Source organism: Centruroides vittatus, unplaced genomic scaffold, assembly GCF_030686945.1.
Source record: "Centruroides vittatus isolate TY-2023 unplaced genomic scaffold, ASM3068694v2 scaffold_2520, whole genome shotgun sequence".
Classification (NCBI taxonomy): Eukaryota; Metazoa; Arthropoda; class Arachnida; order Scorpiones; family Buthidae; genus Centruroides; species Centruroides vittatus.
Window position 1 is genome coordinate 2,022,061 of NW_027122689.1, and position 64,870 is coordinate 2,086,930.

At 31.3% G+C, this 64,870-nt stretch overlaps 3 protein-coding genes across 5 annotated transcripts; 1 reads left to right on the forward strand and 2 right to left on the reverse strand.

Annotated features, from left to right (window-relative positions):
- Positions 1-368: 368 nt before the first annotated feature.
- LOC136987585 (uncharacterized) lies at positions 369-3,454 on the reverse strand. Its single transcript, XM_067285344.1, has 2 exons — positions 3,334-3,454; positions 369-1,281 (listed from the first exon to the last, which is right to left on the reverse strand). Exons 1-2 carry the CDS (start codon positions 3,353-3,355, stop codon positions 668-670), a joined length of 636 nt encoding a protein of 211 aa, XP_067141445.1. The 5' UTR covers positions 3,356-3,454; the 3' UTR covers positions 369-667.
- On the forward strand, positions 2,968-5,479 carry LOC136987580 (integrator complex subunit 15). Of its 3 annotated transcripts, XM_067285339.1 has the most exons (3): positions 2,968-3,038; positions 3,958-4,190; positions 4,272-5,479. In XM_067285339.1, the coding sequence occupies exon 3, from the start codon at positions 4,323-4,325 to the stop codon at positions 5,418-5,420; it is 1,098 nt and encodes a 365-aa protein (XP_067141440.1). In that variant the 5' UTR covers positions 2,968-3,038; positions 3,958-4,190; positions 4,272-4,322; the 3' UTR covers positions 5,421-5,479. The 3 variants fall into 3 exon arrangements, with proteins under 3 accessions (XP_067141440.1, XP_067141439.1, XP_067141441.1); XM_067285338.1 differs by having other exon boundaries at positions 3,958-5,479; XM_067285340.1 differs by lacking the exon at positions 2,968-3,038 and having other exon boundaries at positions 4,172-4,186.
- A 2,496-nt stretch (positions 5,480-7,975) lies between these two features.
- On the reverse strand, positions 7,976-54,676 carry TM9SF4 (transmembrane 9 superfamily protein member 4). The gene is made up of 18 exons (XM_067285365.1): positions 54,472-54,676; positions 37,126-37,370; positions 34,071-34,236; positions 29,854-29,956; positions 29,721-29,776; positions 27,000-27,041; positions 26,824-26,915; positions 26,600-26,752; positions 26,421-26,491; positions 25,540-25,672; positions 20,653-20,734; positions 18,429-18,504; positions 17,188-17,271; positions 16,948-17,123; positions 16,455-16,518; positions 14,724-14,843; positions 14,528-14,617; positions 7,976-9,154 (listed from the first exon to the last, which is right to left on the reverse strand). The coding sequence occupies exons 2-18, from the start codon at positions 37,364-37,366 to the stop codon at positions 9,005-9,007; spliced, it is 1,899 nt and encodes a 632-aa protein (XP_067141466.1). The 5' UTR covers positions 37,367-37,370; positions 54,472-54,676; the 3' UTR covers positions 7,976-9,004.
- Between the last annotated feature and the right edge of the window lie 10,194 nt (positions 54,677-64,870).

Consider the following 64,870-nt stretch of genomic DNA (forward strand, 5'->3'; position numbering starts at 1 on the left):
ATATTTCATTTTTAAAACTGCCATAATTATGATAAATTAATATTTGAAATTTATCTAAAACCATAAGAAATTTAATTCTTTTAATAATAAATTTTTAACACTAAACGTATCATTCTAAGTATGTTCAAAAATTTAGATTATTTCCACAGAAATAAAAAGATTGTTCGTCTCTTCTTCCGATGAATTTAGTCTTTAAGTCGAGAGGCCACATTGGGGATCTCATAAGGCTGCTAGCTGAATTGCTGGTATATACATTTATAAAAATAGGTATAGAGTATATTACACTTAGATTATAATTTCATAATTTACAATTTATGATCTACTTCGCCTTCTGACCGGCTCCTTATTTTACGGGGCCCCAGTACAAGATATAAATGTGGGGTTTTTTCGCGATGCCGAATCCCGAGCATTGAGCGTGGGCCCTGAAGCAGGCTATGAATCTAGAACACTGGAATTGTCTGTCCTTGAATTTTCTTATTGATATGATGTTTATTCGTTCCTTTTCTAAAATTATGTCCAGCCAAGATCGTTTTTTTCCCTTTCCAAAAATTCGTGATTGTAAAATATAAAAGGGTACAAATTTAGTTTTGCTAAGGCGAGTAAAGGCCACCGAAGGCTACGTGAGATCCGAAGATCTTTGCATTAGAACTAAAAAAGGTGTATACTTTCAACAGCTTTCTTGATAATTCTGACACGAACGAAGCCATTTAATTATTCGCGCGTTCTTCTCGATAATTGATGTTTCTAATTTATTAAATTTATTAAACAAATTACTGTTTAGGGTATTGTAGGTTTTATCACGAAGAGGATCAGATTCTGTACTGGATTCATCATTTAAATCTGTCACACGCGCAAAAGACGAGTATATGGTCTTTGAATCTGAAGCATCTGTCTGATTGCAATCTCGCCTTTCTTGCATTCTTATACAAGGAACCACTTCCTGTTTGGATTTTGAAAGATTTGGTAAACTTCTATGATACAGTTCTAAATTTCTAGAGAATAAACCAAAGTATTGCAAGTCGCAACAACAGTATGGATCCAATAGTATGGAGGTTGAAGACGAATTCTTGTGAGCACTTTCGCTTTCGATGGATCTACAGCTTCGAAGCTTATTTTTTTCTAAATTTCGTTTTAATCTCTGAACGCACGTGTCCAAATGCGGTCTTGTTGTTATTTGTAAATGTCTAGTCCACTCGAGTTTCTGATCGTTGTCCAAAACTGATTCGGACTTCACATAATCCGCTTTGCTTATCTGTAGACGTTCGACAGCGCTTTTCGTCTCTAAAAAGAATTTTTTAAATATATTAAAATTGTTTGAATTAAAATGCGCTCGGTTTAATTCCAAAATTAAAAAAAAGATACCAAGCAATTTCTGTTATTTTATGCAAGCATGAACGACGTCGTTCATGCTTGCATAAAATTGAATAAAACAAGTTTCGTTGATTTAAAGCATTTAAAATTTAGAGTAAACTGTATACGCAAAAAATTCACTTTTTCGAAAAAATTAAATTATTTCATTATTATAAATCAACGCGCAAAATGGACAAATATAACTAATGGACTAATGGACATTAAATATATTCTTAAATAATTTATAATAATTTTCCAAATAATGAAAGTTGTTTCCGAAAAGTAATTGAGACGTTTAAATTTATTTAAATTATTATTTTAAAGAATAAACACCGTACGGAACGTCGCGCTTCAGTTGCGAAGCAACAGACGCGCCGTTATAATGAGATGTGATAAAGCGGAAACGGTAGAATTTATGCAATATTTTGCACTCTGAAGCTGTATAAAAATCGGGAATCCCCTTACAAACTGTGACATCTGTAAACGCTACCTCCTACTGACTCTAGTGAAAACATTCATAGACTCAGCAAGTGAAGGCAGGTGTTTAAACAGATGGTTCAAACATCAACAATAAACCGCACATGTATAAAGATATCAAAAGAAACATCTGCAACTTTTACCAAGTTTAAATTGACCAAGAAACTTTATAAATTATTTGTAAAATAATCTGTAAATTTTAAGACAAATCAATTCTATTAAAAGAAAATTTAATTCATTTTGAAATTTAAAAAAATAAATAAAAAAAAATAGAAATGAAATTAAAACATTAGAATTTATCGAAAAGAAAATAATTAAACTTTTAATTTTTTAAAATTTTGCCATAATTGGACTAAGTTTTTAATGAAAGCGATACCATCCAAGAAAATTATCCAATCAGCATAACGTTCTTGATTTTTAAACGACGGAATTTGGCATTTTGTCTAGATTATCGTTTGGTATTAAAAAACATTTCTTCTTCATTTAACTGTTCCATTTATTCGAACATTAAAAAAAAATCTTGTATGAAATAACGTTCCACTCCAGCAATAAGGAAAAAGTAAATAAAATATTTATAAATTAATTAAAAAAATAAACTCTGCTCATTTAAATTTAAAAATCTGATAACGTGCCAAATTCCGTTATTTAAAACAATAATTTGCTACTAATTGGCTAATTTATATAATATCAAGTTTATAAAAAAAACTAATTTATAGTGAATTAAAATATCAGAATTTGGATGGGTTTTTTAACTTTGGAATTAATAAAAAATAAACCGTTTCTTTCTTTTAAATTTAAATTAATAAATAATTTATTAAACAGCAAACCATACATTCCATTAAATGCCAAATTCCGTTAGAAAAATAACTTGTTACTAATTGGATAATTTAAATAAGAATGTCGCTTTTATCAAAAAATCTAACCCATTTATAGCAAATTAATAAAAATATTTAAATTTAAATTTTCAATCACAAATTCGAATTAAAATATCTTAATATTATAATTGCTATTTGATTCGATTGCGTTACACTCAATAGCAAAATATAATATAAAAAATAATTTATTTGTATTAAACATTTCCAAGATATTGCTGATTGATTATACAGTACTTAATAAAAACCTGGAAATAACTGAATATTTTTATCATTTAAGAAAGAATGGGTGGTTCAACGACCAGTTTTATCAGCGGAAGAAACAAACCATTTCCTGAGGTCAGTGCACATCGATGCCAACTTTGGAAACAAAAATATTGAAAGATCATTGAAATTATTCGTGCGTATTTCTTCTTATCGTTTTTTCCTTTTATTTAAAAATTTAAAATCATTTTCTAAAATTGAACAAAACACGATCCATTTCTCTATTATAATTTCAAAATTAGCGCAAATATATTTTCCGTTATATTAAAAATTTTAATGCATTAATTTTAAAATTTATTACACGAGCATCACATTCGTCCGTGTTTATTTTAAATAGAGAATTAATAACTAAAATATTAATAATTCTCACCTGTGCGATTTGAAGTAAACATGTCCTTACATTAAATCGTAGAAAGTAAATATTCCGCCGCCAAATTGCGTCACAATTTACGGAAACCAATGAAAGGACTGCTACTTTAAAAATGACTTTTAACATGTCTCTGCGCCATCTGGAATTTAAAATATTTGTATTTATATATTAACGAGTTTTTAGATCAAATGTGTAATAAATAATAAACAGATATTTAATTTTTCATTCAAAAACTATATTTTTATTCTGTTTACGTAAAATAATTTTGGATAATTTAGTGCAGGAAAAAATTAAGTATTAGTACAGGTGCCATCTAGAGTAGGAAAGTCATCGTTAAAAAAAATTTTTTTTTGTATTATTTATTTTATAAATTAATTATTTTTAAAACTCAGTTATTATTATTAATTTGTGTAAGGTATTTGTGTAAGGTATTAATCTAAGGTTTATTATTTATACTTAAAATTAAAAAATCAAATTAACGTGGTTTATTCCATCTCGTTGATGAAGTTATAAAAAATCCGCCATCTTATGTACTATATTTTTCAGGATATTTTAGCTGTCTTAAAAATAAATGGGTTTACTTATTTTATGATTATAAATACCAAAATATAATTATCTTTATAGGAAAAAGTTTTGAGTTACATTCAGATATTCTAAATATGGCGAACGAATGACGATCGAGAAGCGCCTTCTAGTGTCGGGAATACGAATCAGTAGATCATGGCCGATTTTAAACGTTCGAAATTGATCGATCTCGCTGGAAATTGACGAATTTTTGTTTATTTCACGTGTTTAATGTACAGAATGTTAAAATTTGGTGATAAATGAACGATTTTTTTGTTTATATTTTAAAGTAAGTAGAAACAATCTTTTTATGTAAAAATTGTTAAGTGATTAAATTAAAATGTCAAATCAAAGTTTTATTTGGAATTGTTTAGCAATTTTGACACAGGAATTGGTTTTCATTTGCTAATAATTGAACGTACAGGATGTCAGACGTTAAACATTACTTGAGAAAGTTGGATTTTCCTGTTGTAACGACGGAAGCACTTCATCAGTTACAGAAAATGATATACGAATCTGCTGGGCAACAGTTAATTAGAGACATTTCTGAAGAGTTTATCTTCTTTGAATCGGACCGAAGAGGTGCAAGAAGGCAGAAATTGACACCGGTTAAGGAGCTGCAAGTCCTCGAAAGAATCTGCAGCTACTTCAACGGGCACCAGAACGACCAGAATAAGAAAACCTTGTTTCTCTACCTCTTCCCACCCGGTTCTAAGCTGTTGGAGAAGAGATTGCAGATTTTGGTACGTCTGGTGTCCATGGCCATCTCCGTCGGCAACGGGAGCGTGTTGGCCTGCATCGGCTTGCTGATGCAGCACGTGGGTTGTTCTGCGGAACCCTCCCTGTCCGTGGCCAGGACGGTGGTGAAGGACTATTTCGGAATGATGCCGTCTTGGTCTTCCAACGTGACGCTAAAAAATTTATCCTGCGTGGCCCCGTTGTTTTGTGCCAGTCTGACGACTGCGGTCACCCACCTGTACTTTTCTCCGCCCCGCGACATACTGGAGACGATACTCGACTGGATCATCACCTCTCCGACCGTCTGTTTCATTCCGCTAAATCTACCCTCCAATTACAACTTCAGGCCGCAGACTCCCCTCGTCGGGATTCTGCAGTGGTGCGTCCTGGAGTCGGTTTCCGAAAATTCGACTCTCCCGTCCGACGGAAAGGACAAACAGCAGAAGGCCAACATATTTTCTAATTTGCATCTGGCGGTCCTTCAGAGCATGATCAAGATCTCGCAGACAAAGTCTAACCTCGTTTACGAAGTGATATCTCCGGCCAACGTCGTCCACATTTTAGAAAAACTCGGAGAGAAACTTCAAAACGACACTTTGCCGTCTCACAGAGTGGAAATCGCCCTGGACAGATTCGCCCAGGCCCTACAACTGGCTTTGTCGACACAGTGCTTACAGACTTCGCAAATCAAATCAAACAGACTGTTCGAAAAACTGAAAGAATTGCCTCACAATAGGTTGCTTCATATTGTAATTAAAAAATGGAGTAGTATATTGAAAGATTAATTTTTATGTTCTGTACAAACCTTCAATATATACGAATAAAATAAATGTATTATAAATTACTTGTTTTATATTTTACTCGGTATTTTTGCAAAGATTTTCAGACAAATGTTTATCGGCACGAAACCGTTGGCATTCTAGAGACTGTTTCTTTTCCTTCCGATACGTGGATACGAGAAAGACAGTATTGTAGATAAAATCCTGTCGTACAGAATCAGCAAGGCAACATTCTGATGTGACAAAGACCTACGTTAACTTGGAAAGATAAACAGAGCACAAGTTACAGTATTCATTCTGGACGTAAGCTTGAAACTTTTTTAATGAAAACTTCCTCTTATATAATTACTGCACTACAATCTCCAACTACTGGTCATTTTCATTGATGTAGACAGAAATATTGTGTTAAATTTTCTTAGTTAATGCAACGGGAGCAAGTTAACTATAGTAAAAAGAATTTTCTTTTAAATATGCAAGTCTGTTTGCAATTTCATTTCTTTGTCACCATTCAGTATGTGTAATTTAGTGTACTGTACATCTGTAAATCTGCTTGTTATTAATTTATCTATCATACACCAACTTTTCTTTACAGTATGCAATATTTCAACAGATCCGTGTGCCGAAATGCAAATCATCGCTTTGCAAATGAACTTATTCACACTTTTTTGTAGAACATAAGAAATTTGTAAAGTCAAATATGACTAACATTTGAGTTTGAAACAATCTCTAATGCTATAAAAATAACTTTACCACGAATAATCTAATTAAATGATAAAAGTCTCTACAAACCAAGCTTTTATTGTGTTAATGGTAAGAGTAATTAAAAGACGACCACAATCAAAAAGCACCTTCTGCTATCTATTCTTACTACTAATTAAAATGATCTTTGGCTCGTTCCGCATTACCTTGAGTGTATTTGTCATGACACTTTTCACTTCCACGATCCTTTGGTAGAACTTTCATTTTGGCAAAGACGAGGTCTGGCAGTTGGGAGGCCATGGAAATAATGGGCCTTCGCTAGGAAAGTACAGTTTGTTGAGGTGGTGATCATTTTTCTTGCCAAAGATTAGGCACTTTTTGTCTTACTATGTCGTGTGGAACTTGTTAATGGGTCTACCATTGGGATCAAACTTGTAATGCAACGGACCCTTTTGAATAAAAAAAAATCCACGAGCGTTACATTTCCCATACACTCTGCCAAGATGAAATTTTCTGACCTCGGCACGGGTCGATTCCACGTCGACAGACATAAGAAATTGTCCTGCAGGTCGTACGAGAAATGCCAGTTTTGTCACCCTTAATCACTTTATATCTGTTATCTTTTTTCATTTGTTCTCTGCTGTACATTCCGTGCCTTACACTTTTCGTCTGTTAATTAATCTCCTCAGAACAATGCTAGATGATGTGATGCACTTCTGGGTTATCATAGAGGTATGTACAAATCCATGTGAAATTCCCAAAATGCTGACCAGATTGTCTATTGTCTGTGGTCTCAATCTTCATCAAACTGCAAACTCGGAGAATTCATTTTTTTGTTTCTTACTAAAACTGACATATCCAGATGGAGATTGTCCTCTATCAATCATGCTCTTTAAAATGTTTATACCATATGTACTGTACATATGATTTCATGTCATTACTGTAAATTCTTTATACAGATTTCAGTAGATACTTTGACATTGAATTTGGCAGATTAAAACAAAATTATCCACTGGGAGTCGAACAAGTACCGACATATTGAATGCACAAGCGTCTGCAATTACAGTCATTGCTAGGCAATGTGAAAAGTTTGGTTTATTTGTGAATCTACAATGTATGATGTGTGTATTACTGTTGATGTACTACTGTACGGTAAATAAACACGACAAGTATCGAAGATGAAAATTAGTGTTTAAGGAATAGTTTAGAGGTTTTAATCTTGCAACTGCAATCTTTTAATCTTCCCAAACTGCAGTATTGGAGATACTGCAGTTTGTTTAATTATTAAGTCAGTTCTTTTGTCATCTTCACATTTAAATCTCAAGAACTCGACTTTGTTACCGAGAATTGCTTGCAATGCTGTTTACTCTGCATGACAAAATGAGCAGAATCTGTTAAGCAATTAAGATGGCAGATGTAGATTTGTAAAGATTTTTGTAACTTAATTCCTAGAACAGAACTTTGAATTAACACATTTAAGTATGCTAATTCAAATCTGTTTTAAATTTTGGTTTTCTATGTTGATTTCCATTTAAAACATGTAAGATACTCCCCGTTGTTATATACAACAGTTGCTAAGTTTTATCTTATTAATTATACTAATTAATTGTAAGTGCCTTGACTAAAGAATCCTCTATTTATTTAAGATGTTCTTGTCAAGTCTTCTAATAAATTTGATATATAAAATGTTAAAAACTACTTGGAAACTGTCCCATTTGCAATTAACATGCTCTACTAAACAATATATCTGTTTGGAATATCAAAACATTACAAGATTAGTCTGCAGATCTTGCACATAGATTGCAAACAGTTTATTTTGTTTAATGATAAATGAGCTTTCTACCGTACAGACCAAGACTCTCTTAAAATTTTGGTGTTTATTTCGTCCGGAAAAAGTACATAAAATTTACAATTCTCTGTCGGAGAATGTCCTTTAAAATAAATTCACAAATTAAAAAAATTACAGTCATTGGTTAGACAGTTACCTTTATTAACAAAGTTTAAAAAAAAATCTGTAAAGTAATTAACGGCACAAAGAAACGCAGTTTTGTTTATGTACATTAAAATGTTCGCTTCCGGTAAACAAATCATAAATCGCCATTATGACGTGGCACATCAACTGAAAATTTTAGAACGTGGTTAAACATTTATATAAATTTTATTTCACGTGCACGAAACGAAATCGTATGCCACTTATTTACATCGTGTATATCCTCGTTCACACACTAACATATTGGAGATACTGGCATGTAAATTAATATACGTTACACTTAATTTTGTAGGCCAAATTTAAAATGATGCAGTCGTTTCGCGGCATATTTGACGTAAAAGAAAAAAACGTGATGTTTACAAATGGCCGACGTATGTCACGGAAAGCATTTTTTAAAGTGAATTATCCAATCGTAGGTCGTTTTTTGGATATAAAAGAAGTTTGCATTATTACTCGGAGTGCTTTGGTCCACGACGTCAACTTAGAATTTAAATACCACGTTCGAATTTTTATGTTCTAAAATTCTAACTCTTAAATTATTATTTCGGAAACGAGAGACGTCTGCATCGCCGCCACAAGAATCTTTTCTGGGATATTTTGATCCGAATCCTTACCAATTTCTGACGTCTTAAATAAGATAAATATGTGCAATGATGTAACTCAAAATGTTCTTTAACAGTTAAGAAATGTGAGAAATCCACAAAAGTCTTCTAATACTTGGTAATGTACAATAGGCCTAATCATATGCTGATCCAAAACAATTAAAAAAAGAGAGAAAGAGATAGAGAGAGAAAAAGAAACCTTTACTAAGAGTCTTCTTGTAATTAATTATTGGAAGCACGAGGCACAGCCCGGTGCGGCAAAGGTACGCATGTGAAAAAAAAAGGCGGATTCTCCACGTTTAATCAAATTTCACTGCTGCGTATATCTTGCGAACAAAGGCGTAGGCAGCATAGAAACCTATGGTGCCCGTCAGAAGCCAGAACGTGAGTACCATCAGCAGTGTGTAACCAAAATACAAGAGTGTTGGGACAAATTCTGTGATTTCAAGCTAGAAAATAAAAATTAAGAATGTCATTAATATTCTGAAATTTATATTTTTTTAAATAAAATAAATTTATTTGCGTATTTAAATATGTGCAAATGATATACATAATTCTATTAATTAATCAATGTTATGGACAAAGTGATTAATTGGGTATTATGAATAATACCAGATTAAGGGTGCCAAAAAGGGCACGCAGTCTGATAAATATTGACTAATTTATCAAATTGGCCAGTCGTTACGAATACTGCTATCACCTAGTCGGGCAAAGTGATTATAATAAGTCGAGGAGTGATCGTCCGACATACGCTAGCCAATCGACACTCCGAGTTGCACGTGCGTATCACGTTTAGTACCGAGTTTTAAATTTGATTTAAAAAAACTCCACTTATTTCATTTAGAAATGTTTATTTTTTGTGAATTATTTCAAAGTACTATTAACTGATAGTCTTCCAGTAACTTAGAAGTAACTTTCATTTTTGACACTCTCACTTTTTGTATCATTGACAAATACACTGATTTTGTAAAAATTTGATTGTTCTCACATTTTTCTGCTATTAACTCGTTTAATCGGTTGTTAAAATGATTATTCATATCACTTAATGATTCCTCCATGATCGTTACTTTTGTCAAAGAAGAAAGATTACATAAAGTTACTGGTCTCACAAATTTAAAATCTGGTACTAAATGCAATACGCATGCACAACTAAGATGTAAGTTCTGATTGGCTAGCGTATGTCGTACGATCACTCCTCGACTTATTATCACTTTGCCCAACTAGGTGATAGCAGTATTCATAATGACTGGTCAATATGATAAATTATTGAAATTTATTAAAATGTCCGATTTTGTTGGTCATTATTCATAATGCCTGTATTGTCCATAACATATACACCAATAAATATGTAAAATTTGCAAAAAGGATCAATAATATGACTGAATTTCTAACTAATAGTTAGAAAATATTTCTGGCTGTACACAACTAAATCTATTGAATATTGTCACATGATCAAAAGAGAATTCACTGAGAAAACTGGCAGAAGCAAAAAATGTAATGAGTGAATGTTTAAGAAAATGCAATGTTCCAATGCATATGATTGACTGTATTTGCATGCAGTATAGTTAGCAGTTCCCAAAAATGTTCTGCAGATTCATCCAGTCATTTTCCTAAAATGCAATTTTTATGCTTTTTAGCCAGAGGAAAAAATATTTTATGCATTATTCATTTTTTGCCTACAGAGTGGATTACAGAATATTTGGCATAAACCTACGTTGTGGGTTTTACAAGATAAGTAGAACAAAGGCGCGGGTGGTGCATTACATCCACGACTTAAAGTAAGGGTAAGCAGTCCATAAACCTGCATAACCGAAAACCACTGTAACATACAAGAGATTTGTGTGTGTGTGTGTGTGTGTGTGTGTGTGTGTGTGTGTATGTTACCGGCCAAACCTGGTTTCAGGCCAAACTGATTTATGTACTATAAACAGGTGCCAGTATAAAAAAAAAATGATTTTGTGTAATTCAAAATGCCACCACAGTACACCCTGTAAAAATATATAAAAGATAAAATATTTTATATGTTACACTAAGAAGCACAAATAAGTTAATTTTTAATTTTAGTTTGACTCTAAAAGTTATTTTTATTATTTCATTTGAAGTTTTGAAAATATTTTCAAAAGTTAATTACCTTTAAAAGTGCATGGCTTAATAAAAAACAACACAAACTGATAAGTACTGATTAGCTTATTTTTATTTTATAGTTTTGTACAAGTGTTGTGTCACTTCTAATCAATACCATTTTTGGTTAATGTTACCCTAGGTATCGAAGGTGGCGGCTCGTCTCCGATTCCGGCAATCAGAAGACAGGGAACAGTGGGGACTCACGTTCTAACCTAACCTATTCTAATAAATTACCATAATTATTAGAATAGGTTAGGTTAGGTTACAACGTGCGTTCCCACTGTTCCACATCTTCTGATTGCTGGAATCGGAGACGAGGTGCCCTTTGATACTTAAGGTAACATTAACCCAGTTTTTTATAATTAAGTAGACTATGTTTGAATAAATATATTCATCTAATTGATTGCCTTTTAATTTTATTTTAACCATTAATATACTTGATTAATAATTCTAAATCAGTTTGGACTGAAATTGGGTTTGGCCGGTAACACATATATATATAACATATATATATATATATACATATGTTACATATATGTTACAGTAAAAACGCATTTTAACTAGTTGAAACTAGTTTTTACTGGATGTCATTGTTAAAACCCATTTTGTCTAGTTAAAACTAGAATTTACTGCTGTACATGTTTTGATTTTAGATAAAACTAGTTTTAACTTTTAACATTAGTTAAAACTAATTTTAGCTACATAAATATGTTTGGGGGAAATAAATAAAGTGATGATTGGGATTAAAACATTTGTATTATTTAATACCATATTTATTGAAAATATCGGTCACACATCTGTGTTATTAACATTAATTAACCCGATTCATCATTACTTAGTACCAATTCGTTACTTGGTAAATATCGATTTTTGTAAAATTTATTAACAACAGATATAATCTCGTTCGATACGAAGTGAATAAAGTATAATAATTCATTATATTAGTCGATAGCGGTTATAAAATTTTGATTTCAAACAAATGTTTGATATAATGTGCAATAATTTCGCAACGAATAAACATACATGCATAAGTGTTATATCAAATTGTACAAAACAATATTCTATGTCTTTCTGGCTCTGTGCCAGCAAACAACTAAGTAACTAGACAATGTTAATTTTCACAAAATGTTACAAATTATCAAGTTTGTGTGACACTTCCAATATATATTATTTTTCTTTTCTTATAAATTTTTCTAATAAAATGCATTGAAAAATATGGTATTTAAAACAAAAGATATTAATAAATGTAAGTGATTTTTTTCGTATAGATATAATGATAATTTGATTTTTGGTGAACTTTTAAAATAATATAGCCCGACTGACCTATATTGCCTTAGGAGAGATGGCAAAATAAACGTAAACGAGATGTCGGGGAGAAGGGTTAAAGCGATACGAAATTCATCATACACTATTGGAACGTGTTAGCCGAATGATCTTGGTCGAAACAGTTTTTACTAAGCCATTTTGTTAAAACCCGTTTAGTTAAAACTAGTTTTAACTCAAATTCATTTTTGACTAGCAGTAAAAACTAGTTTCAACTAGTTAAAACGTGTTTTAATTAAAAATGGGTTTTTACTGTAACATATATACATGGTGTATGAACTTAGGTCAACAATGCAAACATCATGCATGCAATGTCAAGAACCACATTTTATGCCAATTTGATTTACTGATAGAAGCAGCACTATTATATTGCCCACTTCAATTTCTACTTGTTAATTAAAAAGTGGGTCTGACCCATAATTTTGTATGGGACTAAACAGAATTATATTGAAAATTTTAATTTTAAAAAATAACATTTATTTATTTCTTCCTATTTTTGTTTAATAGTTCTAGTTCTTTTTTTTGACAGTAGTTCTTTAACAATTTTTGCTCAATATCTCTGAAAAAATGGGAATGTTACAATTAGTTTTGAACGGAAAAAAAAACCAGATAAATTAGCAGAGGCATCACCAGATGATCAAACGAGACAAGCCAAAAATATATCAGCAACGTAATTTAAAATCCTGTGTCTTCTTATCTGTTAATATTTTTTTAAATCAGCTTTAAATATTTATTACTTCATTATAATTCTGTTAACATAACAAAAATATTATAGTTATCATCTAATTCTTTGATTATTTATTCACTGTAAAAAATACAAATGATAATTTAATAAATGCAATCATTAATAATGATTGCATTTATTCATTTAAAATAGTTTTAAAATTGACCAGCCTTTAAAGGTATATCCTTATATTTGGAAAAATTAAGCCATTCTTATATTTTTAATTTGATAACAACAAAGCAATCAGGCAGCCTCTTAGACTGAGTTTACATAGTCAACAATGACAAATTATATAACTGGCGATGGCAATGTATGAGATTAGGTTTTAGTTCAAGCTCTGATGGTCCATAAAACATTCATTTTGTTATTTACACTTGTCTTTATTACCAAAAGTTAAGTACGAACATGGTTACTTTTTGACATAATCACCATGAAGATTGAGGCAATTGTCATATCTGTGCATGAGCTTTTCCATACCCTTGTCATAGAATGTTGTTGCCAGTGAATTGAGATGTCTTAACAACGTTGTTTTGAAGATTGTCATTAGTCTCAAACCTCTGCCCTGCTAACCATGTTTTCAGTTCAGGAAAAAGGTGCAAGTCTTCACACACTAAAAAGTTCCAAGCTGGGTGGATGGACGTCTTCACCACCTTTAAACACCCAGCGACTTCCACCTCTTTCCCGAATAGAAAAAGTGGCTAGGAGGGCAGAAGTTTGAGACTAATGATAATCTTCAAAACAACGTTAGGGCCCATCTCAAGTCATTGGCGACAACATTCTATGGCAAGGGGATGCACAATCTCATCCACAGATATGACAAATGCCTCAATCTTCACAGTGATTATGTCGAAAAGTAACCATGTTTTTACCTAACTTTTGGTAATAAATTCATTTTGTTATTTACACTTTTATTTTTTTTATTGACCATCGTCGGAGCTTGAAAAAAAGAAAAAAAAAACAGTCTATGTAAGTTCTATTGTAGTGCTTAACTGTCAAAGCATTCACATTGTCCATTACATACTATTATTAAAACATGAATAATTTACATTACACACCCACACTTTGTTTTACATATTTCTATACATGTGCTGACAATATGAATTTGAGCCAAAAATTTTAATTCAAAAAAATGTTATACTTTCTTAAATGTATCTAGTTTTTTCCAAACAAATCATAAAGCCTTTTGATTGTTCAATGAGATAATATGACGATTTTAGTCTCTGTAGACAAATCTCACAGCAAAATTGCTGTGAGATTTGTCTACCAAGAATTTGGATTACAGAGACTAAAATCGTCATATTAGCTAATATACAGCAAACCATTTATATATATTTTGTTCAATGAGAGTTTTTCCTCCATCCTCTTAATTATTGTAGGGAATTATGAAGAGTTTGTGCCAATTGGACATTGCAACAAAGATTAGATGTCAAATCTTGGCCAAGGCATTAGAACAATGAGGGACAATGTCAAAAATGCAAAGGTAACAATTATGAATGCTTTATAGACAAAGATAAACTATAAAAAAAAACAAATTTTTGTCATTGTTGCCTAGTAGCATGAAAGCAGCCTTAGTTTTTTCTCCAATGTTGTATTTGTTAATTAAATTATTAATTCTGCTAAACTAAAAGAAATACATAATCAGAAAGAATACCTTAGTAATAAAATAGAAAATGGCATAGGCAAACACATAAACGGCAGAACCACCGGACACGATAAAAGATCGCCACCACCAGCGATAATCCTAAAAACGTTTAAACATTATTTACTTCATAATATAAGTTGGATGCTGGAAATGTGTGATTATTGAACTAATTCATTTTAAATTAGTGTAAAAAATACATATATACCTCACCACATAGCTGGAAATACACCATTACTATTGATATTTGGGAACAAGATATAATGAGGATAATGAAAACTAAGAATAAGAAGCCAAATAAATAATAAAATTGATTTTCCCAGATTGCCTGAAAGTACACAAAAAACATTTTAAATTATCTGAAAAAATTTAAGAAATGTTTGAACTTATAGATTACCATAATGCATATTAAAAACAAAGAAAAAGGAAATTATTTTGTTTCAAATTTTAAATTATGATCTCTATGGGTCGACTACCAATTTTCTGGCATACTCGGTTCCAAAGCCATTCTGGATTAATGGTTTTGCCAGATCGACCGAGGTTATATAACAACTTAACAGTACAGGTACATCAAGGACAACTAATCATATGCTTTCACATTTCCAAAGCACTATGGTGTGCTAGAAACTTAAATTAAATGTATGTTAAATGTGGACTGGTGTATTTGTTATGGACAAAGTGATTAATACGGGCATTATGATTAATGACCAACAAAAATCGGGCATTGTAATAAATTTTAATAATTTATCAAATTGACTGGTCATTATGAACACTGCTATCATCCAGTCAAGCAAAGTGATAATATGTTGAAAAGTGATACGCTAGCCAATCAGCACTTGCATCTGAGTTGTGTGTGCATACTGTGTTTGGTATTGAATTTGGCGGTGGTCATGACTATTTCCTCCCGGAGGGGAGCTGCAGGCAGGCCGATGATTGTTTAACATCACTAGTTATTTATTTACAGTAGTTCTTGAACACACATATCAATAACTAGCATGTATCAATATCTAGTGATGTTAAACAATCAGCGGCCTGCTGGCGGCTCCCCTCTGGGAGGAATCATTGAGAGCACAAACAATTGTGGCCACTGCCATGATGATGCACATAGGTAAAATTTTACCATTTAATTAATATAATTAATAGTACTTAGTTTTAAAAGTAGTTTACATGTTCTTTTTAAAATACTTTGAATAATTCACAAAAAATAAATATTTCTAAATGAAATAAGTGGAGTTTTTTTAATCAAATGTTGCACAATTTAAAATGTGGTACTAAATGTGATATGCACGTGCAACTCAGAGTGCTGATTGGCTAGCGTATGTTGGATGATCACTCCTCAACATATTATCATCACTTTGTCCAACTAGGTGATAGCAGTATTCGCAATGACTGGTCAATTTGATAAATTAATCAATACTTATCACACTGCTTTTTGGCCATTATAAATAATGCCCGGTCATCATTAAATCCGATTAATCATTAAATGTTGATTAATCGGGCATTATGAATAATGCCTGATTAATCAACATTTAATGATTAATGGACAAAGTGATTAATCAGGCATTATTCATAATGCCTGATTAATCACTTTGTCCATAACATATACATTTAATACCACTAATGCACCTTTTTTGAGAAGCCATACATATGTTTAAATGTAAGTAAAATGAGCTAAAAATGGCAAGAATACAAGGTTGATTGACTGGAGTGTAGACAATCCGAGCAAATGTGCACAAATGCATTCCATCTCTCTGGCCATTTGGTAAATGAGTCAGGCAGTTGTGGAAATTTTAAGTGCCATCTCATAATTCTGTCTGGATTAAGAGAGATGCCAGAAAATCAGTAGTATCAGATTTCAAAATCAGATTTAATTTTTGATAATTAGTTAACATTGAAAAATTAATTTTCATCTTTATAAAAACTTAAAAAAACTTCTTACTGTGAATATGAAGAATAATTCTATAAACATTGCTCCAAATGGTAGTATCCCAGCCATAAGAGTGCTAAGGAATAAATTTTATAATGAAAAACTTTCTCAAAAAGTTATTAAACTACTAATTTTCAAATATTACAAGAAGTTTTTAACATTTTTGAAATTATTATTACAAAAATGTAATTTCTTGATATCATCCATGTTTTAGCTTTGCATAAATTTAATAATTTCATTACAAAAACATCACAAAACCTGATAAATTTGTAATAAGCCAAATGACCACCAGATTATATCTGGCTACTTTTTCACAATTATATTTAATTAATTTCTCCCTCTAGTGATAAATTTTTAAAAATTAATTAAATATAATTGCGGAAAAATAACCCGATACAATCTGGTGATCGTTTGGCTTAATAATTTTATCTTAAATTTTGTTGTGTGTGTCAAAACATGATATTTTCAATAGAGTTAAAATTATCGATGAAAAACTCGAACTCACCACAAAATAGGATTCATATACCAAACTTGTTCTGGAACTTGTCTAGGAATCTGATTTGTTCGCACTGGATGTTCGTACGGATATTTACGGTAACCAAAATAATATCCGAGATAAACTAAAGGTAGAGAAATTCCGAACCACATGCAGAGTAGGGCTAACATTGTTGTAAATGGAACCTGAGAAAAATATTGATTGTCATTGTATGGTAATGACATCAGTAGTAAATCTTCATATACATACTGCTCCAGAAGACTGTTTTCCCCATATGAAAAAATTTAGGAAGAAACATGTTCCAAACACAATACCAGGATACAAGGTTGCTGTCTGAAATAAGAAAAAATAAATGTTTATATAATTTAAAATAATAATTCTGTTAGTTTAATTTACAGTAGAATTGCTCCAAACCAAAACATTTGGAATACTTCTTAATTGACAAAAACAATTCTACATTCACATTGCCTACTAGTCTGGATGTTTTGACATTAATTTGCAATTGACTGCCTGTTACATTAGCATATTTGTAGAGATTCAAAACATACTTAAGATGAAAAACAGGAAAGTTAATGCATTTCATCTCAACACACAAAAATCAATAAATATTAGAGAATTTTTCTTCTGTGAAACTAATGCTATCATTCCAAGCATTTTGAATTCTCATTACTCAATATCTTGTTCATTCTTCACTAAAATCTAACATGTACAGTGATTCCACAATTTTATAGTGTGTTATCTGAACTTTATTGAAGTTATTAGATTATTATGATGTTGCTGGCAAGAGGAAGTGAACAAAGTTAACAATCCCTCAGACAGTTAAAATAATGAAAAGACTTGGAGTGACAAAACCTGCAACATGATTATAATATCATATAAAATTAGATCATCAACTATTTATTATACAGGCATTCCTCACTTCACAACAGAGTTCTGTTCCTATGACTAAGACATTAAGTGACTTGATCAATAAATATGGAACTTTATCTAGAACAAATTAAAAAAAATGATTAAGATAAAAAAAAAACGAACTGTTCACTTTTATGGCATCTGATGAGCATGTAAGAGATTATTTGGAGTGACAGACATTGAAACAACTTGTTTAATAATTAAGAAACCTTGATGATCTGGTATCTGTCCAGTTCTTATAGATAATAGATTAACTCTGGTGTGATTTCATGAAAGTGTGATAAAAGAATTACACCCTTTCTTAGACAGTAAAATTTTAATGCAGTTCTTTCAGTAACTGTTCACATTATAATACTTTCCATATATGCAACTTCAGTTAGTGTGTTAACAATCAAAAACTGTAATCCAATGAATTACAACTCTGATTCACACTAATTTCTATTGAAGAAGATTGAAAACTTTGTTACGATTTTATTTTCAATAACGAAAGTTTTACATTTTCCTTTGTTATAAATCTGCAAACACTTAAAATTTAATTAAAAAGTAATGAAAAGAAAAATCTCAAACAGATCATATTTTACCAAAAATGCAGCCTTTCTCCATTGCAATCCCTTTAATGTTTTATAAAGACGTGCAGAGAAATATCCAGCAAGTAATCTGTACAAAATAAAATTGAAAATTAATTAAAAATGTATTATGATAAAAACACCATTCCATTACTGACATTTATAATATATTAATTAAATTAATATAGCTTTATTTTCATTACTATTAATGGTGTACAACATATAACAATTATGAATTATTATTAAAATGAACTCATTGATTTTATTATATATCAGATACACATAGGTATGTTTGTATTTAACTGTTTGAATCAGACTCCAACAAGCAACTACCTAACTATATGTGGATTGGTAAGTGGTATTAAACATATTATTTTGAAATGACTATTTCTAAAATTCCAGACAAGAAACCTGGTTACTGTGACATTAAAGAATGTAGTTTAATACCATTTACCATCTCTGTATGATATATTTATATTTAGCACTCAAAAAGAAAAAATTGTTTGACAAAATAATATTTTTAATAAGGTTTCAGATGTCTTTAAGAATGATTATCTGAAGTTTCTTAGATTATCTATAAGTTTTGCCAATCTTCAAAGAAACTATAAGCAAGTAGGAAATGATTATGTAAGAGGTGGACTAAACTAAATCCAGTTAACATATTTGAAATGCAGTTGTTGATATGAATCACTAACAGATTAAGAGTGTAAATTTATATCTTAGTGTGTATAATGAAAAGGCTCTGTTATATTCTGTATAAACATAATACCAAGAATGTGTTTTGTTTATATAACAGTAAAACTTCTCTAATTCAAAGTTCCAAGAGGCAGGGAAAAGCTGAGTTACAGACCATTCAAGTTAGCTAACACAGTAAATAATATGCCAATTTTGAATAGATTAATAATTTTATCTCTCTTGCATTATATAAAAAATCTTTGATAGTTTTCTTATTTTAAACAGCTCATGTAATGTCTTTTAGCAAAATGTTCAATGTAATTAACAGAATCTAACAGTTTTGCTTGTAGATTTTGTTCAGATAAGCAAGAGGTCCTCTTATTCTGGACTGGATTTTTGTCTGCAAATAGGTGTTGGAGAGTAGATACAACTAACTGACTGAAAATTTCACGGAAATCCAATAATTAGGATCACTTTGGATAGAATAAATATTAAAATTTGAGTCATGGAGGTTGAAAGTAATCTAAAACAGTGTCAGAGACCACAAAAACCTTTGACTTGGAGAAAATTTAAGTTGGAGATATTAAATTCTTATGCTATTCCATTGAGACCTACTAAGTGGTTTATTTTCTTAGAGTTAAAGAGTGGAACCTCGCTTAACGTGCACCTCGCATAACAAGTATTTTGCATAACAAGCATAACAAATTGCAAAAAATTGACTCGCCTAACAAGCGATGTTTTGCATAATGAGTGACAAGGAGGGAGGAAATCCTGGATTGTGCGCATACTCCATCAGTCTGTGTTTAGCACTCATTCCACTAGCATCTTAGTGTCACTCATGATCACATATTTTTTCAAACTTGTGTGTTCACACATATTACGTACAAACATTGACAATCATAGCCCGTTATATAATATACATGCCATCTAGTACTAAATTTAATGACCAATTCCAAATTAAATTTTAAAAATGTCTAAATTAAAAATTAATTATTTATAATTATTAAATTTAATATGAGATAGCAGCATAACTGCCTACCTCTAGTCTAATTAATTAATTTCTAATATTTAATTATAGCCTTTACATAGCCCAAGAATTTGGCATATCATTTGGCGTCTTCATCAGACATATTATCTATGATTTTTTTGTTTTCTGCAAATCGAATTCACATTCAAGGTTGGTTTATTCTGTGCTAGAAGAAACAATGATTATTTTTCATGCTTCTTAACAATTTATATTGTTAAGAATAATTGTATATGTATATACAATGTATATTGTTAAGAATAATTTTCTTTGAATAAACATTCTATATAAAATATTTGAGTATTTTTTTGGCATGGAATGCATTATTGTATTTTGCATTAATTTCTGCAATAAAAATTGTTTCGCTTAATGAGTGTTTCGCATTAAGAGTAATATTCTGGAATAAATTATGCTCGTTAAGTGAGGTTCCACTGTATTCAAGTTACAGATGTTTAAGTTAAAAAGTTTTCTGTATTTGGCAAATACAATTATAATATTTTAATGTATAAAATATATCTTAGTGATGATATATTAACTTACCCCATAAAAACATATAAAAATATGGCAGCAGTCATTAGTGCTCCTCTAGATGCTGGAGACAGCATACCCAACATAGCAAAAACTGAAAAATTAAATTTTATTTGTGAAATATTTCATAATTTATTAGTGAAATTTACATATTTTCCAACTCCAATCAACACAGAATTACATTTTATATTAAATAAATGCACGAGTATCAATTCATATATTTAAGAATTTATAAAATTTTATAATGAGTTCTAAAAACTACTCTCTCATTTAAAAAACATAATTATGGAGTAAACTTGTTTATAATTTTTTAAGCAAAGTGGTAATAAAGGTCCTGCAGCTAATTCATATTTAAAATGTGCATTTAATCAAAAACATCACTTTAAAAATCAAAAACAAGTACTTATTTTGTTTTGATCTTTATTTATGATTTTTAATCTTGATGAACTTCAATTTAATGTAACTTTCTCATAATGTATGAAACTATTATATAACTTTTATATGTGAACACATTGAAAGTTATATACAGGCTGAAACATTTTAATTAATCAATCCAGTAGAATAATTCGAAAAATGTGCATTTTATTGAACCAAAAATGGTATATTTCAAGAGGACCCAATAGGTGGGAAGATGAGACTACGAGTTTCATCATAGATGGTGCCAAAATTGGTAAAAAGGGATCAATCTCAATTTCTGAATGGAAACACCTATTTTTTTTATTGCATATTCCAATTCTACATAAAAAAAACAAACCTTTACCTAAAATATATTTTTAAAAGACACACTAATCAGAAGTTATGGGCATTTGAAGTTTTATGCAGCAGTCACATCATGAATGTATGAATATATGGATCTTTGAATTTCACTGAAAAAAAAAAAAAGAAAATGCTAGAAAAGTTGTTAGAAGGCAATTATATAAACTACTCACAAAATCTTTTTAACTGCAGTCGTTTTATTACTCTTCAAATGTTTTCGGTCATTTTTAATGACCTTTTTCAAGAAGCAACGAAAAATCGAATGCTGACAGAAATTTACTAATGATAAATTTGCTTTTGGAATGCTTTTAAAATGATTTTTCAGTGTGCATGCTCATAAACATATATTACAGTATAAAATGATAATAAAGGGAAATACAATAAAATGGAGATAAACACAAACATAAATAAATGAAATATAAAGATACTTGTAGATTAACACAAATTGTCTCAATTAATTTACTGCCACATCGCTTCTTCTGAATAAAGCTAACCTCTTTCATAAAACAACTTTACATAACGCTGGTTCTCCATGCTGCCGATATCTTGCTTGTCTCGCTGAAATTAATCGCCTGCCCTTCATGGCTGGTTTTGTATATATGCCAGGCCTCTGCATATCTGAGGTGCTTTTTATCATAAATTTTTTGTATGATATTTGCTTTTTCTCATTCTGCTTTAACTTCTGTGGGGTTGCCAAAATACATGTTGCTAGTGCTGTGACTGGCTGTTCATTCCTTATGTTTCTTTTATGCTCTGTCAACCTTACTTTAAGCGACCTCCCTGTGGCTCCAATCTAATAAAGCTCTTTCTGCCTCCGTCTATCTGTTACTGGGATTCTATATACTCTGGGAATGTGTCTCCGGTCCAACGCATCTCTGTCTGCTCTTAACATTTTATAAATTGTGGGGTCCCTTTTGAAAACTATTCTCTTGCTAGTTGCTGTTCCTATTCGTTTGTAGATACTGCTTAACTGGGCCCTATATTCCATCACTGTGTAATCTTCTATTTTTCTTCTTTCATTAAGCTTGTTATTGCCCATTTTTCTTTTGTTGGTAAAGGCTCCAATGTTGACCCCAAATTTCCTTGCTAAGTTTTTGATATACTGTATCTCTTCCTTTCTATCCTGTATTAAGCTGCAATGTGTGCTCGCGCTCTTGTTAACAGTGCCCGAAATGCTGCAAGTTTGTACATTGCTGGGTCATGTGAATTCCAAGGTATAAATAATGGATTGTATGTAGGCTTTCGGTAAACTTTAGTAGTTATACCTCTTCTCTTACCTATCTGTATTGATATATCCAGAAAATGTATAATTTTATCGTTCTTGTTCTAGCTCAATTTCAAGGCTGAAATTGTTGTTGTTGATGTCTCTTATAAATTGCTGTAGATTTGGTTTTTCTTTCCAGATAATGAAGACATCATCTACATATCGTGTGTATACTATGATATGTGCTGCGTACTTCGGTATGATGGTGCCCTCTAATGTTCTTAAGACCATCACACATAATATACCGGATACTAGACTTCCCATTGCTACTCCTTTCTGCTGAACATATTCGTCGATATTTAACTTTAAAGGGGTCACATATGTGGTTAGATGCGTCAGTTCTAGAATCTGTTTTCTTTTCTTTTCTGCTTTTGTGATCTTGCTTAGTAAGAAATCCCTTAAATGGCAAAAACATGGCTCTAGTTTGATAGAGGGATATAATGCATTGAAATCCAATACTGTCATGTAACTTCCTTCTTGCAATTTCGTATTTTTCAATTTTTGGAGCAGTTCTAGTGGCTGTTTTATGCTGTATTCGTGCTGGGGTAAATGCGTGTTAATGAAGCCTTTGATTAATCTTTCTAATAATATTGTAAGTGAACATCCCTTATCGACTACTGGTCTTATGCTTTTTTTCCATTTTGTGTGTCTTGGCAAAGCCGAACAGCCTAGGAGCAACCAGGGATGCGACTACTATTTTCTTCAAACCTAGCTCTTTAGCAAGGGGTGTGTTAGAGAAATGTTTGACTCTTGTTTGCAGTTGCTCCAGAGCTTGTGAATGTGCAATCGTGCAATGTGTGTCATTTATGTATTTTAATAACACCTTATCATATGTAGCTCTTTTCATGACTACCAGGTCCTTCGATTTGTCGGCTCTTGTAAGTACGTAGTTATTTAGGTTCAGCCATTTTTTGCTTTCCTTGATATTTACCCAAACTAGGTTGTGATCTCTTTTAGCGTTTTTGTTCTTGATTTTAGGCATTTTAGGCAGAAAGAGCTTTATTAGATTGGAGCCACAGGGAGGTCGCTTAAAGTAAGGTTGACAGAGCATAAAAGAAACATAAGGAATGAACAGCCAGTCACAGCACTAGCGACATGTATTTTAGCAGACCCCACAGAAGTTAAAGCAGAATGGGAAAAAGCAAATATCATACAAAAAATTCATGATAAAAAGCACCTCAGATATGCAGAGGCCAGGCATATATTAAATTATTAAATTTAATATGAGATAGCAGCATAACTGCCTACCTCTAGTCAAATTAATTAATTTCTAATATTTAATTATAGCCTTTACATAGCCCAAGAATTTGGCAACCAGCCATGAAGGGCAGGCAATTAATTTCAGCGAGACAAGCAAGATATCGGCAGCATGGAGAACCAGCGTTATGTAAAGTTGTTTTATGAAAGAGGTTAGCTTTATTCAGAAGAAGCGATGTGGCAGTAAATTAATTGAGACAATTTGTGTTAATCTACAAGTATCTTTATATTTCATTTATTTATGTTTGTGTTTATCTCCATTTTATTGTATTTCCCTTTATTATCATTTTATACTGTAATATATGTTTATGAGCATGCACACTGAAAAATCTTTTTAAAAGCATTCCAAAAACAAATTTATCGTTAGTACATTTCTGTCAGCATTCGATTTTTCGTTGCTTCTTGAAAAAGGTCATTAAAAATGACCGAAAACATTTGAAGAGTAATAAAATGGCTGTGGTTAAAAAGGTTTTGTGAGTAGTTTATTTAATTATATAATGCAGTCAACAAAGAGTTTAGAAGGCAATTATCATTTGGTTTAATCATTCTTTTTGTTCAAATAATGAACTGATACAAAACTAGTGCCACAGCATGTTAAAGCCATAAAGCTTGTAATAAACAATAATGTCAATCTTGATTTCAGCAAATAATAATAGCTTCCTAACAACTTTTCTAGCATTTTTCTTCCTTTTTTTCAGTGAAAATCAGACATCCACAGACTCGTGTGTGCACAATATAGTTTTCACACAAAACATCTCGGGCCCATAACTTCTGATTAGTGCATCCTTTGAAAAATGTTTTGGATAACAGTCATTTATTTTTTGTATAGAATCAAAATATGCAATAAAAAAATGAATGTTTCCATTTAAAAAAGTGAAATTGATCCCATGTTCAGAAATTCTGGTGCTATCTGTGATGAAACCAATAGCCCAATTTTATGGCCCCTTGAAGTATAACATTTATGGTTTAATGAATTTTGTAAACTTCTGAAATTTATTTCTAAAACTGTAATTTTTAAAATTAAGAATTTATAATCAAATTTAAGTGTTAAATTGTAAAATACCATAATATAAGAAATCTTCCCAAATGTTTTCATGAATTTGCCATCATATTTCAGAATATATTAATATTTTGAAAATAAAATTAATAGCATACATAGTTAAGTGGAAACTATGTTAATAAATTATACAGAACATTTTATTTATTAAACATTATGAATTTTATATTTAATATTTCTCTGAGTTAAATCCAAATGAAGAGCCACATTACTGGACTAATATATAGTCTGATAATTTGGTACATCATTTAGTTTCAACGACTAGTAAACCAGTTTAGAGATATGTTAATATTTCTTTGAATTTATAATTGTTAAAATAGTTTTTTTTTTTTTAAATCAATGTATATAAATTCCTTTGATAATTATATTTTGTTCTGAACAGATGATCATAATGATAAATAGCAATTTTTGCTACTATTTATCATCACATCTGTTACACATTGCAAACAAGCTAGCAATAAATACTGAATGTATTTTTAACATTACTGCAAACTTACAAAATACACAACAGTTTTTATTGAAATAAAGAAATTATATTAAATTTTCTTACTAGGAAATAACTTACATATTGTAACAAAAGTCATAAAAAATATCTGAATTCCACTTCCAATTACGGCAGCAAATAATTTCGGATACCTTGGTGGTCGAAAGACATCACCATGCACTAATTTCCATCCTGTTTCTTCCATGGCATCTTCCTACAAAGAGTATATATCTTAATCTAAGAAATATATTACACAACATTTTTTTTTAAATAAAAAAGGAAGCTTTATGTGCAATTTAAACAAAAATTCATACAGAAACTTATGAATTTAAACTTATGTCATCTACTGGTACTTTATCAATTAACATCCATAAATCCAGTATAATAAGTCCTGTTAATTGATAAAGTACCAGTAGACAACATAAGTTTAAATTAAGATAGAGGACACAAAGGAATAATTAAAAAAACACATAAAATTTAGTTTTAAGGAGTGAATACTGTCACCAATTTATAATTGTATAAACATATATGAAAATTAATACAAAGACATTAATTATGTTATTATTTTCTTTCTTTATTAACATTAGTATTATCAGAAATATTAGTCTTATAATTTTGTATATTATTAAATTAAATTTCAAAATTAATTCTGATAATTAATCTTAGCACAAGATGGTGGCTTACTGCCTATTTTTCAGCCAAATTACATTGTTTAACTGACTTAAATTATAGCCAAAACACAATCTGAAAATTTAATTCTACTTAAATTATATTCTACTATAGTTTAATCAAAGATAATATGCAAATGTATGAAACAGTTTTGAGGTAATTTATTATACATTTTATTTATTTCATTTTGTTTTTCATTAATTTGTATACTTTGTTTAAATATAAAACATTTTTATTGATATGTAACTAAAACATTAATATATATAAATTAAATATCTGAAAAAGTCTCTTACCAAATCATCATCTTTATTGTATCTGGCAATATCTCGTCTTAATGTCCGTATAATGATCATCGTCAATATTCCTATAAAAAAACCAACTTAAATTTATTTTCTACATTTAAAAACTTGTTTAATCTATCATTTTCATTATAAACTGCATTATACATTTAAATTGAAATTTAGTTGTTTACCTGAAAGAAAGAAGACGACCACAACCGAATTGATAATAGAAAACCAATGGATCTGCACATCGCTCATAGCAAGATAAATATCCCATCTTGACGCCCAACGAATATTACTTTCTTCCCATTTAACTTCGTAAGTAAATAACAACTTTGTTTCTCCTAAAATTAGATTCATCAAGCACTTATTAAATAAATTTTCTTTCTTAAAAAGAAAATAAATAAATATCAACCTTGAAGATTAATTGATTGCCTCTTGGGTCTTTCTGGAATGCTGCATTTTGCATTGTTTGCTTTATCTCGTTTTATTTCGGTATAGTCAACACTGCAGATAGATTTAATATACTTTTAATATAAGCTTAAAATTTGCAACCGAAAAATTTCATAGTATTTAAAAATCAAAACTGACCTTTTGGTTTCGACTTCGAATCCAACCACTCTGTAATTCTCCCTAAAAAATTAGGAAATTTACTTTTACTATAATTCCACTACTGTTTAAAATTGCAAATTTTCTATTTTGAAGATACTACTGTTATGATGTTTTAGTTTTGTAGCAATCTGTATTAATTTAAAATGAATTACAGAATATAAAAATGCAGAGAAGTATTTAAAGATTTTATAATAAAGAACATTAAATCAACTACACTATGGTATAAACTTAACCAATTGTTTTGCAGCAGCTTAAATGTTTAAATGTATGCAATTATGAATGCAAAGTAGGATTTCTGAAATTTCCTGGAAATGGAAGACATTATTGAGTATTTCCTGAAAATTGTCTTAATTTTATTTTTAAAAGTAACTTTAAACTGATATATCTGTTCTATGTGTAAAAAAATATTTAGCTTAAAATCATCACTAACATTTTTCTACTATAGGGGAAAAATAATATAGGGTGGGAAAGAAAGTCACTTAGCATCCCTTCTACAAAATATAAGATGTACTCAAAGAATGTACATTAAGCTCATCATGTAACATGCATAACTCTAACCCTTTGAGGTAGGTCAAATCTTTCAGCAATCAATTTTTTGTGAAATTCTGACCCTAAATGATATGTCACAAGACCCCTTCCCATTTAGTTGTGGAGTTGTATTCAAAATGATGGCTGTGCATGTAACATACAATCTGTTTCCTCTTGATCTAATGTGTTCCTGACACAAGAGAATTAACTTTGGGTACATTCTATGTTCTGTAGTAGAAGTGTTAATTGACTTTCTTTCCCACCCTGTCTATAAACAGCAGCACAAGAAATGATAAATTGTCATGAAATTTTTGAACAAGTGGCCAAAACCATGAATTGTGAATATGAAATTGTAATCTGTTCAGAATTTTCAAAACAATTACAAGAAATTAAATTCAATTAAATAGTTTTTAAGATAAAAATGAGATCTAAAATGTAAAATGAATGATAAAGAAACTGCTTCTGCAATATTTCCACGTGGTCTTGCCACTAGGTTCGTCTGTTTGAACAACATTAATGACAGCCAATAATATTCAGCAAAAATTATTGAAATATTTTTTATGAAGTTATTACAAATGTAACTAATCAATATGAAAATGTTTTTAATATAAATGAAGGAAAAAAAGATTATAAAACGACTTTTGCATATTATTATATAGATATCAGGATTCTGCAATAAAGTTATTTTTAGTTTTAAAAGTCACAAACCCTAAAATTTTGAAATATTTTTAGAGTTTACACTTTCATTGCTATAATATTCTTTTAAGATAGTACTTTGAAAAAAATGTTATGAATGAAATACTAAACTTTTAGAGAGCTACATTAAGAATATTCTGTGAAAAAAAATCAGTTGTCAAATCATGCCAGAAGTCTCTTGGGGTTCCTTTTTGCATGCACAGTAGCTTACATGAAAATTTTAGTTCATCAAGAACAGCATTCTTCAACTTTGGGTTTGCAGACCAGCACTGGTCTGTGGAAATTTCTGTCAGTCTATGAAAAATTTCATAAACTTCCCTAATTACTATGTTTTTTAGCCTAAAAAACTGATTATCTTTTTTTCAATTGGAATTCAAATGAATCATACATATATACCAAAATCTCAGTTTAAACCTAATTTAAGAAAAAGTACAGAGAAGAAAAATAGAGGAAGTTTAGGATAATGTTTAATTACATTATCTGTGATATTTCTTGAAATTCTGATAGACAACATTTTATCCTTGTATATTTTAACACTAGAATAATTAATTTAAGCAATACATGCATATTAACCTATCCAATGTTGAAATTTTTTTCCATTGTCTATGACACCATGTTGAATTTTGTCGATGTTAAGCCTAACGAAAATTACGTTTTAAAAAAAGTAATCATGGCTATTTTATCGTCTGAAATTATTTCTTTATTTTCACTAACAAAATAGATATATTAATAAATATAAAAATAAAAAAACATTATATTTTGGTAGTTAGTTTTAATATAGAAATTATAACGACTAGCAATATCTAGTTCCAAAAATGTACTGATACTGTAACGGGATATCTCGGGTCAGAGTCGTGAGACTTCTGACCTCAAGCGTTTGACCCGAGAATTGTCAGGAATAACTCAGGACAGGTTAATGAGAGGAATTGTGATTGAACTGCTTCCCATAGCAGTGCAGTCACACACGACTCAAGAGCGAGTGAAGGAAAGCAACACCATTGCAATAAACAGTAACCAGTTACGACAATTGCATGTGTCACGTGTCTAAGCAGTTTAAATCTATGAAAATTTATCTTTAGCCTTTTGCCAGTTTATGAAATATTATTCCTATTTTTGTAGGTTTGTAGGTGTGAAAAGATTGAAGAATGTTGATCTAGAAAAAAAGTAACTGTTAGTTGCAAACATGTACATCATATATTTTGTCAGGTTTTAAAAGCTTAAAAAAAATTCCTGAGACTCAAGTTCATTATTTCAGGAACTGATTATCAGTATTCAGTGTGTATATATTTAATATCCCTTACCAAATATATTCTTTACTTAATTTTAATAATGTAAAAAGAAAACAAACATTAATGTGTTTCTTTTAAAAAGTAGAAGCATACGATAAACACAAAGCAGATTATAGATATTAACAATAGATTATATGAGATTACAATAAAAATAACTTTAAAGTATAGCATTTTTAAATAAACTTACCCTGGTGTTTGAACGTGATACTTTAAAATTAATTTTAGATGATTATTTATGTATGACTAAAAAAACAACAAATAATTATTATTTAAAAATATGTATACTATAAAATGTATCAATTAAGAAAAATATATTTTACCACTCCATCTTCTACAAACCCCAGTTTATATCCATGTTCGTATTGGGGTTGACCAGTTTCCAACATTTCAAATTTTGTCGCACATGGTAGATTATCAACCAGTCTGTAACAAAAACAATCTTATACATTAGTTTAATTAATTCAAATGTTCTTTAATATAATTTTTAATGATTTAAAATATAAAATTATTGTTATTCTACATCTAAGATGAGTATTGTACCATTACAGTACAGAATAATTTACAATGTACAGCACATACAATGCAAATAATTTTTTTTACACTCATTACTTTATAATTGCTAGCAAGTCAATAAGATGTATTTATTTTCAGCACCATAGTTTTTATATGTTTATGTCAGTACAATATTGTATTCTGTCAAAAAATATATTTGCTTTAGAAGACTACCTCCTGAAACAACCATTTTTTGTGTAATTTTGAATGATTGCATAAGAGAAGTTTCACTGCATTTACAAACAGCTAATTTTTATGTTACTACTATTTCAATATTATAAAAATATTCAAAAATTAGCTGGTTATAAAATAATTTATTAAAAAGTACAAACAACAAGAGATTGATTAAGATTTGTTTTTTTATGAGATGCACAATTCTTTTATACTTATATAAACAATTTCAAATAATAAATAACACTGTTTTTTGATGATAAAAAACAACAAAATTAAAACATTAAAAGTTTCACACTAGTACTTTTGACAGTTTTCATATCTATAATCCTCAGATACATTCAAGAAGTGAATGGCTTATTATACTTTGGAATTAATTACAAATCAGTTTGAAAAACTGTATATATACAGGTATGTTAAGGTATAAGTAATTTTAAACAAATGTCGAATAAATACACAAACATTAAGATATAAATAAATTTTTAAAGAAAATTACAATAATCCAAATGGTGCTTAGGCAGGCTTAACCAGTTGTTTGCGGGGTACTGCTATTGGAGTAACCAGTTTTCGTTAAACTGTTGCGGAGTACTCCAGTTGGAGTAAGTGTCAATTTTTTTTTGTAATTAACTAGTTGGTGGCAATTTAAGCACTTTTATCTACATAGGCTTTTATCTACATAGACTAAGTCTGTTTCAACGAATAAGATATTTGTTACCACCCCGTATTTTTAAATTTAGGCACAAAACTCCTCCATTCCATGTTAAGTCTATGGGAGACCCTTCTTTTGTTCATTTGACAATAAAATCCTAGTTAGCATACCTGTTAAGTTCTAATTGGTATATTATAGCTAAATGACTATCCTTTGACTAATAAGCATCGACTTGGGTTTGTGGAGTGGGAACTTTCTTGGAAAAAGTTATACCAACTTCGAGCTACATTGTCAGCTACAAACATAAACAAACAATTATAAATCGTTATTCTTATCTAGTTTTAGCATGAATTTAATAAATTTTTATGTATATTTATCCTATTTAACAAATAAGCTTGTTTTTTAAACCATTCAGCCATAAATATTTCAAAAAACAAAGTACTTCCGGTTATGGTGGTACTTCCATAATACGTAAGATATACATGTATAGTTGTTAATATAATAAAGTAATAATCGCTTATTATATCTACTATTAGTACAATGGTTTAAATAACGTATAAATAAAGTCAAATACACATCATCAATAATAACAGTGTATTAACCTAGATTTAGAAAGGCCACCACCCCCACGCCGATCGGTGTTATAATCTATAGGCCGTATTATTTCTCTATGTTGATTTAGAAAGCTGCAGTTTTTTTTATTTGACAGAAAATAGACATGTCTAAATAACGTATATAACAAATTAATGAAATATTTATAAAAAAACGATTTTTTTAAAATATTTTTAAATCTTAAATTTTATTAATTTTTTTAAACACATAATATTTTGAAGTTAACAATCGTAAAGTGTAATATGTACGTGATAGAAAACCGAAAACAGATTATATCTACTACAATTTTTAAGCGAGATATCGCAAATTGAAAAACCACTTTAAAAACCACAAAACCTGTACGCAACAGCGGTGTTGTTTCGGATTATCGAGCGCGCAGCTGACAGGTTAACCAAAACTGAAACAAGAATGCCTGAAAATTTACATGCACAAATTTAAGTGTTAAAGAAAGAAAGGCACAGCTAAGCCAAAGATGGCATCATCTAAATTAAAAATACTAGGGTTTATACAATAACCAACTTTTTAAAAAACCGGTTTTCGAATCTCAACTTTTCTACAAAACCAGTTTTAACCAGTTTTCAAATTTTTGCCCAAAAAATGTAGATAAGGGAGCTTATTTTGAAAATTTTTCATTTATTTAATATTTATAACATTTTAAAAATATAACAAAATAAAATCAACTAACATCTACACAAAACAAAATAAAAGAAATGCTAGAATATCACATTAAACTATAAAATTTACTCTACAGAAAACCATGAAAGACAATGTATAACAATGAATTCCTACAAATTATTATTTTATTTCTTATTTTTTGTAAGAAAATATGATTTTAGAAAGCAAAGAACGTCTATAGATCTATTGCTCAACTGTGTCCTTATTTTCCATAGAAAATTGCCAGAGATATAAAAAACTCTCACACTTGTTACTGAGCTGGGTTTAATCATCTTTAAAGCCTTAAATAATAAATCTAAATTTTTTGTTCTTCCGTTTGTACCCTCTAATACTAAAAACTCCTTTAGTGTCTTAAGGCTGGACGAAGTCACTTTTTCAAGTTCTTGAAGATATTTATGTAATCGATCTCGTGCGACCTGATTTTGGGAATGTAACTCACAAAGAGTTGCTTATAAAGATGACTTTTTGTTCCTATAGCTATGCTCTACAGCTCTGATAAGGTCCCAACCATCTCATTCAGAACTTGAATTGTGCGGAATTGGACGCTTTTTAGGCATAGGGGATCCTTTTGTTTTATAGTTAGTTTTATGAAATAGTATTTAACAATATTCCCATTTTATGCCAGAGACGATTTTGTGTCAAAATGTTGATGTTTTTAATCAAATAATTAATTAATTTTTATGTTTTAAGTCTAGGCTTAAAAACCAGTTTTTTACTTGGGAAAAACCGGGTATAAAATTATACAAATTTCTTCAATTAAAAACCGACAAACCCTAAAAAATACTACCAGGCAGAATGCAACAAAAGCAACCTAAGCCTCAATTAATTAGATTATAAGAAATATACAATGTCTTGAGTTCTAATCTAGGGTGGTTGCACTAATCATTGTAGGCATAACATAATGCCTCCCATATGTAGAATAATTTCTGGTTGAAACCAGAGAGACTGAAACACAGATGATAAGACTATTCTAGCTATCTCAGTTGTATGTTTGGCCGTTTTACATATTTTTGATGTTCTTTTAGATGACAAGCTAACATTGAGTATTGACTATTGCTTTTATAAGCTACTTAGTTGAGGCTTGGCTTTTGTTGTGTTTTGCTGGGTGTTATTTTTAGTTTAGATGATGTCTTTGGCTAAGCTATGTCCCACCTCCTTTAGATCTTTCATTTGTATTTATAAATTTTCATGTATTCTTGTTTCAGTTTTGGTTAAGATTACCTGAGTGCCATTTAAGTTATTTTAATATTCTTTAAAAATTATATATACTTTAATGTTTGTGTATTTATTCAATACTTGCTTAAAATTAATATACTTAACATACTTGTATATGTTCAGTTCTACTAACTGATCTGTAATTAATTCAAAACTGTAATGAGTCATTTGATATTTGGATTCATCTGAGGATAACAGTGAAAACTCTCAAAAGTATCAGTGTATAGCTTTTAATGTGTTTTAATTTTATTTTTTTGATTATATTCATTAATAAGAAAAAATAATTACCTATTGTGTACAATATTTCTCATGTTGAGTGCCATGATTTATCTCATTTTATTAAAAACCATACGTTAATTATTTCTTTAGGGTTCTTTAAATTTTTAGTGTCACCAATTATTTAAAAAAAAAAAAATGCATTTTCTTTAGTGTTTGTCCTAAAAATGTTGAAAATTCATATTTATTACATTTAAATGCTATCAAAATTATTTAATAAAGTACTTTATACCAAATTCTGACCCTAAGATTGATTTTATTTTGTTTGCTTTTGATTTATAAGCAGTTGTTTTAAAATAGTAAGAAATTATTACATAATTTTTCTATTATTACAAATAGTGATTATTTTACTAGATTAAAAATAATTTGTTAGTACAAATAACTTACAGATGGACAGAATATTGATGTTGAATACGATGGGCAACGGTTCTGGATTGTTTCTCTGTCCAAGTTACTAAATTGTCTTTGTTGCAGAGCACTCGGCAATCACTGTTAACTGCCATGTAAACTTCGTAAGGTGTATTCACTATACGGTCGCCACGAAGTACTTCGCCTAAATAAATTTTTTAAACAATTAATAAAGTAAAATGTATTGGCGAGCTTTATAATGGCCTTTTTATTTCTAGACTTATCACACCATCATCAGACATAAGACAGCCTCAATATATCAATTTATTTGTAATAATTTGAGGAGGGACTGTTAAGTCCAAAAATGCATACTATCACAAATAAATTGATATATTGAGGTTAGTCTTATGTCTGTGTGTCTTATGATGATGGTATGATAAGTCCAGAAATAAAAAGGCCATTATAGAGCTCACCAATACATTTAAAATTAGACAAGAAGTGTATTATAATAAAAATGTAAAATATTACCATAATAAAAGATATTATTATACATCTAAAATCTCATGTAAATGATTGAATACTTTCACCACTCAATAAATTATTTGAAAATTAAAAATTTTTTTAGTAAAATACATTCAGTTATTTTGCTGTGATGGGCATACCAAGCTGTAACACTAACATATTAAAATACCATAGTTTAAAATGATTATTAATTCATTATTTTAGCCAATTTAACAAAAATTTTAATGGCAATTTTAACTCACTTGACAAAAAAAGTTTTTAATACTTCAAAATTTCGTGTAGTACACCTGGAAAGAAAAAATTTGGAATCCATTTATAGGATAATCAGATATAAAGCACTCCTTTACAACTGTTAGGATCTTGGAGTGTAAAGATATCTAATCATGAAATGGATTCCCATTTAATATCTAACAAAGAATTTCAAGTTAGTTGGTTATAATGGTTGGACTGGACTCCGGTGGCATCCTGCTCGTCTAACTGACCCAAACAAAAGATGTCCCCGAATCTCACACCCGGTTGTTAGGTTTTCCCACATGCAAGAACAACCGACCCAACAATAACTAATCATCCTTTTTAATACCCTAAATATCAATGATTATAAAAGAAATAATGATGAAGTTATTAAACTGTAAAAATGCATTTGAATACCATACAATATGAAATGATTTGTCAAATGAAACAAGATGCTTTTGTGTTTATAGCCAAGTGCGCCTTTGCGCATTTGGTCATCAGTAAACAAATACCAAATAAACTGTGTGTATATCATGCTTAACAACAATATAATCTTGGAACAACAAAAGTTTGATCTGATAGAAAACTTTTCTTCTAACTATATTTTGTAACCTTTCTCTCTTTTTTCCAAATTTTTGGGTCCTCGAGGAAGTTTTAATGACCCAAAACCTTTTTTTGGTGCAATTTGAACATCCAACGACACAACATTTTTAATCTAAAGCATCAGAACAGACAAAGTAGAACAAACAAAATTGAACCAGATGGCATAAAAATAGCCAATAGGCAGTGTTTTGCCAGTGCAAAGGAATGTACTATTCTATATATCTAGGGACTGTAGGAAACTGAAGATGGTAAAGAATTCCAAGTACGGTTTCAAAAAATATTGCAGTGGTGAAAGTCATGCAGGCAAGAAAATGGCTATTTGCACACTTCTATTGTCCCATCAGAATAGTTATTTAGTACTGTAGCAAACATTTGCACAGACAAACACTTGTTTCAGTGGAAAAAACACTAGAAATACTCGTGCTTGTAAACCAGAACATGTAAACGTTTAATGACCTCTTTAATAATCCATGTAATCCATCCTCTTTAATAATCAAGTGTATGGATAGAAATATCAGATCAGATCAGTTGGAAAATTATCATTATCCAATCATACGGACAAAATTCAGTACTGTATCGTATTAAGTGTTTTCAAAAGATCTCCAGCTTCAACTTCAGAAATCTATAGATGTGTATTTACAGATATTAAAACAATGATCTACAAAACAGTTACAACACTTTTTCAATTTCTTTAGAGAGAAGAATTCATGTAGTTCTTTAAATCTTTTATAAAATTACATTAAAATACAACTTAATCTTTAACATTTTATATAATTAATTTAATAGAAGTAATAATAAACCAAACGATAGCTGTAATTAATCGGGCTATTTTTTCACAACTATTGGCAAGCCTTTAAAAAAAAAAAAAAAACAAAGATCTCTGTTTATAGGAGCACAGTTAAAAGTAGCAAAATCACTCTTTTTTACAGATACTTTTGAAAAAAAATCAACACTGCTGATGTGTAATTGTGTTCGTGGTTGAACAAGACATATTAGGAAAACATCAAATGTATTTGTCTTTGTGTGTGTTTTCAAATTATGTATATTTTTTAAATGAATTTATATATATTGGTTTCTAGTCTACAGGAATGTTCAACGAGTAATTAATTTCAAAACTGAACTAAATATATTTAATTCAATTTTGAAACTAATCACTCTTTGAACATTTAAACAATTTTAATGTCAATGACCTACTTTTTAATAGAAATATTATAAGCTAATGCCATAAATACAGAATTTTCCAAAATGAAAGCTACTATATCATTTTATATTATCTTAATTATGTTAATTATTATCCAAGAAGTATATGACGTACACCAATTGACACAGTAACATCAGAGTTTTGCCTCCCATCTGCAAAACTGGTGGATAGAATAATCAGATATAAAGCAATGGCACAACAAAGTGTCCTCGTCTACTACCTTAGATGGCACAACAAAGAAAAACAGTGACTTTCCATAGAGAATGCATTTTGTGTTCCACAATTTGCAAAGTCAGAATCACTCAGGCTGCTACAGAAAGAGTAACAATGGATATGCTGTAGTGAGCACGGAAAGAATTTGAGTATCGGTTGGATGCGTGCCACGTAACATGAGGTGCACATACCGAGAAACAGTAATGAGTAAATGTGAAACTTGCATAATATTTGACATAATTACAATAATTTAAAATGGTAGCATTCTTTGTGAAAGACCCAGTGTTTTAAAAATTCAAAATCACAATAAACAAAATAACTTACCGAGATTCTCAGATTTATAAATCGTGCCATTTTTTGGCCGACACACCGGAAGAGAATAGTAATCATAAGGCAACTGAGTCTGCGTGCTCGTCATCTTTACGGCTTTGACTTCGATGGGCTGATTTTTCATAAACTCGACCGGTGCGACTCCCGGCACGTAAAAAGAAGAAACTTTTCCAAAGTGCTCGACGATCAAAAGGAAAATTATGTTTTTTATTAAGACAATTATAATTGATTCCATATTTCTGAAAGAAGAAAAAAAAATGTCAAGATTTTAAATATAAATAAATTTAAATAATAATATATAATTATATTAATAATTTGTGTATTGACAGTAAACTCTAAAAAAATAATAAATAATTTAATTTTACCTAAGTAAAAATAATAAATGAATATTTAAGTACATAAAAAGATGTTTTTAAACATTACAAATTACATCACTGACCTCAATTTTTCCTATAGATACAAGTACAATTCACAGCACAAACAGCTGGTATTTATGAAAACAGACAATGCTCCAATTTGTTCTGTTCATTTATAGGTAAAACAATGTAGAGACATGTCAGAATATAAATTAACATTTCTACTAATTTTACAAATTTTTAATATTTTAATTAACAAATAATTTGTTCTGCTTGAAACAATTTTGTTGGTTTCTATAAAACAGAATGAAATCATTAGACTGTTTGACAATTTCATTTTGTTTGTTAAAGCCTAAGGAAGCCCGAGAGGTCCTAAACAAAAACAACTGCTTGCCAATTGAAGTATAGGTAAAAATTTGTCACTTCTTCCAAAAACTTTGTATTGTGTGCAAAGTTTTTGAAAGAAGTCTCTGTTTTGCAAGGTTTGGCATTGTGCACGGATGACCAGATGGATAAAACAGTAAAGAAGGTGTCAGCCTATTGCTGTGGATCCATGTTTGTAGATCCAGTTAGAATTACCAAATTTTTCGTAAGTGGTTTTGATATGCATACATTGGACCGGACCCTATCTCTTTCCTTCAACAAACCCATAATCTGGACCAAACAAAGTCTTGAGGAGCATTCCTTTCATAATGGGCACAAAAACATTTAAACATCAACGCCAGGGATGTAACTCGACACCTTGCCTGGTACCTGTTACCAGTGTGTTCTGTAAATAATTAGAGTTTATCACTAACATTTTTGAACTATTCAACAGTTCAAAAATGTTAGTGATAAACTTTAATTATTCACAGAACACACTGGTAACAGGTACCAGACAAGGTGTTAAACATTTCTTAAACTAACTTTAAAACTGCAGTTTCAAAGTTTAAAAAGATTTTTAACAATATAATTTTAATAATTAGAAATCTATAAGAAATGAGTACTTAACGAGTAGACTGGGTATTGGCAAACTATAGCCCACAATCTAAAAAATGTTTTTCACATTTTTAACTGGTTGAAAAAACTTAATAGTAATAATATTTTATGACATATATGAAATTCAAACTTTGGTATCTATAAAATAGTTTTATTAGAACATGGCCGTACTCATTCATTTTCTTATTGTCTATGGCTGTTGTTGTAATGCAAAAACACAGTGGAATAGTTACAACAGAGACTGTGTATGACATTCCTGTCTGTTTACATTGCTCTTTGGTGAACTACAAATTACAATAATGCAGTTGCAATTTGACAGCATTTCGAGTACTACACATCACTATACTACAATGTTTTATTTTGATTGATGAGACAAAACGGAGTCAGGTTGCCATTGCGTACAGATGAGTATATACAAATCATTCTGATAACATAAATAAGCATATATTTCATCTTTGTGACAGTGCATAAAAACTGACCAAGAGGAGTAAACAAGCTGATATTTCCAACTTTGATTGCAGACATATTGATGGTGCTATGCAGATGGCACATTCATTTTCCCCAATTGGGAGCAACTCTAGATTTTTGAAGGCAACAGTATCAAGAGTATACTGTCGGTAAACCATGAAAGTCCATACCGGTGCTCGGTAAGCAAATGGAGACAGGTCACAAGTTACTGATGACCATGGTGAGTGTAGACTAACCTAGATTGTAAGAGACATCAGACTTTGATCTTGCTACCCATTACAATGTGTACAAACGGTGCAATATTCATGGTGTAAACCTTGCTACAATGGTCATCATCCTACCTGGGTGCCACTGTTAACTGCACATCATCACCCATGGCTAGTATGGACCTAAGCAATAGACTCCTTGTATACCACACAGCAACTGGACTGTTGCTGAGTGACATAGAGTTGTATGGGCCAATGAATCATGTTTCCAGATTTGCCGGGTGGATAGATGGCTGAGGGTGTGGTCAACAGCATGAAGTCATGGATCCTTGCTGTCAGGTTGACACTGTTTAAAGAGGGGTGGCTATGTAATGGTATGGAAGAGTCTTCTCCTGAGACATTTTAGGTCTCTTAGTGCATCTAGAGACCTAAAAATCTTCCAAAATAAAACACTATGCTGCATCAATATCATATAAAATTTGCTCTTTTATATTATGTACACAATAGATAATTTGATATTATTAACAAACTTTCATTATTTTATTTTCTGATCCAAAATGCACTGAACCAGTCGAGGTATTAAATATTAATGGTATTCTGCAGTCTCCAAATATCCTAAACCAGCTTCAAGCATTACATAACAATATAAACATGTAAGAAAAACCAATTGGAATGTTGGTTTGTGATCTTCCAAAAACTGTCTCAAAAAATATCACCTTAGAAATGGCAGCAATAAACTGCATGGAGACGGATTGATTCTGATTATTGTGCATAAATTATACGGTGGCAGTTAATTTTTTTTACGCGTTCTAGTCATTAACTGCATCACATTACCAGAATTTGCCTGCTGACCGTCTACAACCATTCATCACCTTCAAGTGCCTAGCAGGAGATGGCATGTTTCAACTGAATAATGCTCCTCCACATCAAGCTGCCAGTATCCGGAAATGGCTGGAGGTATTCTTCTGACTTCCAGAAATTTCCATGGCAAGCTAGATCCCCAAAGAAAAACGTATTGAGTCTCTGTCATCAAGAAGGTCATACTATTTCAGATTCTGGGTTTTACATCTACAGCAAATTATGGACCATGGCGAATAAAGTGTGGCTCAAGATAACTTCAGTAACAGTCTAACATCTTACGAATCTATAACTAAAAGAATTTAGACTCTTATCCAGACTAGGGATGGCCCAACTTGACATTAAGCTAGTGTGTGTAATGTTTTGTCCTGTTAGTATATTTATTTTATTACAGATATATACATAACCATTATGTTAAAAATAAGAAAAGTAAACAATGGAGTGTGAATTATTCTGTTATCAAATTAGGTGGCAAAGCATTATGTTACAATGCAATGACACTACAGCTGTTCCAAAAGAATATAAAGCGTAAAAAGAATAGGTTAATGTTACCTATGGTTCCAAGATGGCAGTTCATCTCTGATTCCAGCAAATAGAAGAAGGGAAACAGTGAGGATGCACGTTCTAACCTAACCTATTCTAATAAATTACCATAATTATTACCAACAAAATTATTAGAATGGGTTAGGTTAGGTTAGAACATGCATCCCCAATTTCCTTGCTGGAATCAGAGACGAGCCACCATCTAGGAACCATAGGTAACATTAACGAAAAAATATAATGTCAACATTATCAGAAACACTTGAGAACTTATGCTGAGAAAAAATTTATCACAGTAATAAGTAAGCATAGAGTGATAAGATTTAGTACTCTTTCATAATGCAGCCATATCAAATTTATAATTAAAAAAGTACAGTATACAAAATTTTGATATTATTTTTACAAAAACTTTAAACCTAAATATTAAACTGTGTAATATAGAAAAAAATAGTCTTTAAACAAGTCTATTTGTTTCTGAAGTAACAATCTTGGTTTATGTATTTTTATGACTCATAAGTTTAGGGAATTTTCATGCCAAAACCACAGAGACTCATGACCATAAACACTTTTTCCCATCTTTTATTGAACATAGTATTTTTTAAATAGGATAAAGTTTTCTGGCATCCCCAACTAATAAATCTGGATGCCGGATAAATTCGATCAATATTATATTAATACAGGTATCCCTTGCTTAATGTGCAAAATTAACTGCAGCAATCCCTTTATATACATGGCAGAAGTTTTAATTAATGCAGCTTTACCTGCTATTTTTACTTAACATAGATACCATATTTGATTAACATGATTTTGATATACGTGGTAGCATTGAGGAATTAATTAACCATGTTAATCAAAGTATACCTGTATTGCCCAAATTGAAATTGAACAATATTAATATAATGTTTGGCTTCTTCACCCCGTGTATAATTGCTCGTTCTACCTAGCACCGAAGCCAAGTTTAGCACAAAAACGCTTCAGTCTAAATCCCATCCATTAAAAGTGGGATTTATTATTTTTTTTCTATGACACAAACAGAAAAGTACTATTCACACTTTTTAATATGAAAGATAAATTTTTTAACATGCACATGTCATTGATATATTCTCATAGCATTTTATAATTACAAATGAGGAAATTTAATATATATGTTACAGTAAAAACACGTTTTAACTAGTTGAAACTAGTTTTTACTGGATGTCATTGTTATAACTAGAATTTACTGCTAGTCAAAAATGAATTTGAGTTAAAACTAGTTTTAACTAAACGGGTTTTAACAAAATGGCTTAGTAAAAACTGTTTCGACCAAGATCATTCGGCTAACACGTTCCAATAGTTTATGATGAATTTCGTATCGCTTTAACCCTTTTCCCCCGACATCTCGTTTACGTTTATTTCGCCATCTCTCCTAAGGCAATATAGGTCAGTCGGGCGATATTATTTTAAAAGTTCACCAAAAATCAAATTATCGTTATATCTATATGAAAAAAATCACTTACATTTATTAATATCTTTAGTTTTAAATACAATATTTTTCAATGCATTTTATTACAAAAATTTATAAGAAAAAAATAATATATATCAGAACTGACATATAAACTTGATAATTTGTAACATTTTGTGAAAATTAACATTATCTAGTTACACAGTTGTTTGCTGGCACAGAGCCAGAAAGACGTAGAATATTGTTTTGTACAATTAGATATAACACTTACTCGTGTATGTTTATTCGTTGCAAAATTATCGTGCATTATATCAAACGTTTGTTTGAAATCGAAATTTTATACCGCTATCGACTAATATAACGAATTATTATACTTTATTCGCTTCGTATCGAACCAGATTATATCCGTTGTTAATAAATTTTACAAAAATCGATATTTACCAAAGTAATGACAAATCGGTACCCTGGAAGTTTTGCTTAAAAAGCCGGGGTACCGATCGATCGGTGCCTTCGGGGACAAAGGGTTAATTAATGTTAATAACGCAGACGTGTGACCGATATTTTCAATAAATATTGTATTAAATAATACAAATGTTTTAATCCCAATCGTCGCTTTATTTATTTCCCCCAAACATATTTATGTAACTAAAATTAGTTTTAACTGATGTTAAAAGTTAAAAAGTTAATGTTTGATTTTAGTTTTATCTAAAATCAAAACATGTACAACAGTAAATTCTAGTTTTAACTAGACAAAATGGGTTATAACAATGACATCCAGTAAAAACTAGTTAAAATGCGTTTTCACTAAAAATGGGTTTTTACTGTAACATATACATAAAGAAGCAAAATCCAGAAATACTCAAAGTTCTTAAAGTTATTACCAGTAAAAAATCCTATGTGGTAGGCACCAAAAGTTTCCAGCCTAACTATATTTTAGATATGATAGGAATAAAATAATGACAGTATCAGATAGCACCATCTGTATATGGAACTAATAAAACAGTTTTCCCGCCAATTTACGCAAGTTGCTTGGAAACATTCATTTTAGTTACATATTGAAGTTAAGACCATTTACAAAATATTCATTTTTGAGTCTTTTCTTTATCCATTAACACAACCACAGAAATAATAGTTAAATTGGCTTGAAGAAAAACTTCATTAAAAAGACAAATAATAAAAGATAAAAATTCACAAGTTAAAAATGATATCAAATGTCAGCTTTTTATTGGAGGATCTGACATTTTTACATTAAAAACAATGGTATATTTTCTCACTATACTATCAAGTCCTTAGCCTATTTATAACTGGTTCTAGCCCTCTAGGGGTAGTTTCGAGTTTTCCATTTCATTTGCATATAATTACATTTTCATGACGACTCAGGATATCTTCTATATTGAAAATATCCTGAGTCGTCATGAAAATGTAATCATTAGTTAGATATGTTGCATTAATTTGAATCACGTTTGTCTCTTGCAGGACAATGTTCCAGTGCACACAGCTGCCATTGCCAAGGCTGCTGTAAGGGAGTGTGGGTTCGAGGAGCTTGACCATCAATCCTAAAACTGGGTCTGGGTCTGGCTCCCAGTGGTGATTATCTGTTTCCAAAACTCAAAAAAGATCTTCAAAATAGTGACAAAGAGTTTGCAGGAGGCAATTTATGAGCGTTTCGCAGACAAAACTGCAGACTACTTTTTTAAGGGTATTAAAATGTGAACTCCAAGATGCAATAAGTGTGTTGAACCACAAGGAGACAATAATGAAAAATGACACCATTGTTTTATACTTATAACATCTAAAACATAGTTAGGCCCAAACATTTGGCCTCTACCACATATATTGGGAAAATCTTTACCATATTTCTCATCCAGAGCAATTTTCAAAATGCCACAGTGCACTGAATCTCACGAGACCAATGGACTTTGACAGTCCAAATGTACTTGGGAAGAGAAGTACTTTAAATTAATGATGACTTCAATAAAGTAGAATTTTTAGTAGTTTTATAATCTAAAAGTTCAAAAACAATGTTAATAAACTGCAGGTAAAAATCATAAAATTGAATGAGGTATGATAAAGAGCACATTCGTTTATTTAAAATACTCTAAAAATGCACACACGTACAGAACACACACAGAATAAATCTCTATGTGAATAAGTGTTAAAAACTTTTGTTAATGTAGAGATTTTATTTAAAAAAACACAACTCTAGATTACACATCACAAAACATTTGGAAGAGAGTTTTAATCTTTAGAGCCACAAAAAAACTTTTGCAACAGCTCTACAATATACAGAACATATAAATAAAAACAAATGAAATAACTTAAAATTTTAGAACAGAATATTTACAAACAGAAATTAATAGAGTAAATATTTGCATAATAAAATAATCATCATTTTAGATTGTCTTCGTTTTAATGTAGTTGTCAATATATAGGTTTATTTACTATAAATCAGATGGCACACATTGTGAGAACATTTAAAAAATATTAATATTGAATGGCTTACTTTCTTAATGCTTTAGTGTATATATACATACAAGTAAAACACCAAAGTCAGTTTTGGGACAAGACTATGCCTCGGAGACTCAGGACTCGGAGACCTATAAATTCACACTGTTGTCCGTCTTTCCTTAATCTTGAGAACAGAGTTAGATAGATGAAAAACAAGACCAGACAGGGAAACCTTAGAGGCAGGGGCCCCAATTAACTATATGAATTTCCAATGCAAACTGGTAGTTGCGTTATTTCAGTTCAAAAATTTTCCTCCGAAAGACGTTAGATAGATGACAGGTACGATTCTATTGTTAAAGGAAAAGTATGATGTACAGGGGCAAGCCACTACTAATTTGGAGTGGAGAGTATATACTTTAGATTAAATAAATTAAAAATATGATTAAAAATTGCAGCCCAGCATTATGACAATGTCACAATAAATAATTGGTTGTTACATTTACATTTTTTAAATTTAAATTAAAAAATATTAAAGGTAAAAGTTATTTATGTTGAGTTTACATAGAATTTCATAGCTTAAGACATACAAACCTTCAATATAGCATTCTCCTAAATAGTGCCATGCTTGTAAATGCCAATAAATAAATACTTGTGAATGGATCTTCTTAATAAATATTAAATAGACATATTTCAATATCTGTGAATTACTAATTGTACAATTTTTTTCATTTACAATTTATTTTGAAGAGCTATACTTCATCAAGTACAGTTGAAAAAACCTAAATATTTTAGAAAAGTTATGTATAAATTAAGCTACACTGAATTGAGTTTTTTTATTTTTGTATTTATATCCATTTTATCACAACACTCATTTTCTTTTTCATTTAATATAAGATTCAATGCTTGAAAGCTAGCTGCATCATGTTAACCATAAATTTGAATTTATGGAATAAATGTTTCTAAAGACTGGTGATAAATTTTTTAACCTCATCTTATATACTTCATCTATATATGGTAAGAGTTTTAGTTACAAAAAACTCATAAATCCACTTCATAATAACTGAAAATGGACACAAACAATGTTTCCTCTATGCCAGAATCTCAAAGCACAAGCCAAGATATCTTTGAGTAGCACTGCCCTAAGCAATGCAACTGCTGCTCAATGATTCAGGCATGTAGCAAGTGGCAGCTTCAAAGTTCAGAAGGACACTGATAAAGAGAAAGCTGTTGTTTATGATGACTTACATTACAAAATGCTATTATCTACATCATGATCATTGTGTAATTTATTTTTTTAAGTGTCCAATTCTTAAAAATTTCTGTACAATTACCCAATTTGGAGGAACTATGGACATAAGTAACAATATTGCAGAAAGAAATGCTATGCTCCATTGTATCTGTCATGTACAGTACAGATAGAAAAAACACAAATAAAAACATTGTAATGAACAATTTAATATTTTATTTATAACAAAATTAAGGAAACAAGATGATAATTCTACAAATGATAATTGCTGGGTTATGTAATAAGTCTTTTAACACTTTTCTACATCAGTTTTTATACAAATACAACCAATTTTACATATAAATAACACATTAACTATTTATAGTTTGATTTCAACAGTTTATATTATTAAACAACTATCAGTAGAAATTTGTAAACCAAGAAAATGGTGGGGCCAGGTTTAAAAAAGTTCTTTAACAAGTTAACAATATGTGAACAATAGAAAATCAGAATTTAAACATAAATAATAATACAATGAATATGCTTATTTGCACATGGTGTATTTGTTTGTTTATGTAGGTTTACACTATTAATTAGCAAAATAACTCTAATAATTACAAACTATTGAATCAGCAAAAATTATACACAGTAGACCCCCCTATAACATGGGTTCATCTAACACGGCGAAAAAATTGCGATCGTATTCGTATAACACGCTAAAAGAGACTCGTATAACACAGTAAAACGTCATCGCCGACTCGTGTCGCGACAGGATTGGTCGAATCTGGACCAACAGCGGATATTGTACAAACATTGAGTTTAAACAAGCACTGGACCTACTAAAAAACATTTATTATTCAACGGCCATAAAAATTATATTTTTATTAATGATGTCTCCAAACTTAAGTTATTTTTCTGCGAAAAATTCGCCGATCAGGAAATACGTGTCTGCCATTTGACGAGCCGCTCCGCGATGAAAACAAGCTTAAGCAATGGTATCGTCAAACAGTGCACACTCGGTAAGTAATCCTACAATTTTTTGTTTATAGCATAGTTTATAAGGATTATTCCGAAAAATTATATGTGATTTGGAAATGTTGAGTCAAATTAGTCTAGAATCAATTAATTTTATGGAAGAAAACCTTTCAAACAGCCGTAGCCCCTAAACTGCACACGTGCCGGGCTGTGATTGGCTCATGTATTTAAGTGGTTCATACAACACGGAACGTATCTACTGTGTTATAGGGGGTCTACTGTACTGCAAAAGATTATAGAATGTTTAGTGATTTGCTTTTTGTCCTTATATTACAATAATTTAATATGCAAGGACTAAGTTTTGGCTCTATGGAGGATTCATCATTATAATAAATCAGTGTTCATCCATTTCTGTGCAATTTCTCCAACTGCATCAATAGCATGCAATAAGTCATCAATAGAGTCAAAACTTAGTGCTCACATATTCACAATTACAGAATGTGTAATGACAAGCAAACTACCACACACAGTTAAGAGCACACTGGAAACAGAGCTGACAGAGTTGCCACGATGCTCTGTAAACTCATGCTAATTAGTGGACTGGCATGCTAACTAGCAGCAACTGTGTACATTTGTATGCCTAATCTGTCCCTTGTGCTATTTATCTGAGAGCCAGCCCAAGTATGGTAAAATGCAATAATAAATATATTTTCTTTTGGTAAATGATTTTTATTTTCATAACAATAATTCAGATTATAAAAAATTTGTAATGAAATATTTTTTGTAAGTATTTTGGTCAGTTTGATAAAATTATTAATGCAGAGCCCGATCCCTAATAAGCAGTTGGCACTGGTTATTATAGCCAGCATCTTTAGACAAAACTATACAGATTACCAAAATAAATATTCATTACACAATCCAATTTTTATGCAAGCAAAGAAAACATTACTAGAATATAAATAATTTTCCAATTAAAGTTCAGATACATGTAAACTTTAAATGTGAAATATTACATCCTTTATTAGAATAAACCATGCACGTATTTCTATTTGTACATGCACTAATTAAGAAAAGAGTTTTAATAAAGTACAAAAATTACTTTATTAAAATTCAAGTATAACCACTCATTTCCATGAATATTAATTTATTTAACTAACTTATTTATAGTGAAATCATCCGTTTCATATTTGCCGACGTTCCAATTCCAAAGATGAGTGGTTATACTCAAATTTGGAATTCTTAAACTTGTAACAAGCTATGTATTATATTATTATTTATAACAGCATTTTAAAAGGTTTTTACCTCAAATTATAAACTAATTTTGATATGTAAACATTGTTTAATAGTTAAAATACTTTAAAAACAAGGATACGGCAGAACTGACAGGATCTTTAGGCATTAAATCAACTATATGAATAAGCAATAATAAAAATGCTTCATTAATTAAAATATTGTATTTAGTGTTATGCTGATAAATGATAGAAAATTTTTCCAGAAATAATTAGATGATTTTTACAATTTTTAATTTTATGCTCTAAATAGAGTATTTTGTTATTGATCGTACAGGGCGTCCAAAAAGTTATTGTGCAGCGAGAAATTTTAATGACATTAAAGTTATGTATGGCACTGCATACAAGACCTACCTGTTAGTTGTTTATTCAGTATCAGCCGACTACGATATTGCATACAACTTACAGGTCTGGTATGCAACACCATACTTATATTTTTAATGTTGTTATAAATTTCTCACTGCACAGTACCTTTTTGGACACCCTGTACAATTAGATATTTACCTTATAAGGTTATGTAGAAATAAAAGCAATTAATTCAATTTTAACAATTTTTAAACTTTTTTGATAAAATTTTCACATTCAACTTGATACACAGAATTTTTTAGTCTTCATATTATAATAATCATAATTAGTCGATTAACAAAAGTAAATTTATCTTTGAGTGCTACTTTATCAAGCTTCAAGAAATAAAACAAACTTTTTATTTTTACATCTGCAAAGAATTTGGCTATTGTTGTCGGTGTTCTCCGGGAAAGTGGGTGTGCAATTTGTCTTCCGAGCAGCTGCCGAGTTGCCCAAACAACCCAACCGGTGATCAAACTACATCAGGTGTGCAAGTGACATAGCTTAGAGGTAATATCAATAAAGAGGAAAATGATGTGTTTATTACAAGGAACAATTTAAAAAATGTGCTATCACAATTGTAAAAATATATGTTAAAAATAGCTATGTAATTCAGACAATATTTACCATATTTACTTGCACCAAGACGAGGTTTTTATCCATTTTTCATTGCTTCAAAAACCTAGGTCGTCCTATACATGCAAGCGAAGGATTCTTTGCATTTTTGCAATAATTTTTGTGAACTGTGTGTTTGCATTTTTTACCAGATGCTCACCCTCTGGTGTTTAAAAACAAAAGTATTTTATCTGGATTGTTTCAATCGTTCTTGTGTATTGTCAGGAGTAAAGATGAATAGCAATAGGAAAAACAAAACTTTTGAATTGAATTCCAAAATCACACGGGAGTATAAGTTTTAATCCATTCCCATGTGAAAACAGATGATTATTCGGAAATCAGAATTCAGAGAAACTCATAAGTGTAATCAACGGAGAGTAGATTTGACAGTTAAGAATTGGCAAAAAAGGTTCCCAATTGTCCAACTTTACATGAACAAATTAGGTTGTCAATTTTACAAGATTTTTCCTTGTTTAAAATGCCAGTAATTTTTGCGGGACAATATGTGCATTCATGTGCATTTGACATTTTATTTGTGATTAAATGAAATAAAATTAAATTGTGTTAATAAATCTAATTTTCTTTATTTTGACCTTCAAAGTCACACCTCATCCTATATGCAAGATTGTCTTATAAGCGAGTAAATACAGTATACTTATTTAGTCAAAACAACTCCAGTTAGGTATACTGATCATATACATAAAGCATTTACATTATTTGAATTTTATCTTAAATATACGCTATCTAATTATTTAACAATAATAAAACACATCAAAGATTTTTTGCTGCTGAAGTCATTAATTTTAGTTTCTCAAGTGAGAAAAATAAATTATTTTAGTAATTAGAAAATAATACGCCTATATTCTTTTTAAATCAATAAAATTTAACTGCATTTTATAGTTTATTTTATACCACAATAGTAAAAATTGATTGAAAACTACAAAATCAAATTCGATACTTTACTCTTTTAAACTACTATGAACAAAGATTCTGCAGTTTTTTTAAAGTCTCCTTAAATTAAGAATTAAAGATCCCTAATTTAAGGAGGCCATTAAATACCTTTAGATTAAGTTAAGGATTAAAAAGTCAATTTCTATTAATAGATACGACTCATCAATCCCTAATTTAATCATACCACTATTTTAAATTGATTTTACACAAAATAGAAAAGCACCATTTGGATCTTAACTGTCTACTTGCATTTTCCCATTTCTTAACATTTGCCATCCTCAGACCTTATAGATCTGCAATATGTTTAACAAACAAATTATCATAAACATACACAGAACTGTGAATGACACTCATATAATCACATAGAAAATTATAATATCAATGCTTTACTCTCACATCAGATGAAGATCTATTGTCAGAAGTTTTTGACTTTTTAAATGTTCAATGATATTCGTTCATTATTTTTATGAACTTCATATAAATGCATTATGATTTTTGATATAAATTCCCTATTTACATTTGAATTATAGACCAAGAGAAAATGCTTTAATTAATTAATTAATCTCATAAATCAAAGAGCAAGCTTACTTTGAAATTAATTCTACATTATTTAATATTTTCAAAACAATTTGGACATTCCTTCAGATCTCCAAGCATCAAACATCTAAACATTTTAGTTCAAAGAATAGTTAAGAATTTAGTAAGTGTATGAGTAATCAAATAGTTGATCTTTACACAAATACAGTTTTAGAATCAGTTTGCTCCTAGACATTTTTATTGCACCTCTTGCATGTTTTAATTTATGACGGGTATGTATCAAATAAGCAAAAAACATCTTGTCATCTTGATAGATACAATTAGTGAATGTGCATTACAAATGAATAGCAACATTGACCTATTATAGTTAACCATTAAGAAAGAAAAAACATTTTCTTGCAACAATGGGCAAGTGCTCCTAGACCAGTATTTCTCAATCTTTTTCTCGTCGTGGATTAGTAACTAGTATGACTACGAATTATGCTTATCTAGAGTTACTGTAGTACTTTGTTACATACAGTAACTCTAGATTACTATTCAAATATCATCCGTAATCAACTGCACCGGCGTCGGTACGGTCAAATATTTTTCTGTGAACCGGAACTTAAAAAACACTGTTCTAGACAATTGCCTATAATGTCTAGTGGTAAAACTGTACAGATGCTTATACCCAAAATGACAAGTTTACCAAACTAAGACACTTTATTTGATATTTTAAAAATAAATCTATGTCTTATATATAAAGAGAATAATCTAATACCACCTATTTCATATTGTGTTATGAAATTAGTTATATAATCAATTACACAATAACCTAAGTGTTTACACAAATTAGAAATGATGCATAACAGGAATTTACTTTTGTGTACGTACTTTTTGTGTCATTATATTTTATCAGTTGACAGTCAACTGATAAAATACACAGTATATCTGAGTTGTGTGTCATTTATCAAATTCGTGTTTAAGTAAAGAGTACATAATAGTTATTTTAATAAATTTTAAAACAAAAATAATAAAGTTTATATAGTATTTTATAAATCAGTTATAAAAAAAAATATCAATCAATTCAAAAATATCATTGTAACACTATACAGATTACTTTTTCTTTTTGAAACTTTGTTTCAACCTGTCATTTTTTAACAAAAATTCTCTAGAGTTTATTTAATTTCAAATATTTTACTCTAAAATATAGAAACATGTAACTACTTTCTTCAACTTCTAAAAACTTTAATATTGACATTTCAGAACTTTCAAGCAGTTCATTTTCCAGAATGTACTTCACTCGCTCAAAAGTGTTAAAATGCCAATAATGTTTTTTTTTTAGTTCTAAGAAAGCAGTTGTATTTTACTTAACTATGTTTGCAGAGATATAACGTGTTTTCATATTTAGGTTTTAAAACCATAAAAGAAAAATTAAAATGTAAATCATCATTGAGAATTATTTCTTATGCAAGATTGCCAAGTCACTAAATGCAAAATACTTTAATGAATTCTGCAGATAGGCATTTTAAGATAAAATTAACTTGAACAATTGGTTCTATAAATTATTTATTTGTAATCAATGTTATATAACGATTTGTAACATCTCTAGCTTCAAATTTGTAATTAAAAAGAACTGTTTTTAGTAATTAATTGATTAACATCCTGTAATTCTAAAGTATATATAATATATGAACTTAAGTAGAAGATAAAGAAATAATCTCAAAAGACTTTCAATTAAGAAATTATTTACAAATTCTATAATTAGCACTTGCTAGTAATTTAAAGAGAATGGAAACAGATGTTTCATTAATAGTATAATAATTTCAGTTATAGAGTTATTAGAGTATGAATTTAAATAAAAATCCAGTATTGTTTGCTTAATATTTTAACATATTTGATGTTAAAAAATTAAAATTTTCTCTATACTAAAATTTGTTTTATTTTTATAATAGCATGAAATGCATTTAAACTGGTTATAAAAAAAATAGTTATTATTATATAGGAGAAAGGAAGAAATTACCCAAAAAACGAGTAAAAGAACATCAGGCAGCTATCTGATTGGGTATTGTGATGTAACCATGGTAGTTTCATTGTAATGAGGCAAATTGCAATATTAATACGGATAATATGAAACTATTGTTTAAAGTAAAGAATATTGTTACAAGAAAAATCAAAGCACATTTTTCAATAATAAATAAGAAAAATATAAATAATATTAATTTAAATAATGGCATTAATGTTGATGTATGTTGGGATATTTTTGTAGACTATAAATACACTGAACTGTATCACTGAAGAGGCCAAAGCACCATCACTTTGGTGGAATGCATATGATAAGTAATGTAGTTATATATTGAAAGTAAGAATAAATAATTCCTTTCTTGTTATAGGTGCTTTTTGAATGTGCTAATCATCTCTAAAGTCAGAATAGATTGAGTGCTTTTTTCCTCATGTTTTTAAGTTTTTTTAATTTAAATTTCCAGCCTCATTGTTTATTTTAAATTTTATTAATTTTATCAAATTTTTTCACTTTATATCCAACAATAATACAATTTTTTCAATTTTTGAAATGAAAAAATTGTATTATTGTTGGATATTCACTTCTGATCTTTTTTGTGTGTGCTTGTATCTTAATACAAACAAAAATTTACTCTCTAGATGAAAACTTCATTGCAAATAATTCTCTTTTCTTAATAATTACAGTCTTATTAACCAATTAACTTTATGGCCCAGACAATGGCATGAATCTTAACAATAGTATCATTTTAGCACGGCTGACTGTTTTATGTCCTATGAACCTACGTGTGAACTGTCACTGCATCCTCTTATTACTACAGTCTCCAAAAGAATGCTTAGCCCACAATGTGTGTGAACTCATTAGAAATATAGAACAGAAGAATGCATCTTCGAAAGAAAAACTATCTGATAATTATATTCACATTTAACATTACAATCCAACAATGCAATAAACAAGCAGAAAAAACTAGCCACTTATTCTAAATATTTTCATCTTTTTCATTCATTTTTAAAACATTCTAGGAAAAATTCTGAAACACTTTTATATCTAAAGAAATATAAAGCATTTATAATAAATTAATAACTTTCTGCTCATTTAAAGCATTACAGTCTCCAATTATAATTACATTGTTGAGATTGTACTGCATAAAATAAAATACAAAATGATGATAACTAGAACTGCTAATTCTTAAAAAAAAAAAAAAAAATGTTAAAGCACTTCAAGTATATGCCAAAACCCACGAGGGGAACTTTATATTAACAATAAATCTTTTGTTTTTGTTTGTATACAGCAATGCAACAGATGGGCAATCAGCCGAAAGAAGTGGGAGAGCTTACTACAGAAACCTGTCCTTTATTTAGGTATTACTAATGTGAAGAAAACCTGGAAAACTCCACACAACCAGGCACAAACACAGATCAACTACCAACATTTGGCACTTTATCCACTCGGCTACTGGTGGCCCTTTAACAATAAGTCTTTATTGGATACAATTACACCTCCAAACAAGACAGTTGGAACTTTATCAGAGCCGTAGACCACACCCACGGGAGATAAAAGTCAAAGAAACTAACTCTACACGCCAACATCGGCCAGATACGGCCCACTTCCGGATCGCCCGACACCGGGTGTCGCATCGCTCCGAGACCATCACATTTAACAATTTAGCCCGGGCGACCATGCCAACTTCAAATAGTCCAGTAAAAAGCCACCTTCAGAGGCAAATACCTCACAAAGGGACATACAGTTCCATTTAATTTTAGTTCATACACGGGGGCGGTAATCCCTCAGAGTTCACATCTCTCCCTTCACGGTTTCTAAATTAACACATATATTTGAATTTAATGGCTGAAATAATATTGAGTAGAAAATAAACATGATCAATATAATTCATTTAATGGTAGAAGTTAACTTTAGATCATTCATTTACAATGTATACACATAGAAAACACCTAAAAGTAACTTCTTCCCAATTAATTTATAGATTAAATAATTTTTCAAATAAAACAAAATTGTATTTGAACTTAATTATTGTTTAATGCAATTAATTTAAAAAATATATATTAAATAATTTCAAATGGAAGCAATCTTTTCTGCAAAACAACTTACATTTAATATCTATCAGCTAAGATTCACCTAATATCTACAAAGCAAAATTATGTCCTTTTCTAATTTATTAATTGTTAAGAAAATGGAAAAAAGTTCGCTCTTTAAAGATTTTATAATTATCTTTAAGAGAATCGCTCCTTTCTACACAAACAACCATTAATACACGAACTTCTCAACACTCGACATCCGCCATCTTTGATGATGAGCCTCACGTTTGGTTTTTGTAAAATCGTCATGACATAATATTACTAAAAATCTAATATTTATAGTAAATATTATTTTATTATTTAATATTATTCGACAGTTAAAATTAAAATATAGTTTAATTTATTATAGAGATTATATAATACTAAATCACGTGATGTCAACAATGATATATATATATATATATATATATATATCTTATATATAAAATTCTCGTGTCACAATGTTAGTTACCTTACTCCTCCGAAACGGCTTTACCGATTTTTACCAAATTTTATATGCATACTCAGTAGGTCTGAGAATCGGCTACTATATATTTTTCATACCCCTACACCATTTCCCCCTTTCAAAAATATATTTATATATGGATTAAGGCTTTTATGTCCAACAGATGGCGCTAACTTCCGACGACCTAAGTTTGCTTTTCTGTGAGGCATTATGTTTTTCTGTGAGAATGGACTAAAGCAGATCATTTTCTACCTATCTATATAAATAAAATATAACGTTTGTTCGTTCCTACCGTTGAAATTTTGACACAACGTTGCATTCGAATACGCACGTGTTTTTATATAATATACGTGTCGAAATTCCCCCTACTGGGGGGAGATGGACGGGATTAAGGCTTACCGTGAAGAACTTGGCTTCTGTTATACTATTTTACATGCGGTTTTTTGCGTTTTTAATTGCGTTTTAATAGGTTACGTCAACAGAATATACACTAAAAAGGGATTTTTCGATATTTCCTTGTGGGGGAGAGGGACAGGATTAAGGCTTACTGTGAAGAATTCGGCTTCTATTATACTATTTTAGATGCATTTTTGATTGCGTTTTAATAGGGTACGTCAAGAGAATGTACACTAAGAAGGGATTTTTGAAATTCCCTCCACGGGGGAAGTGTTATACATTTATAATAGATGCATTTTGAGCCACAACAACGGGTGGCCGGGTCAGCTAGTATTACTATAAAAATAGCTATATAAATAGATAGTAAATATCGATAGACTTATGTATATATAGAGACTCATGCACGCACAAAAGTACACGTAAAGATATAAACTGATTAGGCTACATATACCTGGTACTCTGTACCTCTACCATACATGGAGAAATAGTATGTACTCATACCGTTTTAAATTATGGTGAGAAAAAATTTTGAATACCAACTGAATAATAATTTTTAAAGTAGATATAGTTGATAAATAAGACATTTAGAGATTATATTTTATTGAAAATTATTTTTGATGCATTCAAAACACTGCGTCATATGTTCCAGTATGTTAACTGTCATTCCAAATATCTATCTTTCAATCCTTTCTTCTCTGCAAGCAGTAAAAATGCCATTTTCCAACTAGGCTCATAATGGTACGAACGTGTGATTTGATACTTGAACTCTACAGTTTAGGTATCAAATTCAAGCTCTTATCTTGTAGATAATGCTGCAAGGATTTGTGTTTAGTTTCAGCCTAGAATGCCTCTACTATTTTTTTTTTTGTTTACTCTTTCCGCCCTGTGGGCACTAAGAGGGCCTCTTTTAGTAGGCCCATTATGGGTTCGGCCAGGCCCACAATGGGGCGACCGGGTGGTGAGGGACGGGGCCCGACATTCATTCATTATCTTTATTGTACAATAACACTAAGTACAATGTCCTGCTCCGCTTAAGCACTACAGGATCATAACCATTACAGAGAAATCCCGGGTTACAAAGAACACAAATGAATCGAGAGAAACAAAAAAAGCAACAAAAACAAACACGGAAACAAACAAGTAATGCAGCCATCTTGCTGCAGCACTACAGAGAAACTACCTGTTGTAGCGCGAACGCGACAATACAAACAAACGCGAGAGGGCGAAACAAGATGCAGCAAGGTTGCACCGACAAACCCAATCCGTGCCAGCGGCACTAATACCATTGTAACATCATCACGAACTCACGAGACTAACATTAACGCGCGAACTTAAAAGAAAAGTTGAACTGGACAAGGAACACTACGGCAAGTAGTCCGCGGTTTTGACATACAATGCCTTGGCCTTTAAATACAAAGGACACTCTTTGTCCAGGGTGTTGTGCTCGTGCTCAACAAAGCCTTCTCTTATACAGTTGGAACATTTCGGTTTTTCACTTTTCTTAGTGCATTCTTGAAATAAATGATTATCTCCGCAATGGCTACAGACTTTATTTTTTGCAGAACAGTTAATCGCCAGATGTCCGAAGCTTAAACATTTGTAACATTGTCGAACTGGTATGAAGTCATATACATAACATGTCTTCCACTGTATATATAGTAGTCCCTCTTTTTTGATTTCAGTTCTAATCTCTGGTGCCACCTCTATCACCCATGATAAGTAATCATTATCTCTCTGTTTTACTGAAAACCGAACGGCAACTTTCTCTCGAAGTTCCTCCATCGTAAACTTAGTTAAAAAGTATGTATTCTGATCCTTAATATACTCCAGCAATTCCTCTTTATTGATTGACTTGGGGACAGATGCTATTTTCATAAGCGGTAAACGCCTTCTCGCATTCCGCGCAGTCAGTCCCTCCAATTTGTTTGCTTTCTCCTGTAAAAATTCAGCATCCTCCCTATTAGTAGTATCAATGGCAATTCCACCATTGTTGATTTTTCTCACCCGTTTGATAGGCATCTGACATTTCTTTACGTCAAATTGTTTTGTAAGCAGCGCTCTGGTCTCTTCGGATGTACTATTCTCTTTTTCGTTATAGACGAGCACAGTATATGTTGGTGTTAAGGGTTTATTTTCTGGCTGTGTGTTTTTAATTCCTCTTTGCAATATACGACTATATGAAGGAGCGGTCCCTGTAGTCCCTTCCATCCTAACTGAGGAAGCCTTCTCCAGATTAAGAATATTCTGTTTAACTTCCTGTATAGCATCTATATTTTTGTTACCCTGTTCATCTATTAATAGTTTAACTTCCTCCTTAGTTGCTAGCAATTCGAATTTCTCAAGCAATACTCCAGAGATAGAGTTTTTCTTAATGACCTCTTCAGCGCTCTTAGCCAAAATTTTAAATTTTTCTACTATAAATCTAATGTGTTCTCCAGTGCCTAATCTCCCTTTTGAATTATTGCGAGAGTATTTCTTATATTCCTCGATGATTTTTTCCGAGAACTCCAAAAATTCCTGAAGTGTGCTGATGGCCATCCTATTTCAATACAGAAAAAGGCCCAAGCTCGAACACTTAAACAGTAAGAACGCGAGCAGATGGTCAGCAAAGTGACGCAGCTGATATAACAGGAGTTCCGTCGATAGTCGTTGCTAAAGCAGCGGCCGTTAAGAAAATCCGTTAAAAGGTCACTGACCCCGTCAAGTGATGAAAAGTGGAAAAAACCAAACTTGCCGTAATTCACTAAATTCTAAAGATAATCTGCTCAAATTTTGAGAAAAAATTAGTGAAGGCAAGGCGGGTGAGAGAAAATAAACAAATCCTATGGATGACAAACCGGAGGCCCGACGCGGCCCACCGAATCCCGCCGAAACGAAACCAAAACTAAGTTGTAACTAACTAACGGATGGGCCAATTTGCCCCAAAATTCAGAACAATGCTCACAGACACTTTCTCAAAATAGTTCTGTCGATGTTTCCGATCCAGCGGCGTCGGTACTCCGGAAAATCGATCCGAAAAACACTGAACTTCAAGCACTCGTATCTCCAAAAATTTTTGGGTTTATCTCCAAAATTCTCACACCACCTTACTCCTCTCACTTTCACGGATTTATCGGTGTAATGCACTACACTAAAACAGTTAAATCCATGGAAAAAACTTCGCGTGAACAGGAGCCAACTTTTGCATGACCGATCCGCTTCGCGACACGACGCCCTCTCACCCTGGCTATAATGTAGAAAATTTGGCAAGCGGGGCCCGACATATCCGAACGGACCACCCCCGAAAAATTCCTGGGGATTATTCGACCCGTTCGGATTCGATCCCGGGTCCCCCAGAGCGGTAGGCTGCCACCTTTACCGCTCGGCCATCCGGCCGTCTAAACTATTAATAGAAGCTAGTATAGTGTCTCGTTGCTGAAGAGAGATTTGAGAAAGGTGCAATGCGTCAGGCCTAGCGAAGTGGCAAAGGTAGTTGTAAGTCTGTGGGACAAACATGTTGGGGTCCCACTCTCCTCTTAATCCTAGCTCGAGCAAATTTTTTGTGTTTTGCATTTTAATTATTGTAAATACCCTGGTCAATAAATGTACTGTACCGGTACATGTTAGTTACTAAGACCATTTTTTTTATAATCATTTTCTCCCAACCCAACCTCACCAACGCCCGAGTAACGGCGAACACACAGAAGGCTAGAATATAATTTTTAATACATTTAATTAATTGTTAAGAATAATGTAAAATTTTCGAATTATCACATTAATTCGGGTATGTACAGTACCTTGCTGCACTGATGACGAAAACTCGGAAGAAATTCCTAGGAGGTTGTGGTATGGTTATTTCACTGTAGTGATGGCTGGTGTGTCAAAAACTAAACATTCAATTTATCTCACTCAGCGTTCCATGTTTCGTCTCTCTTCCGCTACCAGGAAGAAAGGATAATTAATAAACGCCTGAGTTTTTCATTATACACACACTAACTAATTTGCATATTTAGATGACTTAATTTATAGACTATTCTAATTCAGAACTTTTAATTACGGAACAGAATACCCGAAAATTCCCACTTGCGCAAAGACTAATACCACAATTTAGGACGATTTGGAATGGGTGTAGATTCATATTGCACCTGCGCGAACCGGAAATGTAACATGCCTAATTTTTGAGAATAATTTTTGGAGACACGGATGGTCTTCTGTGTTAATTTTTACAATTGTAAAGTGAATACGGATGATTATTACGCAGTAGCGATTCTTGTATTTATAACACATGGTATTTTGCTCGAATATACCCGCTTTTAATTCGCCATAAAAAAATGAACGATTTAAGTTATATGAAGGTAATAAGTGACAACTGATGGAAGAAACGGTCGGATGTCAAGGTGACAGCCTACCACTCTAGAAGAGGCCGACCAGTGGCCAAGCAATTCCTTTTCCTGAACAGTGCCCACAAGGCAGAAAAAGTTTTAAAAAGCTGATGGAGAATTCATCAAGTTTTATAGAGATTATTTTTTCGTACTGACAGTCGGCGTAGAAGTCGAAATATGAGCATTATTGTCCAGTCATGACTTCGCTACAGGAGAAGGTGTGAAGGTCGTAGAAACCCATCGAAATTACAAACAATTATAAAGTTCCGAAGTCGAGAAATCGCGGAGGTTAAACCGGAACAAGAAATTATATCGGAGATAGACCAGACAAAAAGGAAATAACACGTGTTTTCAGACCGACGCGATGGGTGACAAACGACGGAGGGGGATATCAACCGAGAAAGAAGGAGCTTTGTCAAGGTGCTCGCGTACGAGTGTCAGAATCGGAAAACGGGGAGGGGGGTAAATGGCCACAGAGGCAGACCGCTTGAGGACAAAACGTCAAAGAGAAGGGCCATAACGGCGTAAAATACGAGCGCGGACTTCAAAGGCTCCGTCAACACCTCTCGGACCTCTCCCGACCCGAATCGATCTCGGGTTTCGCCTAGAAACAAAGAAATGACCAATCGGGGTAAGGGAGAGGGCGAACAGGACCAATCAAAAGAGTGAGATTCGAGGGAAAATGATATAAAACCCCCGAATCTCAAGGTCAAGAGAGCAGTTCCCAGCTCCCGGACCGTCATCACCGCTGATCTCAACAGCCCAAGATCCATCTCCCGTGCATCGGACGCTCCTTCATCCAAGCCCCGGAGCCCGTAACGACAGAGCGAGGACGACATCCGATCATCAACAGCCGAAGACCGTCATCACAGAGTCGATCTATATCGCATTTTGTACCATTATTATGTAAGTTAACTTAGTTGTTAGAATAAACGGTTTTGTGTAAGACACTCGTCATCTTTGTTTCCTGCCACCACCACCCACATACGATTCGACCCTAGGTTCTCCTGATACGCAATTAACTGATTGCCCCTGGAAGTCGTGCTATGGTATGCCCGACAGCGTGTCCGCAAAATCTCTCGATCTGATGATCCCCTTAGATTTCTTTCTGTGGGGTTATGTGATGTAACATGGCTTACACAATTTCGGTCAGGATCTTCAGGAGCTCATCATCGCAGTCATCGCCACTGTGAGACAGAAAATGTTGCAACATACTGTACAGTACATAGTAGGGAATTGCCTACTGCCTTGATGATGTTACTGTGACTCTAGAGGCGTACTGTACATAAAGATGTGATTTTTTTTAATGAAATTCTATGAAAATTTCTCTTAAATAAAGTCTTCGATGACTCTTAAACCCTCAATTTTTTATAGCCAAATAAAATTAGGTACTTTGAGCAGAACATCCTGTATTGAAGACATTGTTTTATTGTTAGAAAAGATGAATGTAACCTTAATAGAAAAAATCTACATTTAAAAAATAATTCATCTCTTTTTTAAAACTCTTTCCACTCTGTGACACTAACAGGACCTTAAGCAAGTCCATTATGGATTTGGCAGGATCTACAGTGGGCAGCGCTGGGTGGTGAGGGATAGGGCCCAACATACATTTGTTTGTTTAAATCGGGCTTGGGCAAATGTGGCTCCGAGAGGCGCATGCGGCTCTTTTTAAATTCCTACTATTAGTTCACACTCTCCCTATATATATTTATATATCTTGTTCAAATTTTTAATCGTTAATAAAATACTTTTTATTCATCCACTCGAGTTCAAATACATTTTTTAAAACTTGTAGTGGATGACACTCGATGTTAATACAGTTTTTTCAAATATTAATTCATTAATTAAATTTAATTATTGGTTAATATTACCTTTTTTTTAAACTCTTTTCGCCCTGTGGGCACTAAGAGGGCCTCTTTTAGTAGGCCCATTATTGGTTCGGCCAGGCCCACAATGGGGCGACCGGGAGGTGAGGGACGGAGCCCGACGTATCCGAACGGACCACCCCCCGAAAAATTCCTGGAGATTATTCGACCCGTTCGAATTCGATTCCGGGTCCCCCAGAGCGGTAGGCTGCCACCTTGACCGCTCGGCCATCCGGCCGTCTAGTTAATATTACCTGTGGTATCGAAGATGGCGACGGGGAATTTTTTCCCTAGATACTAGACAGGCGACGGGGAATTTTTTTCCCCTACGTTCGAGATGGCCGCGTTTCCGGTAAACTCGAATCAGATTATCGAGTGATAATCTGGAAGCAGATTAACAATGGATAATCTCGAAGTAGAATACCGAGTGATCTAAACGTTAGGGGCTTACCCGTTATGCAAATTAATAAATTTCCCCGTCGCCGTCTAGTATTTAGGGAAAAAATTTCCCCGTCGCCATCTTCGATACCACGGGTAACATTAACCTAATTATTAATACTTTAAATAGAGTTTTAGCAGTTTGTAATGAAAATTGAAAGTAGCTCAGTCAGTAAAATGCAAGGATTTCAGTATTTTTCAGGTGATGGTGAAGAATGCGAGTTCAATTCTTGCGAAAATCGGTAAATTTTTGAAAGTTTTTGCTGTAAGTAGACGTTTTATCGAAATGATTTTCGAGAGTGAGTTAGCAGTTGTGGCTTTGTGGTTAGAATGAAGGATTTTTCTCAAAAAATAAAATCGAAGAAATTTTATGCTTTCTCTTTCTATTTTGCCACTTAATATTGTGATTCTGTCATATGTATATACATATTTATATTAATTGTAATTATTTAATAAAAAGTAACTAAAATAAAATTTTTCTTTGTTGACCTAAGTAGGAATTGACTTTAAAAAAATTTTTTTTTATATTACTTGTTGAGTTACGTGCGGCTCTTGCCGAAAGTGTTAATTTCTGTTTTTTATTATTATTTTTATAATTTTGTGAAAATATGTTTATTAAAACAATTCAATATTTGTTTTATATTATATTTATATTACATAATAAAATCGCGCGCCTTACCATACTATCCGCCACGACAGTACGCGGCTCCCATGCATTTTGCAAAACCTACATTTCGGCTGCCACCGAACTCTTGCTTGCCCACCCCTGGTTTAAATAAAAACGTGTTACTAAGACTTCCGAATATAATTAAGTTTGTTAACCAGTAAAGTTTTATTTTTTATTTTTTTAAAAATTCATTCTTTCGTAATTAATTTGAAAGAACTTGGATTTTCTGCCATATTTTTTCGTTAATTTTGTAAAAATCAATAATGGTTATTTCAATTAAAACAAGATGGCGCTACAAGAGCGACTACTTGTATCACTTCCAAATCAGTGAATTTGGGCCCTTATTTATTGTCGTAACTAAAAATTTTTATCTAAAAATGTAATTTGAATGTTTGATGTTCATTGTCAACACGTTTCTACAGAAAACAGTAATACAAATAAAGAAATATGCAGATAACTTATATCAACGGGATTCTTGAATATTTGCAACGAGGTTAAAATAAACTTAACATTTAGATGCTGTAGATTTTGCGGAACAAAGATACAGAAGTTCTGATTCCTCGTAGCATCTCCAGCAATTAAGGTATCCAGAGTTAATCGGATAGCTATGGCAGTCATTAGTTGTTTCCTAAACAATGGGATTGTGCCCATTGTTTTGGAAACATCACCTAGAAGATGGGAAGAAATTCGGACTGAATATGGTTTGATACTTTATATCCATTATTAATTCTTTCATGTTTGTTGAATTGTCCCCGTTAACTGTGTTTGAAAACATCTAATAAATTTCGTGACTCCGATTACCTTTGGATTTTTTGAATGTTGGAGATGCTCTGAGGAATCAGACCGAAATCCAAGGGCGTATCCAGCGAGGGGCAACTGCTACTCCCTAAAAGAAAGATTAAAGTGTAGTAATTGACACACAGCACAGACGTATTAATTTAGTATCAGTTTAAATAATGAATATTGTGACTAGACCAGAGCACTCTGACATAAAATTTCACTCTACCTCCCCATTTCCTCGAAACTAATACGAGTTGCCTCCCTCTAGTTCAGATTCTGGGTACGCCGTTGCCGAAATCCAATAGAGTACAAAAAGGAATTAATTGTAAATAATACTTTTTAAATTCTTTCTTCCCTGTGGGCACTAAGAGGTCCTTATTTTTTTAGCAAGTTCTATATATGAACGAATAATTTTTAGTATCCAGCTTTCCTAATATGAATATTGCTGTTTGATTGTAGGATCGAATTCTGAAAGAGGAGGATCTTTTTCAACATTAAATACTGTAGTATTAAAAATCAAATTTATCTCAAAGAAAATTATCATATTTATCTGTATTTTCCATAGAAAGTGGAATATTAAAACAATTGCCAGTTGAGGAATTATTAAAAATTTTGCACGCAAAAATTGTCGAAAAGTGTACATAAAAGAAACTGACCGAACAAATAATTTAGTGTTTTATTTTAATTCCCATAACCTCTATTTTCTGGATTTTTAACTTCGTAGGTCCTAAGTACTGTGTCTAATAGATAAGACAGCACTGGTTGAAGTACTAGCTCGACATATCCGAAAAATTTTCGGGTTTTTCGACCCGATCTAATTCAATCCCAGGTCCCCAGTGCAGTAGGCTGCCACCTCAACAGCTCGCGCATTCTCCCACCGAGTGAATATATATTATATTCATCAAGTACGGTACGCCAAGTATTAATGAAAAGATACAGATTTCAATTATTCAACTCGCTGGAAATTTTTTAAAAACAAGTGACTATCAACAGACAATTTAAAGACTTGGTTCTATTTGCAAGTTTCCAGAGGTAGTGGCAAGGTTGGCGACGATTACTAAGGAAACAATTGCCACTCCCGCTAATACTCGCCATTTTCGATAGCCAATAAAATGATTATATGTATCTGACGTCAGAACAGAATCTACTCCGCATTCTAAAGTGTAACAGTGCATATAATTGGCTCTTTTATGTAGTTGTAAACGTCATCGGCTTAATTGGAATACTGTAATAGGAAACAGCCTCTCCCTCGAAAGTAGCTCGCAAATTTAAGATCTTCCTGGGGAAATATTTCGATGTTTATCGATTCGAATTCGTGCCCAGGACCAGTTTCAATATTTTCCAAACTTTTTGAATGATTTCGGGTCTGAAATTTCTTATTCGGATTTGAAATTTACGCAACTGTAACAGGAATTCTAACTGTGCTTGCAATAGCAACTGGGGGATCAAAGCGTGGTACA

What these genes read in the sequence shown, in the direction of transcription:
- LOC136987580 (XM_067285338.1), top strand. Translation starts at nt 4,323, where the DNA reads ATGTCAGACGTTAAACATTACTTGAGAAAGTTGGATTTTCCTGTTGTA.
- LOC136987585 (XM_067285344.1), bottom strand. Translation starts at nt 3,355, where the DNA reads ATGTTTACTTCAAATCGCACAG. An exon ending in GTTTACTTCAAATCGCACAG is followed by an intron (nt 1,282 to 3,333) that starts GTGAGAATTATT and finishes AATTCTTTTTAG; the next exon opens with AGACGAAAAGCGCTGTCGAA.
- TM9SF4 (XM_067285365.1), bottom strand. Translation starts at nt 37,366, where the DNA reads ATGGAATCAATTATAATTGTCTTAATAAAAAACATAATTTTCCTTTTG. An exon ending in GGAGAAAGGCTGCATTTTTG is followed by an intron (nt 17,272 to 18,428) that starts GTAAAATATGAT and finishes TTCTTATTTCAG; the next exon opens with ACAGCAACCTTGTATCCTGG. An exon ending in TTTTCTATTTTATTACTAAG is followed by an intron (nt 9,155 to 14,527) that starts GTATTCTTTCTG and finishes TTTATTTTCTAG; the next exon opens with CTTGAAATCACAGAATTTGT.